The sequence below is a fragment of the Nannobrachium achirus genome, assembly GCF_963921795.1.
Source record: "Nannobrachium achirus genome assembly, chromosome: 11".
Lineage (NCBI taxonomy): Eukaryota > Metazoa > Chordata > Actinopteri > Myctophiformes > Myctophidae > Nannobrachium > Nannobrachium achirus.
The window spans coordinates 54,204,701-54,276,789 of record NC_137820.1 but is presented as its reverse complement, the minus strand read 5'-3'; the positions used below and the strand labels follow the sequence as shown (position 1 = coordinate 54,276,789).

Below are 72,089 nucleotides of genomic sequence, written 5' to 3'. Positions count from 1 at the left end.
CTGTATTTGGACACTGGCTGAGAAATCAGAACAGGTCGGTAGAGTGACTCTGATGCCCGTAGAGATGCATAGCCAAAGTTTCCAAGAGAGTCAGACATTTCCCCTTCACTCACCTTTGGTGGGTTATTTACATTCTCTGTGTTGTGCTGGTATGTTGAGATAGCTCTTTGTGGGGAGTGGAGGTCCCAAGGGCCATCCTCTTGGGTTTGGATGACCTCAGCGCTGAGCTCTTGAACAGGGTCAGGAACATGTGCGTGTGCCAGCTGAGGCACCTGAGGCACCCCACCTCCAGTTGCATCAGGTATGGGTTGTCCTGGACCATGGATAATTTCTAGGTCTTCAGAATGCTGCTGCTGCCCCAGGTTGTCAGGAGTATAATGTTCACCACCCTCTGCTACCATTCTTGCCATGTCAACCTTAGGAGCACTTAATGTTGGTGGCTGGCTATGGTATATCTGTTCCTGGGAACTAAGACGAGTGCCCACATCACTCCCAGCTGTTGAAGTGCCAATCTGCTCAAAGTATCCCCCAGCAGCAGAAAGGTTTGGATTGTCAGAAGGATGGTGTAGTTGAGAGCCAGGTCCACTCCCTTGTCTCACATTGCTATAGCCCGAAGACACATTGGTAGATCTCATTGGTCTTTGAATATAATCTGGGGTCTCCAGATTAGGCCTTGCCTCATATTGGTCTACTCCATGCACTGATGCAACAGTAGGGCTACCGTATGATGAGCCAGGCAACACTCCCTGATTGGGCACACCCTGTCCATTTTCAATATGGTCAAACTGGATCTCAATAGGCTTCTGGCTGTTTCCTGATGCATAATTCCCATTGTTCATGTAAAGTATGGGTGGATTACCTGGCAAAGGAGTTCCTTGGTAATCCATAGGAGTGTCTGTGTGGCCACTGTGGGCCTGTGGACATGGTTGGTGGCTGTGAAGCTGGAAGGATTCCTGAATAGCATTTACAGTTTTGCTTCCCTCTCCAACCAATGCTTCCTTATTTTGTATATCATCGTCTTTGAAGAACATGGAGAGAGTACCAGACGACTCCTGTGAGTATGGGGCTGTGGTTTTCGGTGGCACAGGACCAGTAGAAGATACATGGTGAGTTCCAGCAAAATCAGGCTGGCCATGACAAGAGTCTGTTCCAGCCCCCGTTTGATGGTAGCCTGGTTCCTGTGTGGGTTGGCTGAACCAGGAGTTCCGAGGGGCTGAATTCTGATGTGTATTTTGATCGGAGCTTTGAAAGCTGGGGGTCTTTTCAGGTTTCTGAGTGTGGAAGGTTGCTGTGGCTTGTGGACGGCCAGGGAGTGTTGAGTGGTGGGGGGTCACTAGTAGGCTGGAAATAGGTCTGAACTGATGGAGGGCAGCATCCATCATGTGGTATTGTGTTGATGGAGTCGAATGACTCTAGCTGTAATAGAATATGGCAAAATAGGGTAGTACCTGTTATCAGAGAACTTAAAGACTAAGGATGTCAGGCATCTATGATGTCAGTCATCTCCATATTTGGACATATTGGAGCATGTGTGAACTCCTGCAGGATGCAGTACCCGCTATCAGTGTGCTAGAAGGCGATTGGTTCAGTGATTCTTAAGATATTTGAAGGACAGATGCGGGCAGCAGTGGCTCAGGGGGCCGCTGGCAACAAGAAGGTTCCCAGTTCGATCCCGGGCTTCCCCAGAGTTTGATTGATTGATTGATTGATTGATTGATTGATTGATTGATTGATTGATTGAAAACTTTATTAGAGGTTTGCATAGGAAAAGATACAGTTTCATGACGGTACAGTTCACTGGTACAAGGTCAACTAAAAGGAGATCCTAGAAAGCACTTGCTTTATTTGCACAGGAAACCATTAAAGTATCTCATATAACATTGAATGACAGACAGATATGACAGACAGATAGAACACAGTACTATGCAGGAAAAAAAACAGTGCAAGAAAAAAATATACATTAGATAATTACAAAGAAGGGTCAGTGGGAGGGTGGTAGGGTGACACACAGTTGGCGCCTTGCACGGTTTCCTCTGGCATCGGTGTATGAATGTGTGGGTGAATGTCATGCACAATCTATGTAAAGTGCCTTAGATAAAGTCGCTATATAAATGTACCATTTATTTGTGGTTGGATGCGTGTATATCAGAGACATCGGACAGTCCTCCAGACAGAAATGTGGTTATTTATTAGTAGGATATACAGTATATTAGAGGTTTGGGACGCTATGCAGCCTTCCCCTCACATCTAAGTAGCACGTAGATCCGCCGATATGTCTGAGTCATAGTTTTGGCGGCTTTATCAGAGTACCTGTTGTACCTGTCTTTCTGTGTCCCTTTTATGCCCTTATACGGTGATATCTGTATGTGTCTGTCCATATCTCGACGGTTCTCGAGATATGGGAAGGACAGATACATAGAGATTCCACACATACAGTATAGAGTACTTGGGTTAATGGCCGTTCACACTGAGCTCTATTCTATGAATATGGAAATATAGTTTTAAAAATCACACTCGTGTGAACTGAGCGGTGGAGGCTGTGTGTGTGTGTGTGTGTGTGTGTGTGTGTGTGTGTGTGTGTGTGTGTGTGTGTGTGTGTGTGTGTGTGCGTGCGTGCATGCGCGCGCGCGTGTGTGTGTGTGAATGTGAGTCTGAACAACAGCGCCCCTCCCTTAACATGTGTGGTCAGAAAAGGTACTGCAGGCTACATACAGACACGGACGAACGGACGCATACATACATACATACATACCCACACACACGGCCACGTATAGGAGACGGTGTGACCACCGCTCAAAAATCACACCCAGTGAGTGGTGCTATTTATGAGTTAATTTCATCAAGCATCCCACTAGCCAATCACAGCGCATCCTGCGAAGCTTGGCCAATAGGACCCTGGGCGACAGTGGGCGTACAACAAACTTTGAGCCGTTTGTGCCAAGATGTAGGCCGTATCTAGGCCAGATGTAGGCCAACTTTTTACAAATTTTTCCCATCAGTTTGGGAACCGGACAAAGCCAGAAGTTAGAGCTTAGCTCCTTCCAGGAGAATTAAGTCCATATATGGTCATTCCCAGATGATGCCCTAGGCCTAGGGCAACCACACTAATACAATCCCTTTTATGCCTTTATATGGACATCCCTGATGTAATCAATATTAAGCCCATATCTGGGAATGCCCATATATGAACATATATATTCTGGGAATGCCCATATATGGACGTACTGTGTCAGTCTCATGTGGTCTAAGACGTCAAACATCTATGATGTCAGACATCAGTCATCTCCATATTTGGGAAAATGTGGCCACATTTTGGCCACATTTTGTCCGACTTAAACAACCAACCAGGTCTGTGCATTCTTTTTGGTCAAAGTTGATCGCATGCCAAAGTGCCAGCGCTCACCCAGCAGTCTGCTGTGACCCAGGCAGATGCATGCACGCGCCCATGTGCGTGACATCGCCCTTTAGGGTGAGGTCGCTTCTCGCCCTTAGGTCGTCTTACTGGTGCAATAGGCTACCTGTTGTGCACGTTGTCAGAGTTCTTTAGTGCTGTATATTATCAGGACACAAGATGTTAGTCTATGATATCAGTACTATGAGGTCACATTGATGACATCAGAGATCTCCACTCATGGGGATTTTCAGATTTATACCCATTTAGATTTGTCATTAGTCATTTGTGTTGATGCTTTTTAAAATCTTTATTAGGGCAACCGGACTATGGGGCTCTTAAGTCTGACATCATTTTGTAGGCAGAGGAGAACTTTTGGGGCCAAAAGGCCCCAGCGCCCGTGAATCTTTTTACTATTTTTACTATTTACTAATTTGTCTTCTTTTTCTTGTTGACAGGAAAGTGGTAGAATTATACTTTAGTCGTTATTTCTGTCTCGGATCTGTTGAAATAGCGAGGGACACATATTGACAATAAACTACAAAATGATGTCACGGCTTAAAAGCCCCATAGTACTATTCTATTCTATTCTATTCTATTCTATTCTATTCTATTCATTCAAGCCTGTGGTTTGAGAGTACTTTGTTGTGTAAGTGGATTACACTACGAGCGGCATTCATTAAAGGATACTGTCTTATCTGGTCAAGCTGCAGAGCAGCAGGTGACTGCCAGCTGATTAAGGTCAGACCGCAGTGCCAGGTCCCCAGACAGACAGGAAGTATTCAGGCCAAGGTACAATCAATGTACTGTATATCAAACATCATCCATATCACCATCCACTGCCATCACTGATCAATAGGTTTCAATGGAGAGCGGTCATAATAAATCTAAGAGTCTCTGCATACACGACTCTTGAAAGGTTGTTTGTGTCTTTCCATTACTGTACATCCTTGCTTTTTCAACAATAGCAGATGGTCCCAGTGGAAAGCTATAGACTGCACTTTAGCTGGAAATGTTTGACAAGTGCCATTACATACATCCATCACAACAGTGTCATCCAGTAAGATCCTGCACCCCACAACTCTCTCTCTGAGGGCATTGTTCTGACCATCTCTGATAATAAATGTCTGTGCTTTTTCTGGATGATACGTGAATTTATACATTCCTAATTTATACAGTTTGGTCATAGGTTAACATTGCCGTTTACTAAGTAAAGACCCAAACATGTGTGACCATGGGCTATTGCGATTAATCTTCATTCACCAAACCCACCCCTATTTCACCCGGCAGAGTCCCTCCCTCGGCTCAACAGCCAGTCATGTGACTTGGATGTCTAGCATGCACAGTGCTACTGATCTTCAGCAGCACTACTGATCTTCAGCCCCCCCCCCCCCCCCCCCCCCCCCCCCCCCCCCCCCCCACACACACACACACACACACACATACATAGGAAGGCAGGTCACAGCGACAGCATGAACTTGTTTCAATTGTGTTATTCATTTGCCTAACGCAGATTTGATTATTTTCCTCTACAAAAGGTAAGACTTTAAATGTTGTTTTTAAACAGTGATTATGTGTTTTACATTTAAAGGAATTAATTAATATTAAATATTAATCCTATGCTATATGCAATAAATATATAGGCTATATTACAAGTAAGGTAACAAATATTATGAAATATACTGTTTATGTCTTAGCCCAGTCTGATGTTTTTTTTTTCCATATCAACCATAATTGTAATTGACAGAGGTTCATGCTCAACATAATCAGTGTACTGAATGTACAGTATAGTGAGACAATTGTTTCAATCTTATATTCCTCATTTTACAGTCTGGATGCTGATATTGTGAAAGGGTATAGTCCTAACTGATGCAGCTACGTATAAACGTATATTTCATGATAGTGGTTGTATTCAGTGTCAGCATCACTCTATGTGTGGGTTATCAGATCCAAAGACAAGCCTGCAAACAAAAACACTTCTTGAGAACCACTGATCTACATAATCAAATGCCTCTGCATTTATTATACTTGACCAATAAAGTGCTTGTGATTGCAACAGACCAACAGGGGATGGAGAGCCAGTACTGGAGTGACAGCCAGTCTGATGAGGACAGTGACACAGAGGAGTGTCTGAATGGAATCCAAGTAAACAAACATAATAAATGAATAAGCTTTCTATGGCTCATTGCAATGCACTCTAAAGAATGATTCAGTAGCATTAAATGAGTAATTATTCATTGAGAACATGTTGAACTCCTGGCACTCATTATTTGTTTGCTTCAGCACTCCATTAAGCAGTCCATTTAAATAGATAGCTAGTTATGTTATCCAGATATATGCTGTTTGCTTGTTCACATGCAATTTAGACAGAAGCTATAGGTTTGATGTCTACCTTCTATCTTAGTTAGTTTATAGCACTTCATTGTTTTCTTGGCACTCTATTTCCATGACCCAATTATCCTGGGTCTTACTCCCGTCATTCCATGACACGTGTCATGGAATTAGTTTTGTGAGGAAGCAAAGCCAAAGGTAACATATGGCAACTACTGTCTGCCTGATCCTGTAGTAGTAGCCCCTTAAGTCAGCACAAAGTATCCTTTCTCAATATAGAGCAATGCCACCAAAAGCCTACCGGTATGTGCTGAAGCACATCTCTTCTTCCTATAGCAATAGCATGAAACATGGAATTCTGTGAAAGGCTTTTAGTGATTGAACTCCTCTCTGATGTTGAGCTGTTGAGACCAGAAGGTGAACACGTGTGTCTATTTGCCGCTCCAGGGGAGCTGTTCTAGTGACCTGTATCGTCACGCCCAGCTGGACATAGACATAGCAGCAGCCAGGACTCTATACTCAGACACTGCAGTGACTGTCAGGTACTAACACTCACCTGCAGCCCTTTCACACTGAAGTTCAGTTCTGCATTTAGACTTCTAATATCTCTCAGTTACTTCTTTAAAGAAAATAACAATACAAAGCATTAATTAGGCATATATATCTCTGCTTATTTTCTCCACCTCAATGATTTTTTTCTCTCACTCCTCTTCTACTGCTGTAGGGAGTACAGGATGATTGATGACATGGACGTGGACATGCATATTAGCGTCAACTTCTTGGATGTAAGCTATAACATAACACATCTTTCAGTCCAAACAGTAACCAAACATTCAATTGAACACTTAAATTGGAGCATCATCAATTCCATACTAGAAATTGTGCCTTTTTTTGTAAATATAAATATGCAATTGGGCTGCGCTGTTTTCATTGTGTTCTGTTGTGATTCATTGTGTATTGTCACAGGATACACAGGACACAATAAATGGCGAGGAACTTTTGAGAATCTTTGAAGATATTTGAAAATGTTCAGCTATAAATAATGATATCGTCGTTGTCGGGTGGAAACCTCGTATCTCCAAGTTTCAAATTTGTATGTTCTTTCGCAAAGTAAAGCCCTGCTTCATCATACAAGACCGTCGCACAAAAGTAGTGAAAACAACAGATCTACAAGCACACAACGCCTCGAGGCGTTGTGTGCTTGTAGATCGACTGTTTTCAATAGTTTAAATCATTTTAAAAATGATAAATGCAAAACCAACGGTTTTGGATGTACAAGGTTTTTACCCGACAACGACGATATGCCAAAAATAGGGATGTGGGGTTGAAAGTGGTTAAATTAACACTGTGTTTGGCTGTGTCCACAGCAGGAAGTGTGCAGTGCCTGGAAGATCCTCCCATTAGAACCCATAGTCATCCGTCTGCACTTCTCTCCATCCCGGTACTTGGACGGTCCTGGTGAGCTACATACAGTACAACCAGTGGTGTGAAGTAACTAAGTACATTTACTCAAGCGTGAGCTTGTAGATCTGATATTTTCAAAAGATTTTTATACATTATACATACCGATATACAAGTACTGTATGAACAGCAAAAAAAAAAGAAAAGAACAAAAAAAAAAAAGAAAAGAAAAGAAGAACAACTACAACAACAACAAATAAATCAATAAAAAGGGAAACTTGTGCAAATCCGTTTTAACAACATGGTTTGAAATAGATGTCTAAAGATGTGTCTCAGTCTGGATACTCGGATACTGAAACTGAAATGATCTATACTTCAAGTTCAGCGTATGACATTGTTGCTGGCCAAAATACATATTGTTACATTGCAACCAATGTCGATAGGTCAACAATGTCTGAATGCACAATTCACGTCTGATCACTAGCGAATACGTAATAGTGTGGACTGGACACACATCCACAGTGTGGGTTCACAAGATTGTATTCGAGAAACCAATAAGATTTGCCTGAAGCCTGAACAAGGCCATAGTGTCCGTACCTATGGTCCGTACAGTTCTGGCTAGTGTTGAATGTCATGTTCATTAAAAGATGGAGTTTGGATTTTTTTCTGTATCTCTCTGCTGCACTGACAAATATATATATTTTCATTTCTAAACGGTACTTCCTTCCTTACAGTACCATCGGTGGAGGTATTCCAGCCATCCAACAGAGATGGTTTCAGCGTCGGACAACAGCTACAGAAGTGAGCGCTCATTTGATTGAAATACTAATCTTTTAACATGGAAGTGGCAGTACAACTAAAGAAAATACAAATCCTGTTCCCTCAAGTATCCTCAGGACGTTCATAGCTCAGGGGTGGAAAGATCTGTCCAATGAGAGGGTGGTAGTCCAACAGAAGACCAGTCACAGCTGGTTCAGGCCTGGAGGAACCTTCAAGAAGTATCGTATGAGACTCGGCATCTGGCCACCTGTATCAAAGTAGGAAATGCTTTATTTTTCTTGTCTGTTTTTCGTGTGTGTGTGTGTGTGTGTGTGTGTGTGTGTGTGTGTGTGTGTGTGTGTCGTGTGCGTGTGCGTGTGCGTGTGCGTGTGCGTGTGTGCGCTGTGCGTGTGTTTGTGTCAGGTGCAAATCCAATAGACCAAAATGTAGTTTCTTGTTTTTAATTGAGGTTTAAATTCAGCAATCTGGGTTCATTCTAGGAGGTCAAACCTTTTTTACTCAAAATGTTATCATGATCTCTTGGAGCTCTTGGAGGCAGCCAACTGATTATTCCCAAGGTTCATGAAAATCGGAACCTCTTTCTGAATCTCTTTGTTCGTCTCTTTGTTGGGGGCAGCTTAATAACAAATAGGAATTCAGAGAATTCGTATTCTTTGTGATTTAACCACCGATCATTCATTCACTTGCTGTGGACCAGGTCTAATGGGCTCATGGACCCTGATTTAAAGAGTAAGAGTGTTTCCTCTGAGCTAAAAGTGAGCCGTCTAATAAATCGGACACACCATCAAGTCTACACCATCAAGAATCCCAAAGGAGAACTCTTTGCTTACACCACCAATGGAAAGGTAAGACCCCCAACTATGTTGACCAAATTCACAGCTTCTACTTAAGTGGATTGTATTGTAAAGGCGGTTTCTGTCTCTCTCTCTCTCTCTCTCTCTCTCTCTCTCTCTCTCTCTCTCTCTCTCCAGAGGGTGCTGGTGCCTCCGGTTAAGTCTTCGACACAGATTACTACTAAACAATTGTTTGAGTTAATTCTCTCCTCCCATGCCACGGTAAACTGTAAGACACCCCCCAGCCTCCAGCACGGCTTCTTGGCCCAGGTAAAGGATGCAAAATGCTGGTAAAATCTGAAGTAGTTCACACATTAAAAGGGTGCTTTGGGTTGTACATGTGTCTTAGAAATGCTACAACTTGGAGTATCCAGGTATCTATGAGTTAAAATGTGTTGGGTTCAGTGTCCTGTGACATTGTTGTTTCTTTATTTTTAGATAATGAAGTATGCTGAGCAGAGGATCCCCACGCTGAATGAATACTGTGTGGTCTGTGATGAGCGACATGTATTTCAGAATGGCCCCATGTTAAAGGTACCGGTACACTGCGATAGCAAGATAGGTTAAATAGCCATGTTCTATTCTGTCATTGCATTGACATTATTATTCTCCTTTGCATGTTTCTAGCCAGCAGTTTGCACCAGGGAGCTTTGTGTGTTTTCCTTCAACACATTGGGTGTTATGTCTGGTGCTACAGAGGAGGTGGCCACCGGTGCAGAGGTAAACTCATGCACACACGCATGCACGCACGCACACGCACGCAGGGGCGTCACAAGGTGGGGGGGGGGCCTTAATTATTTTATACTTTAGCTATTGAAAAATAGCAGATATACAAGCTCACAGCGCGGCAGGAGCTTGTAGATCTGCTATTTTGAAAAGTTCTTGAAAATGTGCACAAATCTTTGAATATATGTATTTTTTACAGGTGAGATGGGGGGTCCGTGGCCATTCTGGCCAAATACATATCATTTTGGGGGTCCTTCATGTGAAAAAGTTTTTCAAAAAACCTTAGAAGGATTTAGAGGACATTGATAGAATCGCATCAACAATATTCAAAAATTGCACAAATGTTCACGTTTTTTTTTTTAAATAGCAGAACTACAAGCTCGCAGCGCGGCCCCGAGTGCCGAGCTTGTGACCTTATCTGCTATTTTTCAACAGTTAAAGCACAAAATAATGCGTAATAATGCGTTGCCTGTCCAAACGGGTTGAACCCCCTCCCCCTATGAAGAACATTCATGGGGGGCCCACAGTGAATCCTTGTACCCAGGGCCCAGAATTTGGTGCGACACCCCTGCGCACACGCGCACACACACACACACACACACACACACACACACACACACACACACACACACACACACACACACACACACACACAATACACTGCTAACTGTAATAAGGATCCTTCATTTACAGGTAGTGGACTTGCTTGTGGCTATGTGCAGAGCTGCCCTTCGGTCTTCACGCAAGAGCGTCATATTTGAACCGTACCCCTGCGTTGTCAATCCGTGCAACCCAAATACACTGGCCTTCAGCCCCAGGGTATATCACACTGACCTTATCTGAATTATTATCGTCTCACACGCAACGTTGAGTTATTTCAATAAATGTTTCATCTTTATCTTGTCACAGAGAAAGAGCTATGATAGGCTGCAGAATCTTTTGGACAGCGTCTCGTTGATCCAGAGGACGTCACAGGTCATGATCTGTCTTCACTATTCACACCAGTTACTCATGACTCACTCGTTCTGGTAGAAATAATTACAAAGGAAATTTTGTTTCAACTCTTTTCCAGGGTTCATATTCAGAAATAAAGAAACAGATGGACATGGCAGATCCCCTTGCACACGCTTTACTACAATGGTAAGCTCACCAGGGCTACAGTATATACTGTATCAAACCTTTATGCCATTATAGATGCTATGTTGACTACTTTCTGAGCCATGCGTTTGTATGTTTATAACAGGATTATAGCCAGCAACAGATCACACATTGTCAAGCTTCCACTCAACAGGGTATGGAAGAATAGACTGTAGCGATCCTTCTTAGCTGAGTGCTAAGTGTTTGAAGTAGAGCTGCCACGAATATTCCCTTAGTGATTATTCTGTCGATTACTTTTTTGATGAATCTAAAAGGCTAGTTTTTTCTTTTGACAATTTGTTTTCTTTAAATATATAAAACTGATGCAAATAAATCCAAATATATTTTATATAATTGAAATTTATAATAATTGATTGCCGTAGTTTGATTAACTGTTGCACCCCTAGTTAGAGGTGGCTTAAGTACCTGCCTGTTAATATCAATTGATATGGTGTGATTTATATTGGATTTGACTTCCACCTACTCACATCATTTCTCTGTACGATAGCAACTGGAGTTCATGCACACTCCCCACCAGTATCTGCTCGTCAGCAGCCCCCCTGCTAAAGAGGCTCGATTCCAAGCGGCCAAAAAACGTGATGGCAGCACTTTTGCATTCCAGTGAGTAATATTCTTTGTTTGTGACACACTGACACATACTGTACATGTACAGGGGCGTCACAGGGGGGGGGGGGGGGGGGGGGGGGGGGGGGTGGGACTGAGTTACTAGGGCCCTAGGTGGAGGGGCCTTAATTATTTTATACTTAATAGCTATGGAAAAATAGCAGATATACAAGCTCACAGCGCTGCGAGCTTGTAGATCTGCTATTTTTGAAAAGTCGTGAAAATGTGTGCAAATCTTTGAATATATGTATTTTTTAACCAAACATTTGTAACTCATATTTTGCTTCTGGGGGGGTCCCTGGAACTAAACATTTTGAGATGGAGGTCCGTGGCCAAATACATATCATTTTGGGGGTCCCTCACATGAAAAGGTTTGAGCACCACTGACATAGAATCATAGGATTTTCAAAAAACCTTCAAAGACCTTTCAAAGATTTTCACGATTTTTCAAAAATAGCTCGCAGCTCGCAGCTGTGAGCTTGTATATCTGCTATTTTTCAATAGTTAAAGCACAAAATAACGCAGTGAATCCTTGTACCTAGGTCCCAGAATTTGGTGCGACACCCCTGGCCTGTACATGTATTCATAACCATGTCTGTCCCTACACTCCACACATGCAGTTTTCAAAGAATACAATCCCTATTTTGCTGTTCAGTCTTCCATCTGTTTCTCTCTTTAGTGGCTCCCACATTGAAAATTGGCATTCGATACTCAGAAATGGGCTAGTCAATGCCTCCTACACAAAGTTGCAGGTATGAAAAGTACGAATGTATTCACACCCTGGGTGTGAAAAGTACAAATGTATTCACAGCCTAAGGGTCAGTTTAATAGATATGGTTTTCAGGTTTTCTGCATTTTTTATTTTTTGTCTTAAGGAATGTAGACGGTTCACTCGCTTGAAATCACATGAGGTTTCAGAGGCAAGCATCTTAATCAGTAATTGACAGGCACAAACATAATGATGATTTGAAAAGGCATTTTAACCCAGAATTTGCTCAACTTAAAGATGATTCATGCACTCATCATTCACTCTTGTATTCTTTCTTATCTAAGCTTCATGGGGCTGCATATGGAAAAGGCATCTATTTAAGCCCCATCTCCAGCATATCCTTTGGATATTCGGGTAAGAGTGCTGCACACGCAAGCTTTTTGCGACATTCCCTGAAACTGAGTCTTTACAAATTCAGTTTGTAAAAGCCTCCCCCCCCCTCTATTCTCAGACATGGGGAGAGGGCAACACCAAATGCCTTCCAAAGAAGAACTTATTAACACATATAACCGAAACAACACAATCGAGCAGGTACAGTGTGTACAGTACTTGCTCCTATTGTACACTCAAACTCCTACACTGTCCTATATACAACATGTCTGATCTCAGCCTCACTGATCTCATCTTGCATTCAATCTAGGAGCGTCCGGGACAAGCCAGATTCCTTCAGAACAGGAATCTAAACTGCATTGCACTCTGTGAGGGTAAATAGACTTAAACATAACAACACTCCTTAACCACTTTAACCCTGACATCCCAATGAAAACGTTCATAACGTTTTTAAAAATAGTAGATTTATAAGTTCACAACATCGGCTATTTGTATTATTATTATTAATTCATCGACTATTTGTATTATTGTTATTATTTCATCGACTATTTGTATTATTATTTTTCAATTACATGTTTCTAAACACATTGTTCATGTTAAATAATTATGGCTGAAAACATGTAAACATTTTGGGAAACACATTTTACTGAATTGTTAAGTAAGGCCACTTGAAATGTATACTTTGTTCTATGACGGATTATAAATTAAACATCACTATGTATGTCATGTCACAAACCACACTGCTTTATCACAAATTGCACTTCCATGGCTTTGTCTCATTAATGATTATGTTATTCATATCATTAACAGTTATAACTTCAAAGAATCTTCAAAAACATGGGAACATATGGATGTGCCCGATATCCGACCATGTGTGTACGCGGTTCTTCTTTGTGTAAGTACACAACATAAGACCTCAGAGAAAACGTTAGGCTATCCGTCACTGCCATCAGATATTGGACCAATCAGCGCATCTCGTTCATTAAGCGCCTTCTGCTTTTGTCTCTTTCAGGTATGAGAACGGGCAGATAGGAGACACCAGCGTCAACACTCAGGACCCCAGGATAGAGAGGGAGATTATGCAAGTTATTGCAACGAGACCTTGCTGAGAAAATATGTCCATAATCCATAATGTATGGAAAGACACACATGAACACTCATGCCAGACAGACACATGCCAGCATGCATGTATTTTGCACCTTCTGATTATACCTCCTCCTGCACACTCTCTCTCTCACACACACACACACACACACGCACGCACGCACGCACGCACGCATGCACGTACGCACGCACGCACGCGCACACACACACACACACACACACACACACACACACACACACACACACACACACACAATATCCAATTATGGTCTCATGATATTTGTCCATGACTCATGTTGTAAATTACATTTTGCATGATTACCAAATCAAACGATCATGCAAACACTGGTCAGAGAGGCTGTTGGCTTCATTATTATGCTTATCTCTCTCTCTCTCTGGCATGCCTTGGCTGTCCGCCCTTTGATGTCATGAAATTTCTATAATTAGGCCAATAACAAGGGGGAACTCTCAAGCTACAGTACTATTGTATTGACATTAGATGATTGTGGAGGGATCTTGTGTTTTGTCTTATCATTTGATAGTCATGGAAATGCTGCTTCTGTCTTAGTTTTTGTATGCTATGTTGTTTTGTAATGTGTGCATGTGGTTTGTTCTGTAACATTGTCTACTCACAGTGGTACAACCTTACATACAGTATGTGTAGGATTTCTCAAGGTTTAAATGCTTTAGTTAATTGGAAGTAGAACCCATAGCTCTAGGCTTTGTTAGGTCTGACAAAGTTCCACCATGGATATAAACTTAAACAAGTCTATAGGCTATATCTCTGTGAGCGGGTTCTACTTCCAAATCATGGGGATGGGTGCCCCAGTGGCTCAACAGGGTGTGTCTCTATCATTTCTGACAAAATCAAATCAGAATTGCCAAAAATGTTTTATAGTTGTGTGCATTTTTTAATAAAGCTTTCTATTGCATGTTGATGCAGGTCAATAGTCAAATTCATTACAAGACTGTCAGGAAAACATGACTAAACCGGAGCCTGCAACTGCATTATGTTGACCTTGACCTTTGAACAGGGGAGAAGTTGACAGTCTCCGCGTGGCCTCCCCTGCAACCATGTTATTATGGATGGATCTGGATTCCAGGCCAGCTCATGTTATCTGTGTGCTTTCTATAAGAAGATAGTGGTGTGAGTGATGACCAATGGGCAGTGTCATTCCTACCACAAATTCTCCAGAACAAAAAAAAAATATATATCATGTCAACAAGTCATTATTATCGTAATGAATTGGGTAAAAATATGTGAATACTATCCAGTACAGGTTAGTGATGTGAATGCATCATCATCAGAACCATATACAATAATCGAAGTGTATGGTGTATATGTTGTATTTATTAGTTCATTTATAGCTCATAATGTTAAAGGGTGAGTGAAACGCCATCATTGTACACAAGGGGGTGGCATAGAGCTGTCACTGTCATCTGTCACCTATTAATGGGCAGCCATTCACCTTTCACTGTCTGCCAGTGCCAACTCAAGCTCCAACAAGCCAGGTTAAATAAACCACAAAACTCATTATTCAGCCTCGAAGAGTCCGGCATCACTGGACCTGAGGGAACGACGCGACGGGACAAGTGGCTCGAGGAGGTCAGAGAGGTAGGGAGGAGCCAGGTTGTGTTGTGCCTTATAGGTGCATATGTGATGGGCCAGATGGGCATAGATGGGCATAAACGGGCATAATGTCCGATAGATTCAATGATTCAACTAAATTCACAGATGGATGAATTGTTACTATCAAAACCTCCACCGGCTGTCTGTCAGTAAGTCTGTCAGTCTGTCTGTCAGTCTGTCTGTCTGTCACGTTACACTTTTCCCCATCTCATATCTCCGCCACCGTTGCCACGATCCATGCCAAACTTTGCACACACACTCCTTGGCTGCAAATCCACAACCTCCACTCATTTCTCACATGGCCCTCTTGCTCTTCTAGCGCCACCATGGTCCATGAGGCCGATTCTTGCAAAACACATTTTTGGACACTGCTCCTACAGATTTTGCCCTAAAATCACGCAAAGCGGTACACAGTATCTCTAAAGTCATGTCATCAACATGGATCTGTCTCATTTCCCATAATCCCTCTTGATTGCCTACCATTGTCTTCTAAAGTTTGTGTATGCTGGTTCAATTTACTGGTTCAAGTAAATTCACAGATGGATGAATTGCAACAGTGCAAATCAGTTTTATTAGGAATGATGTCAATGGTTTGTGTTGTATAACGTCAGACCAGAGCTCTGGTCAACCTGAATAAGATGTGACGCAGCTTCTAAACATCATCTTTAGTCTGAGTACGACCGAGAGGAAGTATTTACAAACAGAGTGTACTGTGAGAGTCAGAGAGTCAGGCATATATAGAGACATAGGCAAAGAAATTGACAGAGAATATATTGGTCTTTCCAACCTGCAAGAGACAAAGAAACACCTTCCAATTTACAGTCCAAGTAGTAGAAGCGGTGTCCATGAACCAATCTTCCAAGACACAGGTGTCCTGTTCTGTGTGTCAATAGTGGCGTTTCCATAAACTTAAGCGCATTAGGGAAGCGTATTATCAGAAATGCGCATTTAGACTAAGTGAATTTAGCCCGTTTCCATTTGCGGGTGTCATTCGAATAAGGGTAGTAGTTCGTTTGGAAAACCAATAGGTGGCGCACCTTTTCAGTCCTACGACATTCTATAACTGCAGAAGAAGAGCGACAAGCGACACAATAATGAATACAAAATGTCACGGGGCTGTTCTGAGAGCTTCGCCTTGCAACACACGCACGCACTGTGACGCACACGCACACAAACACATTAACGTATTATCCACACAACACACCATCGCATTGCTTCGCGCAATGGAGGAAAAAACGCTTCAATAAGGAATTTGTGTCCCATTTTGACGATGAGTTCACTTTTACACGTTTCCATCCATGCCTCTGTTACTCTCTCTGACTTTTATACCCTCTCTCTCCGTCTCCGCTGCTAAACTGGTCTGCGTGCTGTCTGCTTCTCATGCCATGGTGCCTGATTTATGATTAGTCGTATGACTGTGTGGCGCACGGAACAGTAGATTTCCAAGATCAAACTGTGTCCCTCCACGCTACGTTGTAGGGTTTGTAGATCAGGCAGTGGGCGTGTACTTGCAAGAGCAACATATAGCGAGTCAGTCCGTCACCCGTGCGCTGTTCCCATGCTGGTAGTGACTATCTCTATTTTTCTACAGTCTATGGACTATCTGGATATATTTCTGCTGATATAAAACAAACCTGTATGAAAAGTGTGTGCGTGGGTGGCTGCGTGCGCGCGCCTGTACATGTGTGTGAGTGAGAGAGAGAGGGAGGGAGGGAGAGATGGAGAGGGAGAAAGAGAGAGAGAGAGATCTGTCGATCAGCAGCTGTCTTTCTCTGACGAACGCTGTACAATGGACGTTAATTAAGCGGCGGGGGAAAGTGTTATATAGGAGGACGATATGGACCAGAACGTCATACTTTATTCGAATGTATTGTCTGACCCGTTTCCATTCACTTTTGCGCATTTAGTTTATCCGATTAAGCCTCAAAATCCTCCTCCTCCAAGCGTATAATCTTTTTTGCGGATAATGAAAGTTTATTCGCAAATTGAAGTGTTTCCATAAAAACATTTAGCGAATCAGCCGTTAATGCGCAAAAAGTAGTTTTATGGAAACGCCACTTATGTGCCTTCATCAGCGTATCCACACTGGTGAAAAGCCCATTGTGTGTAAACAGTGTCACAAGAGTTTCAGTTTGTAGGGAATCTGAAGGCACACCAGCGTGTCCATACTGGTGAAAAACCCTTTGTGTGTAAACAGTGTGACAAGAGTTTCAGTCAGTTAGATTGCCTGAAGATACACCAGCGTATCCACAAGGGAGAAAAGCCCTTTGTGTGTAAACAGTGTGACAAGAGTTTCAGTGTGTTAGGGAATCTGAAGAGGCACCAGCGTGCACACCACATAGGAGCTTCAATCAGTTAATAGAATTCACGATGGCAAATATTGCGGCATGTTCATGCTGGACCTCCAGAAGGCATTTGACACCGTCGATCATTCTATTCTGATTGAAAAACTCAAAGCTATTGGTCTTGATCGCACAGCAGTGAGATGGATGCACTCTTACTTGGTGGGGAGGGAACAGATGGTGGAAGTCAACGGAACCCTGCCCCCCCCCCTCCCAGTAAACTGTGGAGTACCTCAAGGGAGTATACTAGGACCACTGTTGTTCTTAATATACGTAAACGACATGTCATCTGCTTGTGACTGCAATCTGTTTCTGTTCGCGGATGACTCGGCTCTCCTAGTCTCCGGCAGAGACTTATTGCAGGTTGAAAAGGCCCTTAACTGTGAACTTAACAAGATCTGCACCTGGCTCAATGACAACAGACTCTCAATTCACCTAGGCAAAACTGAATGTATCCTCTTTGGATCTAGTCAGAAACTTAGCCTAGTTGAGAACTTCACAATTAAAGTAGGTGACACTGTGATAGAAAGAAAAAACTACATCTGCTACCTGGGTTGCATCCTGGAGGCTAACCTATCCAGTGAAAAAATGACCACCAAGGTAATCAATAAAGTCAACCAACGAATTCGCTTCTTGCAAAGGGTTGCCCCGCTGATCAATACTAAATCCCGAAAGACACTAGGAGGAGCTCTTATTGGGCCCCTCATTGATTACGGAGTCCTTGTCTGGTATCGCGACGCCCCAGCCGCCTTAAAGTTAAAGCTTCAAACAGCCCAAAACAAACTAATTAGGGTTGTGCTTGGTCTCCCTCCTCTGACCCACCTTACCGATCATCACCACGAAAGCGTGGGATGGCTCAAAGTAGCTGACAGAGTACAGCATCTTGCAATGGGCCTGGTGTACAAGATACACTACACCTCCAAGATTCCCATGTACCTGACAAACTACTTCTTAAAGGTCAAGGATGTTCACGACCACAACACCAGAGGCAGCTCCACTAATCATCATCAACGTAGATTTAACACTAAACAAGGCTCTAACTCGTTCTCCTGCTACACCATCAACATGTGGAACGCCCTTCCTCAAGCCCTAAAGGAGAGCAAATCCCTAGCCTCCTTCAAAATTGGTATGAAAAGTCACCTTCAGACAGCTGCTACCCATGACTTGTAAATAGACTAAGCCCCCATGCCCCCCCCCCCCTTTTTTATTATTCTTTTTTCTGCCTTTGTATTTGATGTTATGCTTTTGAAACTGATATTATCCTAGATAAAGTACTATGTTCTATCCGTCTGTCTTTCAATGTTATATGAGATACTTAAAGTGTGGTTCCTGTGGAAATAAGCCTCGGCTTTCTAGGATCTCCTTTTAGTTGACCTTGTACCAGTGATTTGTACTGTCATGAAACTGTACTTTTTTCTATTGCAAACTTCTAATAAATTCTTCAATCAATCAATCAAGGGTAGGCTATGTGAATGCATAAAGTGAATGGCAAATCGAGTGGCAAAGTGAGTTTAATATTGTTTAACATTGTTTAATACAATCAGATTGGACTTTTCTGTTTGGATGTATGAGCCAGAAAGTAGTTTTTTGCCACTTAATCCCACATAAATTCCGGGTATGATGATGATGTCACGCGCATACCCTCTATTCTGATGACAAACCATCATCTCCACACTTCACCCAATGAGTTGTCCACCAGATGGCGCTGACCACTCAGGCCATTCTTAAGCGGAATGAAATGAATTTCTGACAGGAGGTATGACTTCATCCAGGAGTGGGCAGTGGCTGAGTAGGCTACTCATCATCTGGGAGACTGTGTTTTGCAGGTCTATATATATATATATATATATATATATATATATATATATATATATATAGCCTTAATTTTTTGTTTCCAACATTTTGTTTTGAATTTATTTCAAGAGTTTTCAAAACATTCCCTAAAAGAAACATTTTCATGAATTAAAAAAAATTGAATGATTTCATTAATAATTTCATTAATTAATCATTAATTAATCATCGAATAAATTCCATATGTAAGCTTACCTTACACATGCGCAGTAGGGCGCCAATGTACGTGCGCCCTGGCTGGCTCTCTCCTGTCTCCTCTCCAGTCCATATCCAACCAGCCGGGTCACTGTGTCCCGTTTAGCTGACTTTACCATCATGTTCAGAGCTGCCGTCCGACTCTCGCTCTCCGGTGTCCGGAGTTTAACGCGTGTACAGCCAGGATGTCAAGGTGGGCAACGTGAACGCCTTTTAATTTATCATGTCGTCCGGTTTATTTAATGGGTTGAATAGTTGACACGTATGGGGACGCAAAAAATCAGAGTTCAGGCTGTCACGGTTCATGCTAGTGTTAGCGTGCTAACAGTAACGTGAAGATTTGCTATCGTGCTAACAGCTGCATTAAATATTTTCTACAAGGGTACCTCTAGCTCTGCTGGGATGTGTTGGTGTAGTTTGGCTTGGTGCTGTTGTCCTTCTGGCTGACTGTACCAGCCACTGTTCAATTAGCAAGGTTTTTCTTATGTGTGTCCTTGCCATGACCGGGCCCTGTGTGTGGCTAACTGGTGGCTAGATAGTAGCAGCAGGTACAGTAGATTAAGTAAGCCTGTCGTAGACAAGACTACAGTAGAGCCATACATCCTTTGCATATCCTTTGAGCTCGTAGAGTCTTTTATAGGTTATATCACTGGTTCCCAAACACTGGGTCGGGATCCATTTGTGGGTTTGCTGTTTTATGGATCCCTTAATGTTTGGTTTCCTACATTTTGTTTTGAATTATTACTTGAAAACATTTTCAAATAACCTTCCCAAAAAAAGCTTTTCATGATTATTATTATGTTTTTGAGGTTGTATATTTGCTGTTTTCACTTTCAGTTTGGGTCCCGGCCAAATGTCTAGTTTCTCTTTTTTGTCTCGAGCTAAAACCACATGCATAAAGTGAATGGCAAATCGAGTGGAAATCTAATAGGACTTTCTTTTTGGATGTATGGGCTGTCAAGGCCAGAAAGTAGTTTTTGCCACTCAGTAGGAGTTCCTGCATAAACCGGGTATGATGATGATACCCTCTATTATAGGTTATAGCAATATAGCCTCAGCCTGTATTAGAGCAACAGAGACCGTACGGAAATATGGGGCGTCTCCAAATCACAGTTGCATAAAGGTGTGTTCAACTCGCACTTTATAACCAGGTCATATCAGGGCACTGGCGGCAGGCCAACAGGAATCCATTCCTAGACAGTAACAAGTTACAACTAACAACCCTTTACATTTCAGCCAGGTACCAATGACTGTATGCTGTTGCCTGTATTTGTTAGATTAGCCTACATTAGATATGACTTTAATTCTGGGCACTGTGAATTTGGATCTGTGGATTAGGATATCGGTGGACCAAAGATCTACATGTATGTATTGTTTGTGGTCATGTGTTGTCTTTATTTACTTAAATCATATCTAAAACACAAGATAAAGTGAAAGCAGGGGGTGGTAGAGAGCCTTACTTTATGACAATGTCATGCCATTCACCAATGGGATCATGAGAATGCAAGAGGTGCACTGCTTCAAGCAGTCTGCTTGCACCTCTTATTTAGTTAACACTAGGTGCCACTGTAAGTACACTTCAACACATTTCTAGTTTCTACCTGTTAACTGTCTCCTTTTCATCTTGTAGCTCCAATGGCTTTGAGGTGTTACTCACATGGTGGGAAAGAGGAGACAGATGAAGAGTTTGATGCCCGTTGGGTAACCTATTTCAGCAAGCCAGACATTGATGCTTGGGAACTGAGAAAAGGTCTGTATGAATTAGCCGCAAGTTACATTAGATTTTTTTTTATTGATTAATCTATGGTTGCAATACCTCCCATAGGGATTCAATGCATCAAAACGTTTTTTTTTTTTTCTTTTCTTTTTCTTTTTGCTATCTGATTGTATTAAACAACGTCAAACTCAACCAATATTGTGGCTCTATGGAAATCTTGAATTATCCTCTTTCTATCTGCAAAGTGTTTGTTTCAGAAAAATCCACCGTAGACACGTTATGAGCTACTTTCTGTCATATGTATATATATATATATATATATATATATAATATTGACATTTGTTTAACTGATTTCTGTGGTTCCTTCTTTCAGGAATGAACACGTTGATCGGTTATGATCTGGTACCTGAACCAAAGATTATCGAAGCAGCTCTAAAAGCTTGTCGGAGGTTAGATGACTTGGCCAGTGCTATCCGAATCTTGGAAGCTGTCAAGGTGAGAGAGAGAAGTTATTCTAAGTTCTCAAATAGAAACTTTAATCAAATCTGAGTCCTTCAAATTTCTTTTTACTACTAGTCCTTGCCCGTGGTTGTTGTGTACTGAGGTGTAAGTATTGTCTCGTAGGATAGAAGGATTTAAGACATATCAGTAATGTCAGTCATCTCCAAATTTAGGCACTGTTCTAGCATGCGGGTATATCAGATTTGGAAACTGTTTAGTATCAGTGATGTCAGTCATGGAGTCGTCTCCCAATTTGGGCACTGTTAAGTATCAGTTATGTTAGTCATCTCCAAATTTGGGCACTGTTTTAGCATGCGGCTGTTACCATGGTGGAAACACTGTTTAGTATCAGTGATGTCAGCGTGCAGACGACGGGCGGACGGACAGACAGACAGACATTCAGTAAATTTATAGTTAGATTATATACAGTATATATCAGTCAAAACCAGACAAACTTTTCCAAAACTGTCCCAGAGCAGTCCAAAAATGAAATGACACCTGTCAGAAAGGGAATAATAATGTAAACCATCCAAAACAATTATTAGAGATTTCTTTATTTTAACTAGTTAATTAATTTATGTAATATATATATTTTTGCTTGTGAAATATACTTGGGTAATCTTTTTTATTTTCATACCGTAGTGACCATATTCATGGCCACCAAAAGGTGCTGATAGAATATTTGATCACCAGGGTGCGGTGGGAGTAGGACGGGTTGTGGGTGTCATATGCTGTACAGATTTACCATGCATGAGTGTTGGGTGAATTATAGTAATGATTGCGGATGACATGGGGGTCGGCCATAGCTAGGCCAGCCCAGCAATGTGTCGATGTGTGTCCCTTAGCAAGACTCTTAACCCCTAATTGCTCCCAGAGCGCACATAGAATGGCATTTCCCTACTCCTATTAGTTATAGGTAGGGCTGACCTTCGAATCTTTTTTTATTTAAATCCATTCTTCTAAGCCTAAAAACGGTCATACTTTGAAGCTTTGAGGACGGGGCACCGGGGGGGGGGGGGGGGGGGGGGGGGGGGGTAGGTAATCAGAACCTCTAATGTGGTGGGGTGTCTAACCATATACCATACACGGTAAAATTAAATGAAACGTATTGTAGGTGAGACTATATCATGTTTAACAGATAATCTAAAGAAGATTTATAATAATATATAATGATGGTGTAAGCCAGGCGCGTGACATTTACAGTGAAGTGGTCCGCGTCAATATGCCGACAGGCCGGTATGCCGACGAACTAAACCTAACCTTAACCTCAGTAAAACTATGCCTAAACCTAACCCTAACCTCAGTAACCCAACCTGCCAGTGCTGGTGATTAGCTAACCTGCCGACGCTGGTGAGTTCCTACTGGGAACAACGGACCGGCGGAACAATGGGCGGAACCCCAGTGAAGGAGGTTTTTGTTTACACTGACGTCAGCCAACACGTGGATACATATACAGTATATCTGTAAAGGATTCTAATATCAACAAGGGTTAGAATTAAAAGGGGTATAAACGGTTTGCCCTGTACAGTTCAGTGAATACACCCGTGAGTGAATACAGCTGATGTTGCTCGCCAAAAACAGCCGATTCAGAAGCATCACAAGTTCACGACACATAGGGAGCCTGTAGATGGTCTATATTCGGCAGGCAACACCATCTGATTGATTTGCCTACCTGACGTTAATGTTCTCCAGTCTCCACTCGTAGATGGAGCTTATGCTCATTTAAAGTTATTTCTGTCAGTCTCAACAACATACTCCATGACTGTAGATAACTACTCTTCTTGAAATCATTATTAAGCATAACATTCTTAAATCCTTATGCAAAGATTAAATGTCGATGTTTAATTGACGCAAACAAAACTTTTGTTTCATGTTTGCGACAGAAATCCCCCCCTCCCCTCTCTGCACCATGTTGCTCTGTACAGCTGCACACGTGTAGGGCATAACATGTCATGAGGTTTTTATCCCTTGAGCATAATAATGGAAGGCATCAAAAGTAAAATCAGCTCTATAACCTTTTTTCTTGAAAATAATGAAATACAGAAATACTGTAATGTGCCTAATAGAAAATACTTGGCCTAACTTACTACTTATGTTGTCACGTGAGCTGCATGTTTGGATGTGAGCTGCATGTTTGGATGTGTCGCAAAAATTGATTATATATCCAATTCGTATGGAAAACATGCAGCTACTGATAGCACTGCTGCACAGCAACTGATTGTTGTAGATGTCCATACATCATTGTCCTTAATAGCTTAGATGTACATTTACCAAGATGAAATTCAAAACGTGATTTTAGTCTGGTGTGTCTTCATTCATGCAGTGCTGAGTTAGCGTTAGCAGCCTAGCTTAGCCACCGGATAGGAGAGTGTTAGAAACCTGTGCCATCGAACGAAGCTTGGAATATTCTATTTTTTGGGGTCAGCTCTAGTTATAGGATGAGTAAATGTGGAGGACACATTTCACACATGTGCATATACATACAGTACATATACAGTCAGTGGTGTAATCTTCGGTGGTATGATATTGTAATTTTAAGTTCTAGCATGCATGTGCACCGTAACATAACTAGGCACGTTACAACCGATAGATGGGGTTGATGCGCATGGGGAACACCAAGAAATACAGAAAACGATCAGATTAAAATGCCTTTTATTAAACAGTACGGGAGCGGCATGTAATTTTGGTTGAGCGACGCGTATTCTGACACACATGCGCATTGGGGAAGCACTTTATTTTTGAAAATTGTTTAGCCTGTCGTGGCAAATTGACTACCCCGCTCCAAACCAGGTTGAGGTCGACGCATGATACAACCGTCATATTTCAGGGCTATGGTACTCCGTGCTACGACCAAAACACCACTCTATACAGTGACAAAAAACACCTCAAGAAGTGGGGTTATTATTATGAACTTGTTTTTCTTTTGAGACTTAGGACTTGTGGATTATGGAGATACCTTTTTATTGAAGGTTAATAAAAGACAATTATTGGAATAAATAAACCTTTTACTTGGGGAATTATGTCAGAGCACGGACGACTGGCTTAAAGACGGATATAAACCTTTTTTTATATATATATTTGCGGATCAGTTACAAGATTTGGTAATGGGTGGTAACCTAAAAGCCTGGCCTCAGTTGGGCATTTGAGTTGATTGTATTAGAAATATAATTTACTGATATATTTCTTTCAGGACAAGTCAGGCCCCCACAAAGAAATCTACCCATACCTGATTCAAGAACTGCGGCCAACACTAGATGAACTTGGAATCTCCACCCCTGAAGAACTGGGCATTGACAAAGTATAGCAGGGTAGGTAATACATTTTACTATAATGTATTATTTGTTTACTACATAGTATTATTCTCTGCAGTGTTACAAATATCTCACTCTAACTGAAATTCTCTTGTCTCTCCTACAGTTCTCCAACAACTATGGACGCCACTTGGACATTGAAACCTTGTACTTAAATCTTTGCCTCGTATAAATGATGTGTGATATTTAATTTGGCCTTTATTAAGTTCTTTTGCTTGTAAAATATTGATGAACCTAATAAAGGAAAACCCTATCTTGATTGAGTGTTGCATTAATGTTTTGAGGTAATGAAGTTTTGGCCTATATACAGGCCTATACATAAAGTAGCCTATACTGTAGGTCACATGACGCACGTTTTGGACCTTGTAACTGGGCATGTATAATTGTGAGGGTAATAACGTATTTTTCCACCAGAGAGCAGCATTTTAGTATGAATGTAAAAAATAAGCTACCTACCTGTATTTCATTAAAATCTATGTGAAATGTTTTCATTTCAGGGAAAATGTATATGACGATATATGAATAAACATGTTTAAAAAGGTACATAATGAGTTTATTAGTAGTATTATTATTCGTTTATTATCACCAAGGTACAAATAAGTACCTTTTATTATTCACCTCAATGTTCTATTTTATGTCTGTCTAACCCAATTTTGTTAGGTGAAATCTTAAGTATAGGAAATTTGCATTTGTTTTAGTAGCCTTACTAGCCTACATTTAATTTATATATTTAAATATATATTTAGAAAGGGTTTTACAAACTTGGATCATTTGAGCACAAAGTAGCATAGTCCCCAAGTTAATATCAAAATATGGGAAGCAATTCTTGTTATTTTAAGAAAGAGTCTTGTTTCAATTACTGCAGTGATTACCATTCAATTGCAAACTTTACCCCCCTCTCATAAAGAGTTGCAAATATAATAAAATAAAATACACTCACAATATGTTCCTATTTTACTACCGACCATTCTATTCATTTACACAGTAGGTTCAACAAGCTTTAGCATGATCAGGAATGTTCTTGGAGATGTGATCAGTCTAAACCTTAAAAATATGTTTTTGAGGATCAAATAATGATCAGACATGAACCTGAAAGCTTAATAATTATGGTCATTTAAACTGGTTCACCCAAGGGCGTAGCCCTGAAACATGACGGTCACTGATAACATGACGTGCGACCACACGTTATGACGTGCGACCGCATGCCCACCCGTTATGTTTTTGTGCCCACCCAAGATTAAATAAAATGAAAATCACCTCTGCTCTAGTCTACATGGGTTTCTTAAAAGCCCCCCCACACACACACACACACACTTCTTAACCCTTTATAAACTATTTGAAAACAAAACCAACCACCCACACCCTCAAAAGCAATTTGTTGGTTTGAATAGCAAGACAAAGCCTTGAAACTCACCTCTTCGTACTACAATCCCTATAGCACTCCTCTCTCCTTGTATTCTTGTAACCTTTTTGTATGCCAAGTATAGTTATACTATGCAGGAGGGTGGTTTAGGAGGACCAAGATGCCACCAGGGCAGCCCGGTTGGAGTGAGACTTGGGGCTGTGATGGAGCACCTACAGAGGCAACAGGAGGCCAAGCTGGGGATGGACTTTCTTCAAGCCCAGCTCCTTTTCGGTAAGCTGCGGCTAGGGCCTCTGGACACAGGCCACAGTCAACCTTCCTGGGCAAAGGGGCCGATGGCAATTCTCCTCGAATGGGACAACAATCTAAGGACAGCAGTATGGATCAAGAGTTTGATTTCATGAGGGGAGATCATAACTCAGATCAGGAGGATGATAACGACGAAGAAGATGAAGAAATTGCAGAGGATGAGGATGACATGGAGGAAGGAGATGAGAACGGGTTCCTGCTTGTGATCCCCGCTTCTCACTTCCTCCTTATCCCTCCTCTGCCTCACCTGAAAAGCAACTGACCACATCTCCTCCAGTCATGGTGAAGCAGGAGTCAGTCGCTGTGAAACAGGAGCCAGAAGAGAATGACCTGCCCTCTCCGGTGGGCCAACAATCCTTCGCATCGCCTGGTGGTCTTGTTGCAGTAGAATGAGAGTTCAGCATTTGTATTACAACTTACTATCCTAATTATAATGCACCATAATGGATTATACACTATAAAGTATGAATGTATTACTATGATAACTATAACACACTATAATAGATTATTATAGTGGTTATAACACAATAGAATCTATTATCATGTATTACAATTATGTCCTGGTGGTCTAAATGAAAAGTCAGTGAGTGATCAGTCATTATGAAGTGTTTGGCCTAGCTCAGACCTACTCTGGAGTGGATACTTTAAGCCACAAAGTTTTGATATCCCATCCCTGGCTTAGGCTGCCCTCACACCAAAATACCTATGAGAGTGGAATCTGCGTTCCGCCAATGCATTTCAATGATAAGGGAGCGTTTTTTGCAGAAATCCTCTGCTGGCATGAAACTGCTTCACTCTCATTGAAATGCATTGGCGGAACACGGATTCCACTCTCAAAGGTATTTTGGTGTGAGGGCAGCCTTAGCCTGATCTCAGACTAAGCTTACAGTCCACTCTGAGAGTGGGCGGGGTCTATGGTCTGGAAGCAGGCTATCCCTGGCTGATATTATGTCATTTCAGCCTCAAAATACAACTCAGGAGAAAGGTCATTTGTGTGTGTGTGTGTGTGTGTGTGTGTGTGTGTGTGTGTGTGTGTGTGTGTGTGTGTGTGTGTTAGGTCAACCTGAGACCACTACAGGATCCACTCTTCCCAGTTCACACATATTTAGTTGTGAAGCTCTGAAAGAACTAGAGGCGAAGGCCTTGCATTCAGGCCTTCGTCGTTTGGTGTTGAATCAACCAGGGCCTTTATGTATGTTGAGATGCTGATAGGTGCTATAATGAGGTACACGGCTGTCGGGCAGACGGCAAGGGGGTTTATCAGGATCAGAATCAACTCTGTTGCCACATCACAGTTTACAGGTGTAAAGAAGTGGGTGGAATTATTTTGTGTGCAAGCTCCATTGTTGTTTTCAGGAAGAGAAAATAAAAAGGTGGGGGGGGGGACAGGGAGAGCAAGAAGAAAATAATCAAACCGCAAAGAGAAACATGTCAATTAACGATGATGGGCAAATAATCATATTTTAACTGGGGACCCCCCATCCTGACGAGCACTAAGAGTTGAGGCATTACATTTTGTACATTTGTCATTTTAGAGGTATTAAAAAGTCCTTGAATTGTCACTTTAGAAATGTGCAGGTACATTCTATACACTTAAACTTTAAGTTGGTTTGTTTGCTGTTGAGTGAGAAAACATTGTTGCATCATCTGGGGACCCCCCAAGATAATTTGGGGACCCCCCCCCCCCCGGGGGTCTTCACCTACAGGTTGAGAACCACTGTTCTATACATTGTGATTAATGAGGCCAGTGGAGTCAGACAGAGGGACATTGGTCTGTGGTCTGTTGTTGTACTGTATTATGTCCTGCAGGCAGCTACACAATTTGGATTGTTCATTTAACTATGAAAGGACCCTCAAGGGCCAATATTCACACTATACAAGTTATTATGTTTTTCTGCCCACCCAAGATTAAATCACCTCTGCTCTAGTCTATATGGGGTTCGGTTTGATGTTTACATGGTATCCTAGGTTCTTTGAAGCGCTCTACTTGTGTGACTATTTACCCTGTTCGTTTGTTGACTATTGCCACACTCTGATTTCGCACTCACGTCGCTCTCGATAATTGAGTGTCTGTGAAGTGCCTTTTTTAGGCTGACGATTTGTGACGAATCTGCCAAAGCAATTTCATTTTCACATTTGTGTATTCTAGCGACGCCAAGCGAATGACAACTGGCACCTGAAAACAAACAACAGGCCTCGCCCTGTTTCACCCACAACAACACACAACTATCTCACTTGCTCGGACTCTCCCCTGAGATTTAGACATGGGAAGTCTGTTATTGATTATTAAAGAATTAAGATGAATAATCATACCTGACTCTGATGTGTTTTGCATATAAGTAGAGTGAATATAGTTTCAGCAACAACACAATTGTTCAAAAATGTAGTATTTTTAAAGGTTTATATGGATTATAAAAACACAGGCCAGTCAGTCAGCTGTCCCCCTCCCCCCAGCTGCATTGCATTGACAACTCCTGGCCAACAGAAAGACACAGACAACCGCCACTGCCACACAAAGGCAGCATCCTCTCTAAACAACACACCGTCCACATAAATAAACCCTTCTCAAAATATCAACATTATGATTTAAATGTGCATAATTTTGTGTATGAAGAAAAAACAAACAAAGCATGCTTTTCTACGTAGTAGCCTATTTAGGCCTGATGCTGATCAGCTAGGCTAATACAGACTTGGTTTCAGGCCCCCACAAAGAAATCTACCCATACCTGATTCAAGAACTGCGGCCAACACTAGATGAACTTGGAATCTCCACCCCTGAAGAACTGGGCATTGACAAAGTATAGCAGGGTAGGTAATACATTTTACTATAGGCCTAATGTATTATTTGTTTACTACATAGTATTATTCTCTGCAGTGTTACAAATATCTCACTCTAACTGAAATTCTCTTGTCTCTCCTACAGTTCTCCAACAACTATGGACGCCACTTGGACATTGAAACCTTGTACTTAAATCTTTGCCTCGTATAAATGATGTGTGATATTTAATTTGGCCTTTATTAAGTTCTTTTGCTTGTAAAATATTGATGAACCTAATAAAGGAAAACCCTATCTTGATTGAGTGTTGCATTAATGTTTTGAGGTAATGAAGTTTTGGCCTATATACAGGCCTATACATAAAGTAGCCTATACTGTAGGTCACATGACGCACGTTTTGGACCTTGTAACTGGGCATGTATAATTGTGAGGGTAATAACGTATTTTTCCACCAGAGAGCAGCATTTTAGTATGAATGTAAAAAATAAGCTACCTACCTGTATTTCATTAAAATCTATGTGAAATGTTTTCATTTCAGGGAAAATGTATATGACGATATATGAATAAACATGTTTAAAAAGGTACATAATGAGTTTATTAGTAGTATTATTATTCGTTTATTATCACCAAGGTACAAATAAGTACCTTTTATTATTCACCTCAATGTTCTATTTTATGTCTGTCTAACCCAATTTTGTTAGGTGAAATCTTAAGTATAGGAAATTTGCATTTGTTTTAGTAGCCTTACTAGCCTACATTTAATTTATATATTTAAATATATATTTAGAAAGGGTTTTACAAACTTGGATCATTTGAGCACAAAGTAGCATAGTCCCCAAGTTAATATCAAAATATGGGAAGCAATTCTTGTTATTTTAAGAAAGAGTCTTGTTTCAATTACTGCAGTGATTACCATTCAATTGCAAACTTTACCCCCCTCTCATAAAGAGTTGCAAATATAATAAAATAAAATACACTCACAATATGTTCCTATTTTACTACCGACCATTCTATTCATTTACACAGTAGGTTCAACAAGCTTTAGCATGATCAGGAATGTTCTTGGAGATGTGATCAGTCTAAACCTTAAAAATATGTTTTTGAGGATCAAATAATGATCAGACATGAACCTGAAAGCTTAATAATTATGGTCATTTAAACTGGTTCACCCAAGGGCGTAGCCCTGAAACATGACGGTCACTGATAACATGACGTGCGACCACACGTTATGACGTGCGACCGCATGCCCACCCGTTATGTTTTTGTGCCCACCCAAGATTAAATAAAATGAAAATCACCTCTGCTCTAGTCTACATGGGTTTCTTAAAAGCCCCCCCCCCCCCACACACACACACACACACACTTCTTAACCCTTTATAAACTATTTGAAAACAAAACCAACCACCCACACCCTCAAAAGCAATTTGTTGGTTTGAATAGCAAGACAAAGCCTTGAAACTCACCTCTTCGTACTACAATCCCTATAGCACTCCTCTCTCCTTGTATTCTTGTAACCTTTTTGTATGCCAAGTATAGTTATACTATGCAGGAGGGTGGTTTAGGAGGACCAAGATGCCACCAGGGCAGCCCGGTTGGAGTGAGACTTGGGGCTGTGATGGAGCACCTACAGAGGCAACAGGAGGCCAAGCTGGGGATGGACTTTCTTCAAGCCCAGCTCCTTTTCGGTAAGCTGCGGCTAGGGCCTCTGGACACAGGCCACAGTCAACCTTCCTGGGCAAAGGGGCCGATGGCAATTCTCCTCGAATGGGACAACAATCTAAGGACAGCAGTATGGATCAAGAGTTTGATTTCATGAGGGGAGATCATAACTCAGATCAGGAGGATGATAACGACGAAGAAGATGAAGAAATTGCAGAGGATGAGGATGACATGGAGGAAGGAGATGAGAACGGGTTCCTGCTTGTGATCCCCGCTTCTCACTTCCTCCTTATCCCTCCTCTGCCTCACCTGAAAAGCAACTGACCACATCTCCTCCAGTCATGGTGAAGCAGGAGTCAGTCGCTGTGAAACAGGAGCCAGAAGAGAATGACCTGCCCTCTCCGGTGGGCCAACAATCCTTCGCATCGCCTGGTGGTCTTGTTGCAGTAGAATGAGAGTTCAGCATTTGTATTACAACTTACTATCCTAATTATAATGCACCATAATGGATTATACACTATAAAGTATGAATGTATTACTATGATAACTATAACACACTATAATAGATTATTATAGTGGTTATAACACAATAGAATCTATTATCATGTATTACAATTATGTCCTGGTGGTCTAAATGAAAAGTCAGTGAGTGATCAGTCATTATGAAGTGTTTGGCCTAGCTCAGACCTACTCTGGAGTGGATACTTTAAGCCACAAAGTTTTGATATCCCATCCCTGGCTTAGGCTGCCCTCACACCAAAATACCTATGAGAGTGGAATCTGCGTTCCGCCAATGCATTTCAATGATAAGGGAGCGTTTTTTGCAGAAATCCTCTGCTGGCATGAAACTGCTTCACTCTCATTGAAATGCATTGGCGGAACACGGATTCCACTCTCAAAGGTATTTTGGTGTGAGGGCAGCCTTAGCCTGATCTCAGACTAAGCTTACAGTCCACTCTGAGAGTGGGCGGGGTCTATGGTCTGGAAGCAGGCTATCCCTGGCTGATATTATGTCATTTCAGCCTCAAAATACAACTCAGGAGAAAGGTCATTTTGTGTGTGTGTGTGTGTGTGTGTGTGTGTGTGTGTGTGTGTGTGTGTGTGTGTGTGTGTGTTAGGTCAACCTGAGACCACTACAGGATCCACTCTTCCCAGTTCACACATATTTAGTTGTGAAGCTCTGAAAGAACTAGAGGCGAAGGCCTTGCATTCAGGCCTTCGTCATTTGGTGTTGAATCAACCAGGGCCTTTATGTATGTTGAGATGCTGATAGGTGCTATAATGAGGTACACGGCTGTCGGGCAGACGGCAAGGGGGTTTATCAGGATCAGAATCAACTCTGTTGCCACATCACAGTTTACAGGTGTAAAGAAGTGGGTGGAATTATTTTGTGTGCAAGCTCCATTGTTGTTTTCAGGAAGAGAAAATAAAAAGGTGGGGGGGGGGACAGGGAGAGCAAGAAGAAAATAATCAAACCGCAAAGAGAAACATGTCAATTAACGATGATGGGCAAATAATCATATTTTAACTGGGGACCCCCCATCCTGACGAGCACTAAGAGTTGAGGCATTACATTTTGTACATTTGTCATTTTAGAGGTATTAAAAAGTCCTTGAATTGTCACTTTAGAAATGTGCAGGTACATTCTATACACTTAAACTTTAAGTTGGTTTGTTTGCTGTTGAGTGAGAAAACATTGTTGCATCATCTGGGGACCCCCCAAGATAATTTGGGGACCCCCCCCCCCGGGGGTCTTCACCTACAGGTTGAGAACCACTGTTCTATACATTGTGATTAATGAGGCCAGTGGAGTCAGACAGAGGGACATTGGTCTGTGGTCTGTTGTTGTACTGTATTATGTCCTGCAGGCAGCTACACAATTTGGATTGTTCATTTAACTATGAAAGGACCCTCAAGGGCCAATATTCACACTATACAAGTTATTATGTTTTTCTGCCCACCCAAGATTAAATCACCTCTGCTCTAGTCTATATGGGGTTCGGTTTGATGTTTACATGGTATCCTAGGTTCTTTGAAGCGCTCTACTTGTGTGACTATTTACCCTGTTCGTTTGTTGACTATTGCCACACTCTGATTTCGCACTCACGTCGCTCTCGATAATTGAGTGTCTGTGAAGTGCCTTTTTTAGGCTGACGATTTGTGACGAATCTGCCAAAGCAATTTCATTTTCACATTTGTGTATTCTAGCGACGCCAAGCGAATGACAACTGGCACCTGAAAACAAACAACAGGCCTCGCCCTGTTTCACCCACAACAACACACAACTATCTCACTTGCTCGGACTCTCCCCTGAGATTTAGACATGGGAAGTCTGTTATTGATTATTAAAGAATTAAGATGAATAATCATACCTGACTCTGATGTGTTTTGCATATAAGTAGAGTGAATATAGTTTCAGCAACAACACAATTGTTCAAAAATGTAGTATTTTTAAAGGTTTATATGGATTATAAAAACACAGGCCAGTCAGTCAGCTGTCCCCCTCCCCCCAGCTGCATTGCATTGACAACTCCTGGCCAACAGAAAGACACAGACAACCGCCACTGCCACACAAAGGCAGCATCCTCTCTAAACAACACACCGTCCACATAAATAAACCCTTCTCAAAATATCAACATTATGATTTAAATGTGCATAATTTTGTGTATGAAGAAAAAACAAACAAAGCATGCTTTTCTACGTAGTAGCCTATTTAGGCCTGATGCTGATCAGCTAGGCTAATACAGACTTGGTTTCGTGTCGATAATTTGGGTAAAAAGGCTATATTAATTATTAAAGTAATGCAAAATGTCCCCGGGTTCCTTTGGTTAGACTACATTAAATGAAGATTATTAGCCTACAGACCGGTGTTGTTGTAGACTATAATTTAATTGTCTCACTCCCCACAGTTCACGTGAAGGGGGAGTGAGATTCTGAGGTGGGTGAGTCGAGTAGAGTAGCCTAGTTGGTTCCCAAACAGTGGGTCGGGACCCATTTTTGTGGGTCCCTTCATTTGTTTGTTTACATTTAGTTTTTAATTATAGGCCTATGCTATTATTATTATTTCAAAAAACATTCCCCAAAACGATTTTCATGGGGAAACTTTCATTAATAGGCCTAAACAAAAGAAAAATCTAAGAAATTCCATACATTTGAAAACAAATGTAAAACAAACAAAAAAATAGGCTAGTGAAAATTGCCGATCTACTTGTAAAATTGTTTTTCACTAGTTCAGATCCCGTGCAAACGTCTAATTTCTCTTTTTGTGACTCGAGCTAAAAGGTTTGAGAACCACTGGAGTATTTAATACAGCACTTCTGCAGTGGTTAACTTGGAGGTCGCTCCATGGTTTCTGACGGCTAGCCAGTAGGCTAGCAGACGCCTACTGGCTGACAGGTAGTAGACCTACTGCCTGAAGATCATCAGCGCAATATCTCCAATATCGGCTACAGTATCTCTATATCGGAAATGTAATAGCCTATTTATTTTGGGGGGGTGAAAATGTGTCCTTCTTTGATCCCTGCCTACCCTACACTACTGTGTGTGAAGTCCCGGGAGGTAAAACTCGAAAGCAAAGGCTGCTTTACAAAAGAAAGGCCAGTTTCCAGGCGTTTTTACACACGGGGCGGATCTTTCATTCATGGAGTTGGGGGCGTTGGGGATGTAAAGTAACTAAGTACATTTACTCAAATACTGTACTTAAGTACAATTTTGGGGTATTTGTACTTTTAATAGAGCATTTCCAATTTCAAATACTTTTACTTGCTCCACTAGGGCTAGGCCTACATCTCGGATCCAAATATTGTACTTTCCAATATAAAAACTTAAGTTAGGCTATAGGCCTAGATAGTTAGGGTAGAGTGGGGGAAAAGGCCCCCCTGGGGTAATAAGCCCCCCAGCTGTATTTGACTACAGAACTACAAGGTGGCAAAAATTTTGATTTCAGCACATTCCTGGCATCCTTAGCTCTTCATGGATACAACATTTCATTGTCTCACCTTAATCCAGGTCATAACTTTCTCAATCAAACACATTTAAGATAAACTGATCTAATTCTTTGTCACTGTGAAAATGTTCCAAACTCGGTGTAAATAAGTTGAACCTCTTCACTTATTTTTTGTATATCATTAGGAAGGCCTTATGATAAATTATCAACTTAAAAAAATAAAAAAATAAAAAAGGTTTAAGATTTAAGATGACACTCTTTGCAATGACAGCGTTGGGGTAATAGGCCCCCCCCTCGTGTGGGGTAAGAAGCCCCCGGAGGCTTTTTGCCCCATGGAGAGAATAACTGCTTATTTTTGGCAGAATCGTTCAGTTAATGATACAAACGTGAAAATTGGCATTAGCAGTTTCCAAATGGACACTTTCAAGATGACAGACATTTTTCAAGATGGCTGACACCTAATTGGAGCAGTTATGTGATATAAAGGGTTATTTTACCCAGGGGGCAAACCAGCCTTTTTTTGGGAAACCTGCATTTGCCCTGACATAAAAAGTTGTCCACCAGAAATATTATCTATGACCCAGTAGGATCACAACCTATATGGACAACCCGGTCAATTTGTACAACAAAGTCCAATATGGCCGCCTCAATATTAGCCCCTATTAGTTTTAATGGGGGGTGAATAGGGCAACATTTTAAACTGAGGGATATTTCCACGAAACTTCACAGGTTGATCAATGGTATACATATGAACATTTTTTGTATTGCAAGTTTCCATGAAATCCAATATGGCCGCCACAATATGGCCGCCATAATGTAAGGACCCAGAAAATAGGTTTTGCCTCTAACTTCTGAACCAGATGAGCTAGAAACGCAAACTTGCTGTCTATTTCATGGTGTCTGACCATGGGAGACTCAATGGAATAGCTAATTTTATTATTGGGTGTGTCTGGACCTTTATTGTGCATATTTGCAAGATGGTGGATTCCCAAAATAGAGCTTTAACATAATTTCTACCATGATTGTTGACTGCTTTTGCAAATACAAGCAATATGAATCCATTTGCTAAGATTTATGGCACAGAAGGGACTTATACCTGTATTATTCTTGAGTTTGCATGTTGTCAAAATGGCTGTAAACGAGATATTATATTTCCTGTCCGATTCTACTGTATGTAGTTGTAGCAATGACTTCAGATAAAATCAGAGACCAAAACAATGTATCTTAGAAATTATTTTTTTATTAAAAAAAATATAAAAAAAGAGAGAGATTACCTCAATGAAATGAATGCAACTGCCTTTTTGGGTCTTTCACACATATACATGCACATGCTTTCCAACAACTTCAGCTTCAGGGAAATTATAATGAACACATGATTAAAACAGGCTGCATTATAATGCAAATAATTGCTAGTCACTATCACTGTCATGTGTACCTATCCTGCTGCATCTTGTCTCCAGTCCTTGGCAACGACACCCCAAGTAGCATGCAATTCCCTTCTTCGCACATGAACAGTTTTTCTGGCAGCCTTTGATACAGCTACATGATCTTGCCTTGTCCATTGATATAGGCCAGGCTGGCTCTGTAGATGGACAGGGGACTGCCTTCCCATGGCGGCAGCATGATATAGGCATCTATATCATGCTGCCACCCACCTCCTAGACCTTCCAGAGCTGTGGGTGAGAACAGAGCAGGATGCATATCTTCCTATCCATCACATGGTCTCAGCCCTTGGACTCGCACAGTGTCGTGCCCTGCCCTTTATTCACAGCCTGAGTGGCAGAGATACCACCAGCTATCCCTTTTTCACTGGAAAGAAGGCATGGTTCAAGACCAGCATGGGTCTAGATCTCCCTGCACTTCAGGAGTTTGGTGAAAATTCCTCTTATTCCCTCTCAGAGGATGTCAAGAATCAGGCTAGAGACCTCACAATAGCTGTATATGCATCAAAAGCTGACCATTCGGAGGACTTTGACCTGGCAAAGCTGAGAGTGTACAAGTTCCTAAATAACCGATCAACCCTGTTGAAGCTGCTGCCACCTACAGAAAATGCCTTTGGCCTGCACCTGAAAAGAGCTGCTCTTGCAGCCATAATAGATAAAACTGCACACATCGCGAAGCCAGACATCCCTTGCTTCACTGAATATGGATGGTCTCTCAGTGATGGGAAGGCAGTCCCCTGTACATCTACAGAGCCAGCCTGGCCTATATCAATGGACAAGGCAATATCATGTAGCTGTATCAAAGGCTGCCAGAAAAACTGTTCATGTGCCATCCATCCATCCATACATCTTCAACCGCTTATCCGGAATCGGGTCGCGGGGGTAACAGTTCCAACTGAGACTTCCAGATTTCCTTATCCTGCGCAACTTCCTCCACTCCCTCTGGGAGTATACCGAGGCGTTCCCAGGCCAGTCAGGATATATAATCCTTCCATCTGGTCTTAGGTCTGCCACGGGGTCTCCTCCCAGTGGGACGTGCATCGAGGACCTTCCTAGGAAGGCGCTCGGGGGGCATCCGTACTAGATGCCCGAACCACCTAAGCTGACTCCTTTCCAAGTGAAGGAGCAGCGGTTCTACTCCAAGTCTCTCTCGGGTGATTGAACTTCATGTGCGAAGAAGGGAATTGCATGCTACTTGGGGTGTCGTTGCCAAGGACTGGAGACAAGATGCAGCAGGATAGGTACACATGACAGTGATAGTGACTAGCAATTATTTGCATTATAATGCAGCCTGTTTTAATCATGTGTTCATTATAATTTCCCTGAAGCTGAAGTTGTTGGAAAGCATGTGCATGTCTATGTGTGAAAGACCCAAAAAGGCAGTTGCATTCATTTCATTGAGATAATCTCAATTTGGGAATCCACCATCTTGCAAATATGCACAATAAAGGTCCAGACACACCCAATAATAAAATGAGCTATTCCATTGAGTTTCCCATGGTCAGACACCATGAAATAGACACCAAGTTTGCGTTTCTAGCTTATCTGGTTCAGAAGTTAGAGGCAAAACCTATTTTCTGGGTCCTTACATTATGGCGGCCATATTGTGGCGGCCATATTGGATTTCATGGAAACTTGCAATACAAAAAATTTTCATATGTATACCATTGATCAACCTGTGAAGTTTCGTGGAAATATCCCTCAGTTTAAAATGTTGCCCTATTCACCCCCCATTAAAACTAATAGGGGCTAATATTGAGGCGGCCATATTGGACTTTGTTGTACAAATTGACCGGGTTGTCCATATAGGTTGTGATCCTACTGGGTCATAGATAATATTTCTGGTGGACAACTTTTTATGTCGGGGCAAATGCAGCACACCTTCCTTTGCCCCCTGGGTATTTTGGTGATACAAGCCTGAAAATTGGCATGAGTAGTCTTTGTGGGTCACTTGGCAATTAGCCTCGGAAACCCAGACTTACTTGGCAATTAGCCACCCACAGTTACTTGAAATTTCAATATGGCAGCCATTTTTCAAGATGGCCACCACCTTAGTGGAGCACCAAATAAACCATTATATCACTTAACTGCTCCACAAGGTGTCCGCCATCTTGAAAAATGTCCGCCATCTTGAAATTTCAAGTAGCTGTGGGTGGCTAATTGTCAAGTGACCCACAGAGACTGCTCATGCCAATTTTCATACTTATATCACCAAATAAACTATTATATCACATAACTGCTCCACTAAGGTGTCAGCCATCTTGAAAAATGACCACCATCTTGAAAATTCAAATTCCTCTGACAATTATCTTGTCAAGTGACCCATGGAAAATGCTCATGACAATTTTCATGATTGTAGCACTTATTCTGCTCCAGGACATAGAAGGGGGCCTATTACCCCATAGAGGGGGGCCTATTACCCCAGTAGTGGGGCAATAGGCCCTTTTTACATGTTTTTCTTTTTGTACTATAAAATCAAATGTATCTAATTTTTCAACATGGTGCCCATATAGGTGTATTGGGTAAAGCATTGTTAACATGTACATACTGAATTAATATCAAAATGTATTTTAATTGGTCATAAAATAGACATTATCCTTAGGGGGGGCCTTTTACCCCACCTTACTCTACTTTGATTATTATTATTATTAGGCTACAAAACAAACTACACTTCAGCCCTGTATAGTCTATATTTCGGCCATTTAAAACATTTGGCAGTGGCGCATCGTGGGCTTGTAGATCGTTCATTTTCGAAATATTTGTTATACTTACATTTTGAACTTGTGTGAAATGGGACAGTTTGCAATTTACTTTTGGTACTTTAAGTAGGCTATACATTCTGATACCAACGCTTTTGCACCTTTACTCAAGTAATGAAGTAAATTTTGAATTACGGACTTTATAGTAGGCCTATAGCCAGGCTATTTCTACATTGCAGTATTGATACTTTTACTCAAGTAGCCTAGTAAGTAGAGTACTTTTCCCACCACTGGTTGGTTGGGGGCGTTGGGGGTGTAGGCCACTCAGCCACACAATCAGAGAGATGTTTGAGTTTCCATGCGCAGTGTGTGTGTGAGTCAGTGACGAGTCGAGGGGAGGTAAGCAGCACGGACATTATTAGGCTACTTCTCCTCCACGATCATTCGATCACCCCCCTCACATTGTTGAGCCTTTATGATATTCGATCGAGGGGACGAATCCGGTGTACCGAAGGCTTTTGGTCATGCAACGCGATTGATTCGACTTGAGGAAAAGAAGGGAAGTTTTGATAATACCTGTAGTAAGTAGGAGGCGGTGGTGGTGATGGATTATTCGAAGGCGCAAATGGTGAGTCGGGCAACGTTTCCGATCTAGTTTGTTACAGTAACAAAGCCAGGGGAGATTAATCTCCAAGTCTGACTGGTTTAGCAGCTTCACGAGGAATATAATCCTTGTTGTTTTCTTCGCGATATTCTGTCCAAGTTGTTTAGAATGTTTCTGAACACGAATGCATGTTCATGTTACTTTTGTATTGATCAGTTGTTGTTTTCTTTGGAACTATCGTTCAAACTGATTTTGGCCTAGCTACTGAAGTCTACGTGTAACGTTAACTGTTCTATTTCAAATGGTCTCATATGAACCTACAACGCGTTTTATATACTGTTCTACAGTCGCTTTCTTCTGAATGTATTAATATATTAACTTATAGTTAAATCAATTTAATGTCGCAGCCACCAGTTTTGTTATTTTGTTTTTTAAATCTTTGTTGTATCCACCTTTTGACTATTTAGGCCTGTGTGTATCTTGAGGGCCTATTTAGTAAATGTTTAATACATACGGTATTCATTATCATTTACATACGGCAAATTGCTCAAGAGTTAAGGTAAAAATGTGTATGCCAAGGTTGTTGTGAAAACCTGTTGGCAACTTTAATAAAACTGGAGGGAGTGCAATAATTAGATTACAAACTGTCTGTTTGTCTATGGCTTAATTGACCACAAAGAAAACCACTGACTGACTTCTCTTCTTGTCCACAGTCCAGCTTATCCCAGGAGGGGGGTTTAGGAGGACCAGGGTGCCACCAGGGGAGACTTGGGGCTGTGATGGAGCACCTACAGAGGCAACAGGAGGCCAAGCTGGGGATGGACTTTCTTCAAGCCCAGCTCCTTTTCGGTAAGCAGCCTGCTGCGGCTAGGGCCTCTGGACACAGGCCACAGCCAACCTTCCTGGGCAAAGGGGCCGATGGCAGTACTCCTCGAATGGGACAACAATCTATGGACAGCAGTATGGATCAAGAGTTTGATTTCATGAGGGGAGATCACAACTCGGATCAGGAGGATGATGACGACGAAGAAGATGAAGACATTGCAGAGGATGAGGATGACATGGAGGAAGGAGATGAGAACGGACTTCATCATCATCAGGTCATGATTCCTCGACTCCCTCAGGCTCCTGCTTGTGATCCCCGCTTCTCACTTCCTCCTTATCCCTCCTCTGCCTCACCTGAAAAGCAACTGACCACATCTCCTCCAGTCATGGTGAAGCAGGAGTCAGTCGCTGTGAAACAGGAGCCAGAAGAGAATGACCTGTCCTCTCCGGTGGGCCAACAATCCTTCACATCGCCTGGTGGTCTTGCTGACTGGGGATATGATGAGGTGCTTAAACAAGTAAGGAATTTTTATTGTTGCAGTAGAATGAGAGTTCAGCTGAGTTTTTTTGTTGAGGTTGTGGCTCCTGAACCAGCAGTATTGCCCACAATCGATCGTACAACTAGCCAGAGCTTGTGTTCGTTGTGTTTAGAGACACAAAAAGAGAGAGATGTATGTAAGTATAGGTATGGATTTGGTGACTGTTAAGGATCTGAGTACAGTTAGCCAGTGTGATTGTATGGTATCTCAAACAGTGACCTTTTAATTTATATATATTTTTTTTAATGCATTTGTCCCCATGCTTTTATTTGCGACCTACAGGTATATCAAAGCCACAACGTTTTTGATATCCCCTCCCTGGCTGGTATCATGCCATTTCAGCCTCAAAATACAACTCAAGTCAATATATCATCCTATCTTATTTACTAAGAGGTCATTTTTTGTGTGTGTGTGTGTGTGTGTGTGTGTGTGTGTGTGTGTGTGTGTGTGTGTGTGTGTGTGTGTGTGTGTGTGTGTGTGTGTGTGTGTGTGTGTGTGTGTGTGTGTGTGTGTTTTTTCTATCCCTCTTTGATTGTTTACTTGTCCCTGCTGGGATTTTCCTGCACATGGCTGCTAACATTCAGGCCCACATGTGGAGGAAGGAGAGTGGCGCTCTGGCAAAGAGCCCGACAACATTAGTGTTTAACCCGAGTCACCAGTCCAGGATTCCTCCTTCAGCCGGGCGTATACTATGTCCCTCATTTTGAGAACATGCGTCTTGGCATTGGCAAGGCTAATTTGTCTTGGCCGCCACCCAAAACTCTCTTCAGAAGAATCATTTGAGGTTAACAAAAATTGGGTCAACCTGAGACCAACACTACATGATCCACTCTTCCCAGTTCACACATATTTAGTTATGTTATGCAAAGGCCTTGCATTCAGGCCTTTCATGTTGAATCAACCAGGGCCTTTATGTATGTTGAGATGCTGATAGGTGCTATAATGAGGTACATGGCAGCCTGTCGGCAGACGGCAAGGGGGCTTATCAAGATCAGAATCAACTTTGTTGCCACATCACAGGTTTACAGGCATAAAGAAGTGGGTGGAATTCTTTTGTGTGCAAGCTCCATTGTTTTTGTTGTTTTCAGGAAGAGAAAATAAAAAGGTGAGGGGGACAGCAAGGAGAAAAGAATCAAACGGCAAAGAGAAACATGTCGACAATGATAGGCAAAACAACAAATGTATAGACCACCTTACTGTGGATATACGTCTAGTTAGTATAATTACTAGTATTCAAACCTCCAGGCTGCCTATTGACTTGTGTCTTTTTTCCTTTTTTTTACCCTTTCATATGGAAGCTTCTCTGATTGGTTGTACTGTATGAGTCACCCCTACCCTGGCCCCTCTTCTATACATTGTGATTAATGAGGCCAGTGGAGTCGGACAGAAGGACAGTGGTGTCTGTGGTCCGTTGTAGTACTGTATATCCCAGTGTCCTGCAGGCAGCTACACAATTTGGATTGTTCATTTAACTATGAAAGGACCCTTTAAGGGCCAATATTCACACTATAAAAGTTAAATTACAGTGTTAGCTGGTGGTAGTTTAGTAGTTTATGATGACGGATGTATAACGGGGATACAGTGCTGCAGGAGTTACTTTACTTTATTACTTTATGAAGTACAATTTGAAACTTTCCATTTCAGTTTTTGAGACTTCCTGTTGCAAAATGTTGTAGTTCCATCTCTATCATGTTCTTCTTACCAAAATGAATCAATTAAATCTACTGTAACTTGTCTTCTAGGCTTTTCCCCCTTATGTTTGCTATCTGGTCAAGGGTGAGGGGGAGGAGAACGTTATTATTTTGATATTATTACCTGCTTTTCTCTACTCCTAAGTATTTTCAGATTGTGGAGGAGTATCAGTGTTTTAAACAGAAAGGGAAGCATCAGCACATTTGCGTACAACATTAGTTTCCATCAGTATGAGTATTTAATGTTCCACATTCATGGCATTTAAACATCTGTTCATTGCCTTGATATTTAAACCCATGTAGATCCATAATAACCAATCACGGCTGACCTAGCTGTATCTCATTTGTTCTCCTTGCATTATTTAGCTGTTGCCTGGCAACACTTAATGGTAGCTTGACTCAGCTGCAAGTAATCAATAGATTCCACTGCTATTAGGAATGCTGTGTGAATACCCCTATTTTTCTCCTCGCCCCATAGCACATCATAAATGTAAGAAAGAAAAAATTTGAGAAAATACAATAAAATGCAACATTAGTCATCCCTTTAGGGTTATTGGGGGTCATTATGAATAGAACAACAGCATATAAATGGAACAATGGCTTAAGTCTTAAAACTAGCCATGAAGATAACCCTAACCCTGTTAACGTTTCAGTACAGAACCCAGTCTGGTTTTAATTACAAATGTGGGCAGAAAATGGTAAGTTGTGAAGCTGAGTCATTTATCTCCCCGTGACACATTAGAGTCTAGAAACATCTCGCATGGTATCTGTATTCTCTCTTTGACCATAAAGGCGTTCCAATGAGAAGTTGAAGGAGAATGGCTCTGGTCCATAGTTTTAGGACTTGCTATGTAGGAGAACAGTAGCACTTTATACATTGGACAATAATGTATATAGTATGTCTTTGAAATGGTGTTGACCAAACTTGGCATTGATTTGACTGACCTAGGCTTTTACATTTAATTTTAACGTAGCTATATATAGCATTGAGTACGTTCTCCCTCCTGGCTGGGTTAAATATAGATGGACAAGAGCTATTCAATTGAGATTTGTGGGTGGGTATGACTTCTCATTCTTTTATTTGACTGTAATTCACTTCCATTCTCTTTGAACTCTACAAAGAAGAAACATGTTTGAACAATTTGATATGCTGGACATCCATTGTTCAAGCCCGCCGGCAGCAACCCATTAATTCCCTTGCTGGGCCAGTAGAAACAGAGCGCTGTTGGCTTGTAGTCCCAGGCCAAGACGCATCAGGGGGCCAGATAATTAATTTAACTCTTGATTTGGATTAGAAAAAAAATGATGCACCCTGTGGTTCAACTGAAGTGTTGAGGGATATATAATTTGCTTTACTGTAGCTCACTACCATACGTGGCATTTTTATCCTTTACTTTGTTGTGTATTACAACTTGGACATAAGACGTCTGTTAGTTAAGATGTATTGCACTTTTGTGTACTGACTGAGACTGTTTAAAAGCTCATAAAGCACTAGCCCATCTAACCATGTGAGTACAGGCCAGATATGCATAAACACATACTGATCTACAGAATTATTAAGCACATTCTATTCCCACAAAATCTAATGTTTTGTTTTTCTTTATCAAGCCAAACTAATTGAACTGATCCCTGAAAATGATCTGGGCTCACATGGTTAGATTGCTGAATGTGCTGTGAGCAATTAACTGAAGCCTCTTTGTTGATAGATCCACAGTAGGTCTCCCTGGCTCATCAATAAGAGGGGGAAGGGATTTATTTTCACTTGATGACCAAAAGACTGGGATGTTTATCTCCCTTCTCTGTCAATAGGCCTGCTGCTGGGGGCCAGTTGCAGTGCCTTTTATTAGAAAGGCTAAGCCACAAGCCATTAGATGTGTCAACAACTCTATCACCAGGGTGACTGCTTTTTTGTGTGTGTGTGTGTGTGTGTGTGTGTGTGTGTGTGTGTGTGTGTGTGTGTGTGTGTGTGTGTGTGTGTGTGTGTGTGTGTGTGTGTGTGTGTGTGTGTGTGTGTGTGTGTGTGTGTGTGTGTGTGTGTGTGTGTGTGTGTGTGTGGGGGGGGGGGGGGGACTGGGGAGATGTGTTTTTTAAGTATATATTATACACAATTAATAACCAAAGATATGTGTTTTTCAGAGGACATATATTTTTCCTCTTATTTGTCCTTTGTGGAACCTTTAGCCGTTTGAAATGAGTTCTGCCTGCACAATAACCATTACGGGGCTTTGAATGGAGTGAAAGCCAATTCTTCTATTAGCTAGTTCCAGTATATTTTATTGCTCCCGGACTGAAATGGCATCATTATGAGCCCCAGTGGGTCTGATCAGGTTACCATAAACCATCTAGCAAATGGAATAACGTCTTTAGGGCACTGCCACTGATTGACTGATCGCTAAGAATGCTAGCAGAAGTCATATGATGATTTTGAGTGATCTAAAGGAAGGGCAGCTGAATAGATTTACTTACATTTTGAAGCAACAAGTAGAAACGTTTATTTCTCAAAGTTACAATACAGTAAACCAATCCATTATTCAGTTTTGACTGCAATGCCAGCAAGTGTCCCCTGGGATTTTATCATTATTATTATGTTAATATTAATCTCTCGCTTTTTTCCCCCTTTTTTTGATGATGGGTTCCCAGATTGTGTTAATATAACAAAACCCTTGGTAAATGGAAAATCACAGACCGAGCCTGTGATTGCAGTTGTTTTTAGGTGTGACACCCCCAGTGACTCAGTCAGCATGGTGTTAACAGCTGATCAAACTCTTCAGACAAGATCAAACCTGTGTGATTTTCTTGCCACAGTCTCAGGGGCGGGCTCTCCTGTCCATGAGGGTCAACAGCCAACCAGATCTCAATTCTCGCTGAAAGGACAGTCAACCCATGTGTCAACAACCCAAAAAAGTTGGCGCATGATTTCCCCCCCCCCCCTTCTCAGTACAAGCAAACGCTATAACAAATACAGTGGCACAAAGTAGCTGCTAGTACCCCATTTTCTATGTTTACTTTCACGGTTTCCTCATATTATTCCATTGTACTCCACATTGATTGGGTACCAAATCGAGGGACACCAAGGTACTTTTGACCACAAGATTTGTGGTCAAAGGTTATGATCAAACCCTTAAATTATCTATTATTTACCCCCGGCCCCACCAGTCCCTAGTTAACCTCTTAAGCCCTGAATACTTTGTCATTATACAACAAATAGACAAAATAACTGATCTCAAAGCTCACAGTGCACCATGATGATCTTGTAGGTTAAATACATTAAATTGTTAAAAAAACGAAACAAATCGGTAGTGTTAATGTGGTCAAGAAAGACAGAAAGAGCAGCGAGATTCAGACAACTGCAATCAAATGCGACACGATGTCCGACTAAACGTTTGTATAATGTGTACCAGGCATTAGACTGGACATCACAATGCATCTCAGCAGGCTCCTTCCACTCTGTTGCACACACTGGTCTCCCACTGCTCTCCCCTCACATTCTTTAACCTTAAACTGTCACATAGGATGTGCGCAGGCCAGGGTTGGAAAGGGAGGGGTAGAGTCTCGTGTTAAACTGTGTAATGAGTGTTGTGCTTATCATTAATTTCTTTTTTTTTCTCCTTCACTTAAAAAAAAAAAGAAACTGTGCCTGGGGTTCAATTGGCGTCTCGTCCTAGACCACATGTATTTCTGCATACACTAGCAGTGGGCCTTGCCGCCTTGTACACTGTTAGTTCCCATGTTTTCAGCTGAGACCCAAAAGAGAAATATGTCTCCCTGGGACCCAAACTAGTGATTTCTTTTTTGTATTTATTTCTTTTTTGTATTTATGAAAAAAGTTGAAAGTTCTTTGGAATGTTTTTTGAAATATATACTTCTTTAAATGTAGTAAATTAACCCTTTAAGTGCCTATCACGAACATGTTCGGGATATTAGGGATCAAAAACAATTTTTTATTTGCTATTTTACTTACCCCGAGCTGCTTGGAGCAACGTGGGTGGTCCCGGCTCGCCCAGCGCTCACCAACGAGAGACGCTAGATGCTCCGACGATTTATTCCATTGAAAATGGTTTAAAATAAAGTTTAGACCCCCCCCAATGTTCACCGAATGTTCATTGTAGGCGGCGCGACGTATTCCAGGGTGCCTATCACGAACTTGTCCGGGATATTTAATAAAATTAATTATTTTATCGGAGGCCTCAACGAAGCCCCGGTCTAGACGTCCATCCTTGGCCGGGACTCAGACTCGGCCATCCACGGGCCGTATTCGCGCTAACGGCCAAATCGCGCCGCCCACTCCAATAATAAATCACATCTTTAGACAGGATTTTCTCCGGATTGTGTCCCCAGACCCAAAGAGAAAGTTTTTTGCGGCTGAAATAGCTTTAGATTGGGCTTCTAAATGGGTTAGCATTTTGGCTACGTGTCAGCTAGCTTCCTCCTCTCGACACCCATAGCATTGACTGGAGTGAAAACACAAGCCAGTTGGGAGAGGGTCGACGAAAGCTATAAAGAAGGTCTATGGAGAAATTTCTGGCACTCTAGCACCCCTTGTGGCCGGATGGCACTGTATGAGTTAAGGGAAGAGGGGGGGGGGGGGTATTTACTCTTAATCCAGGAAAATGAGTATGCGGCACCAAAAATGGGCCAGACCCACTTTACACCAGTGCAACTATAGCTGACCGATCCTCACGTTGACCAGCTGTTCAACCATCCAGCACCACAGTGACTTACAGTTTTTTTTTACTGCTGGGAAGGGGAACCGCTTGAAACGGAACAGGTGGGAAGTGCAGATTCCTTACAGTCAAATCTTCAGTGTTAAAGGAGTAGTTCACCCCCAAAATGACTTTTTTTCTATTGATTACTCATGCCATGGAGAGTAGAGTTCAATAATATTTTTTCGTTTTTGTCACATTCCTAAGACAAAAATTTGATTTGAGTAAATTTACCCCCATTGATTCCGGATGGTGACCCGTTTCGAAACGGGTCACCATCCAAAATGAATGGGGGTAAATGTATTGTTATCACATTTATGTCTTAGGAATGTGACAAAAAACTAAAAATATTATTGAACTCTACTCTCCATGGCATGAGTAATCAATAGAAAAAAAATCATTTTGGGGGTGAACTACTCCTTTAATTTAACTCTGAGAGTGTACAAACTGAACCAAATGGTCGATAAGTAAAATCTTTGCACTCGGATAGTTTATTATTTTTATTTTACCGTTCATTGTAATTTGTCCTTGAGTGAAATAGTAACGCTTTAATTACACTTACTGACTGACTGATTTTGCAAAATAGGCTGAGCATGTAAGCTGCTGTGAAATGAACATTCATATTTATCTATTTTTTTACATTGTTTTGTATTGCATTTCTTAATACTGCAAAGTAGTATCTTTAGCCTAAAAATGAAGACCCGGCCCTAACTGGGCGGACCGGCCTGACTAGTAAGCATACATTTTAGGCCCTACCCGGCCCGAAAACGTCGGGTCGGGTAGATGTCGGTTTCGGGAATTATTTGAGAACTATCACAGAGTAAAAGTAATATAAATAATCTCTATTCTTTTTTCATTGAGCCCTAGGCCCCGCCCGACTAGCTCCACATGACATCACAATATATATTGCAAATGTTAGACGGAATTCAGTTCCCAGTGGACTCCTCGCGACTCGCGCCAGACAAAAGACACAGATGCACCAGTTTTCTTTATATTGTTAGACAACCTGTAAATAACATTTCTGTAATTGGAATTGTTGCCATTTCCATTTACAGACAACTTCTCGTTTGTCCAACACTAACCACAAGGCCACTAAACTGCTCCACAAGGCGCAAGCTGGTATCAAAGGACTGGTCATTTCTTGTTAGTTCATCATTACAATTTAGCAGACACTATCCAGAGAACTTAACGTGCAATATTGTAGCAACTTAAGTGGCTTGAACCATAGTCTGCAAGCAGGGTAAATGTTCAGGTAAATAGAATCAGAAAAAAACGAAGTGCTAAAAGTATTTTTTACTTTTGCCTGATGGTAAACATTAAACCTAGTGTTGAAAACATATAGTGCACAGCATGAATAAGTAACCAACATACACCTGCATAGTATAACTAGCATGGGGGAGGGTCATTCCACAGCTTGAAATACTAGAGGGTGAAGAGTCTGATGCTTGGAGAGTCGGCCAGGGTGTGGTAGGGAATAGAGGGACATAAATCCTGTATTTAGCTGATCAAAGTGTATGGAAATGGGTGGACCATGTCCTGAAGGTAGGGAGTCTCATGCCCTTAATTGGCTTGTAGGTCATCATCAGTGTTTTGAATTGGTTGCGGTCATAAAGAAGGGAAGAAGAGAAGGGAATGCAGAAGGCGGATATTTGAACCAGTTTTTGGGAGGTTGAAGACCAGGTCTTACATTCTGAATCAGTTGTAGGGGTTTGATGCCGGCAGACCACCAGCAAGGAGGGATTTGCAATCGTAAACCTGGAGTGGGGGTCAATGTAAACATGAGTATCGTCTCCATCATTCCAATCGGTTAATGCACAGAGCATGTTCTTCAAACATACACAGAATGTGACTCAATAGGTTGGATTGAAGGTTGTGAGAAATCAAAGGCTTATGAAATGCAAGGTCTAATTACAGAATAAACTGGTCTTCAAGAAATAACTCGTGTTGGAGGCACATGGTTGTCTACTCTACTCCCATCCCAGGCCAACAGTGGGAGTTGCTGCAACAGGGACTGTTATGCATGGTGAATTGGCAACGACTAAAGTGGGGAATAAACTTCATGTCCTTCTCCAACCTTCTGTCCTTTCTAATTTTTCTATATTGTTGCCCTAGGAATTGAAGTTTCTTCTGCAGTTAAAAGTGTAAGACACTGGATGAGAGTAGTATACACCAGCTAATTGTCTTAAATATAATGTCTATTGTCTTTTAACAGAAGGCAAGTGGAGGCTGGACAGAGGAACCTGAAGGTGGAAAAGCAAAGGGTGGTGAACCATCCAGGGACTTTGCCAAGGTCAGTTGTGAAATGTCTGTAGTTATTAGACTGTATACCTGACTGAATACCTCATATAGAAAATGTAATGATACTTTTTACTATTAGATTATTGGTGCTTTTAGAATATATTTACACATGAGGTATTTTTGTGTGAAATTCTAGTAGACAATCTGAAACTTACAATAATAACAATACAATACAACAACAATAATAAGACAATAATTCTTGCATCTTAGCTTTATGAACTGGACAACGACCCAAATCGGAAGGAGTTTCTGGATGAGCTCTTCATCTTTATGCAAAAACGAGGTATGTCACAAAATGAGGTCCGTTGACTAGCACTGTTGTAGACATTTACATCTCTTGCTACCTTTTGATTAACTAACAGAAACATGGCATTATGTAGTTCAACCACAGTGCATTTGAACATATTGCAGTTGACTAAGTTATATGGAATCCCCTCTTCTCCACATGCAACGCACTCTTAATAAGACCTCTGCTCATAACCGAAAGGCTTTCCTTGCTATTTATTGCTGGTGCATGTGTTCATCTCAAGTACGAAGTAATCTTATTCCTCCAACTTATGTTGCCCACCCCTCATTAATTGGCTTTATCGCAGGGTGGGTGGGATAAGCTGTAAGTTCTTGCATTGACATTCTGGTCCTAAACCCCTCCCCCAACTCAGAAAGCAAAGTGATAACAGAGCAAAACTGTGTATTCATCCCTTCCCCCATCCATCTGAAATGAGCTTCATTAGTAACGTTCATCCACACAGATTGAGATTACACTCTGCCCCGCTTGACTTAATCTTAGGCCCACAGGTGGACAGGTCACAATCCCTTCCCATACATACATTCATTCATAATGTACATGCATACATACATACAGTGCATACATAAGAGAACCAGTCTTTCCCCCTGTTGTTTTAGCAAAAATAGTTGAATTTGTCTCCACAAGCCTCCTTCCTCCGTCTCGCCTACACACACTCACTCATATAGCCATGTGGGTAAGCATTATATGCTGTATTATGTGATTTGTCTGAATTCTCTTCTACCGTTATAAGCTTGAGTTCCCTATTCTGGACATTTCATAATATGCAAATTTACCTAAAATAGTCGATCTACAAGCTCGCTAAATGTTACAACGCAGTCGCATTGTAGGTTGGCTATTTTCAGAGAATGAAAACAGTACAGGGCCAATATACCACTGGGGGACTCCGGTCCACGAAAGTATATAGGGCAGGGGTCTTCAACGTTTTCAGGCCAAGGACCCCTTAGTCGAGAGAGAGTTGAAGCAGGGACCCCCTCTACATTTGTATAAAATTGTGTTGCAGATTTTCATCGATTTCATAGATAGATTCGTAGACTTGTTTGACAGCACTCTCGTCAGTCTATGTTGGATTCGTGTTTTTTCAGACATTTAACCATTCAAATTTGACGATACTTTGTATCACTCGGTACTTGATCTGCTCTTTTTCTTTTTTTTAACCTCTACAACACACATATTTGCAGAAAATAGCCGATCTACAAGCTCTCAACGCCTCTGCAGATCTGCTATTTTCAACCAAAGTTCTCCTCAGAATAGGGATGCGAGGGTTCAAGTCATTCATTTAAAAGAATGATCCTATTGGGGCGCCCGCTGGCCTGGTGGTCAAGGCGCATACCACATACTAGGCTATGATGCCTGCTGGCGTCGCTGGTTCGATTCCCGATCCGGACGACCTTTGCCACATGTCATTCCCCATCTCTCTCCCCATTTCCTGTCAGTCTACTGTCCTATCAATAAAGGCATAAAAAGCCCAAAAACAAATCTTTAAAAAAAAAAAAGAATGATCCTATCACACCAAGATTTGGTGGCCCCCCCTGTAGTAACTCTGCAGACCCCCTAGGGGTCCCGGACCCCCTGTTGAAGACCCCTGGTTTAAGTGGTGAAATGTACCTAAAACAATATGACTTCAGCCTGTCAAATAGGCAAAATAGATCAATTGGAGCTGAAAAATGTATCCCCCCGTTTTCATTCAGGAACTCCTGTGAACCGTATTCCCATCATGGCCAAGCAGATCCTGGACCTGTACAGGCTGTACAAGCTGGTGACAGAGAAAGGAGGCCTGGTGGAGGTCATCAACAAGAAGATCTGGAGAGAGATCACCAGAGGACTCAACCTCCCCACCTCCATCACCAGCGCTGCCTTCACCCTCCGTACACAGTAGGTGTCTTTGGAACTCTGCTTTTTAATTAACTTGAAAAAGCACACATTGTGACAAATCTCTCTAAAATAACTGAAACATTTGCATAGTAATAATAATAACAAATAAAATAGTACATAATGGCATAATAGATACAAATATATATATATAATGCATAAACAGAATGTAGTTATTGTGGATTAATTTGCTTGTGTATTGATATTTTGTGTCAATTATAGCGTTGATAAATTAACTTAAGAATACAATGACCTTTCTTTAGTTTTTAAATAGTTCTCTGCTTCTGGTGGTGGTTGACCACAGCTGTGATGTGATTTTATCTCCACCTCTTCAGGTACATGAAGTACCTGTATGCGTTTGAATGTGAACAGAAAGGCCTGAGCTCTCTGGGTGAGCTGCAGGCTGCCATCGACAGCAACCGCAGGGAGGGCCGGCGTCCCAGCTACAGCAACAGCCTCTACCGCTTCTCTGCCTCCCCCACCACGGCTCCACACACACTGCTGACCTCTCCCAAGATGCACACCCCACCTGCTGGCCACAATGGGCTGAATTCATCCCACAGACCCTCTCTCAAGAGAACCACAGGTGGGTGGTGGTGGGGGTGTGTGTGGAGATTTGTATTTAAAATAAGTGTCCTATTACTTTTCCTCAAGTACATTTCTTGGAAAACTGAAAAGTACTGCGTACTTTTAGGTTGTCTGTTTTCTTTTTTCTTCCCTAAAATGCAATTGGCCAGACATCTGCTCTCACACTGTGTCAGTGGCTTCCCCCCGGTGGTTTCTGTCTGAGTTACTTCTCTGAAACTAGTTACAAGGTCCTATAAATACATCGAGAACATTTTACAGTTATTCATTGATGTGAAAAATAAGATATGTACTCTTTACTTTTACTTGTACTTTCCAAATTGGGTCCGGAACCAATGGGGGTAAATTTTATAAAATCAAATTATTGTCTTAGGAATGTGACAAAAACCAAAAAGTATTATTGAACTCAAGTCTCCATACTGTGAGTAATCGGAAAAAAAAGCCATTTTGTGGTGAACTACTCCTTTAGGTAAATTTAAAAGCAACTAGAACTGCACTCTGTCGAGGTGCCAACTTGCGTCTTGTGTGCCAGCAGAGCGTGCCATGAGTTGCGCTCTGCTGGTCTCATTGGCTGTTAATGATGACATTACCAGGAATGCTCTTATATACCAAACACCGCTGACATCACCACTGGCATCACCAGGAATGCTGGTCCCTCCGGGCTGTTACGTTTTTAAGTTAAACCTGAATCACATCCTGTTGTATTTCTTTTGTATTCTTCAAAATCAAACCAGTTTGAAGTGAGCAGTGCATTTGAGCAGTTTATTTCATAAATCTATTTTGTGTGTGTTTGTGTGTGTGTGGCTCTGCTCAATAGTTCCACTTGGTCATCCAGTGGTATTGCAGCCGTTTGCAGTATACTCATATGTATGAGTATACTGCCAACAAAGGGACATACTGTACATACTACATAGTTACACACTTAGTCAAGCATGGGCTCGAAAACACTATTAATCTCATGAGTACATTGTTGAGCAGTTATATCTGGTGCCAAAACATCACTGTTCAATGGGACTAGCTTGTGATAAACAAAATGAATGTGGGACACTTGCGCCCTCTGGTGTTTTTAATTTTAAAGGAACTTTACTAGACCATGCCCAAGCCATGAATGATGCAAGTTGGAAACCTAAATCGATTTGTGGAGATCATATGTTGCGGCAAAAAACCTCTTATGTATTCCGCATATTTCTCCTCAAAAAAAGGAAATGTCCACACGATGATGTGGAATGTTGAGTTCTCTGAGATGATTATGTGAAATGACATTTACACATTTTGAAGAGAAATGTACAGAGTATGTAAGGATTCCCTCTTAGATGAGTGGTTTGGTCTCTGCTAGATTCAAATCTGTGTGTTCGAACTGTAATCACCTCCCTCCACCAGCAGAGGACCTAAAACGTCTGGATTGCTGCTTTAATCCTAACATTTCCTTGTATCTGTGCAACATCAGATGAGACCTCCACGCCCATGCGACCCAGTGGGCTGCCCATGGCTCTGGCACTGGGGCAGCAGCAGCACCAGCAGCACCAGCTGGCCCAAGCCGTCACCTTGGAACAACTCCGGGAGAAACTGGAGAGGGCCGCTGGGGCCGGCATGGCCGCCGAGGGTCCAGAAAGGAAGATGGCACGGCTTGCAGAGGAACAGCAGCGCTTCATGCAGCAGGCCTTACAGCATAACCTACTGGCCATGGCCTCTCACTTCAACCCCATGAACCTCAAACTGAACAATGGCCAAGGTAGAGCACACATTACTGTCAATGATGGGAGTGTTTTGCTCAGCTTGTTATATCCTACTTAACCACATGAACCCCAGCACCCCTAGTCTCGTGTAGCCAGACACCTATTCCACAATCTCCGAATGCTATATAGAGTCTGGAACTACAGCTCCTGAACGGCGAGTAATGGAAACTGGCATTTCCATTCAAGGAAATATATTTTAAATACCATGAGAAATGTCGCAGCTTCTCCGTCCGTCCGTAAAGGATAAAATGTCCATATACAGTATGGGCATTCCCAGATGATGCCCTGTTAGGGTACCCCTTATGCCCATATATGGAGATTCCCAGGCATCTAACCCAGGCCCTAACTTGCCAAGGCCCTGCTTGGCTTTACTAATTAACATATGTTTTATGCCCATATATGGAGATCCCTGTCCCAATGTCATCAATATTAAGGACATATCTGGGAATGCCCATATTTGGTAATGCCCATATATGGGCATGTTTTGACATAACATTGTTGACTATCATGCATGGGTCTCCATATATGGGTAACTGGTCCGATATACATCACTGGCCAGATGACCAAGAATTGCCCGCTCAACAATTCTTTTGTTTGTTTGTTTACATTTGGCTTTGATAATGGCAGAAATGGATTTTTATTCCTGGCCTCTACCACTTGTTAATGGATGGAATAACATCAGATTACTATAATAAAAGCACTAGTCCGGAATTATCCTTTAACTTGCTCATCATTATTTCATTAATTTGTTTTAATTACTTTACAGAACAAACGAACTTTAGTAATTATAATAACCTTTTTTCCTTCCACAGAGAGCAAACAGGACTTGTCTCTGAGCATCTCGACTAATGGGGCTGCCAGTATCAGTGTATCAGTGGAAGTCAATGGGACCCTTTACAAAGGTAAGACATTTCAGTGTTAACCACTTTATACCATTCATATACTTCTTTATCGGGGTAAATGTGTTTGCCGGAAATAGACGATCTACAAGCTCACAACGAAACGCATTGTGAGCTATTTTCGCAGAATGTTCCCCGATTATAACATGCTCAGTATGAACAACGTTCTACTGTGGCCTTGGCTTTCTCCAGTTTTTTTGACCGATTGATTTGAATGACTTTATTAGATGTAAACAACACGCAGTACAGTAAGACATTAAGGCTGATAGGTAAACAAAAAATACCTTTTTTGCCTACCTTTATTACAGATCTTACAGATTAGGCAATAGACCTGTTTCAAAGCAGACATATTTTTAGGGTAAACACAACTGAAGGCAGTAACATTAAATGTGGTTGTGTTTAACCACTGAAAGTAAGCCATGAGGCCCGCGACCTGGCGTTTACCAGGGAACCTAAGCACAACGGAGGGGGGCAGTGGTGGGCAAGGAGGTAGGGAGCGCTTCGCTGTGTTCTCTTGGACCGCGTTGAGGTGCCGAAAGTCGAGGGGACGAAGATTTACTATTCTGTCCATAACGGCACATAACTCGGTAACGGCGCTGAGTGGGCTCATGCGACCGTCGCAGCGCTCGACACGGCGAGTCGCTCGTTCTGCAGTGTCTCACGTGGCTCATGGTCGCCTGAGACGGCGCACCTCCGTCGTCATCACCGAAAGCAAGCGCTCCTTTCCCTTGCAGCCCTCCGCGCCCCCACCAACGCGCTTAGGGTCATTGGGAAAAAGGGTGGACGCATGAGGCCCAAAGGGCAGGAGCCCATCTCCTGTTTCTGTAGCGTGTCTCCCAGGGGTCCAACAACAAAATCTCTTCGTAGAAAAATAGCTGGATATGCCAAAGCATGTGTAGAAGTGTTGCCATGTTGTTCTAGTCTACATGATGTTTCTCATGTTTCTGGTCAAATATATTTTTTGGAAATGTTTGTATCACACCTTCCTGTATTGAACACCAACATTATATTTTTCCTCTTAGGAATGCTGTTTGCCCAGAGGCCTTCTTCAGCTCCTGTGGTGTCACACAACATAACCCCTGCTGGAACAAGTGGTTTCACTGCCCTCTCTACTGCACACAGCCCCCTGTCTTCATCCTCCTCTTCCTCAAAGGAACCAAATTAAGACTCCTCCATGAGTCCTGTACGTCCCTATTATTATTATTATTATTCCTTTTATTATTATATTTTTTATTATCATCATCATCAGATAATATTCTTTGATTTACTGTTAAAACACCAAACTTAGCCTCCCATAGATGCTCATAAGCAGTGCATTAATTTGGGGAAATCACATGTTACATGTTACACATTCAACAATATGATTTATATATACCGTATATATATTTTTTGTAGTCTTTGAATTTTATTTAATTTTTTTTTAGCTTGTTTTGAATGGGAGTGTAAATCGGGGTGGCGTTTTCTGTAAATGACCTCAGGATATCAGAATTAATCCAGTGTAGACTCAGTCAAGTTTACCGTAGTGCCTCATAGAAGCTACCTTGAAAATGTAGTGACATTCATGTCAAGAAAGGGCTTTGTTAAGTGCTTCTATGTAGCTGCTACCAATGTAACTCTGCAACTGTCAAACTCATAGAAATAGAACAAATAAGCTGGGTAGTGCAGCAGCTAATGAAGACCAAAAAAGCCTTCGTTTTGTTATACCTCTGGCAATTTTTATATACCTCGACCCTTAACCATTTGGTTTGTTTCAGATGGAACACAAAGTGGCCGTATGTGAAAGCAAGCCATATTTAGCAGCGGGAGGGTATGATATACAGTGTATTGTGACTGTTTTGCTGAAGGTTTGCATTTTGGAAAATGATGACAGAGCAAATTAGGAAAACCTTAGGCCCATGTATATTTCACGTGCACAGTGGCAGTGATTTGGCTGGGCCTAGAAGGATTCCCTTAACATTCATTAGCCTGCATGTCAGTTGTCAGCTTCTGCTCAAGTAACAAATGCAGATGCAAGCTTTCTGCAGAAAACACATTTGAATGGAAGTGATAGACCACTTACCTCATTTAAGACTTTTCAAGTCGGAAAGTAACTTTCTCAGGAATGTCTGCTCAAACATCCAGGGTGAACTTGTATGATTGATGTTCTAATCTATTTCATGCTGTATTGCTGCTCTGTATACTGTCTGTTCTAATGTTCTGTTATACTGTACTTAAGCTAAGAGAATGTATCTTGAATGACCTCAGCCTTTTGATCAGAAGAGCATTTTGACAATTGGTACATTGAAGCAATTCTACCTCACTCCTCTGGCGATATGTGATACTTAACACAGTGTCAATTTGTTTATCTGCTTAATTTGTGCTGAAGAATATTTGGACAATCAAGAGGTAATATCTCTCACTGGAAACGGGCATCTCAGTGATATTAGACACTGTGGAAAAAAAGTTTGATGTTGGAGTCTGTTTTTTGGTCTTTGCCTGTTGTATTTCCTGTTTGGACATGACCATATAAAATAAAAGTCTTACGTGTGATGTAGGAATCTCCTGTTTCCGACTCTTCCATATCCTCTCAGCAACCTGATGATTTTGGATCATCTGTTAAAAAGGAAAGTAATTTGCGACAGGATAAATATGAGCTTTTGAAATACTGTATTTCAAGGGGAAATTTTGTGGATCCCATTGGCCACACAGTGAAGTCAATAGGTATTTTGTCATGTTGCTCATGGTGGTGGTTTGTGTAGAGGGGTTGTGTTGTACATATAGCTACAGATAGAGCGATTATATAGTGGTCACTGGTCATCCATTGTATGGAGGTGGCAGGTCAGCTGAATGAATCACAATCAATGAGGATCAATACACACAATAGATTGTGTACATGTATTGGAGTTGTATTGCCTGACATAGAAGAAAACAATTTTCCATTCAGGGTGCAGTCACACCCAACTTTAATTCTGCCTATGCGGGAGGATTCTGCATAATATATGCTTTTCAATGAAACTGAGCCATTTGAGGATTTCTGCCCCCCCCCCCCCCCCCCCCCCCAAAAAAAAAAAATCCATTCCTATTGAAAAGCATTGGCAGAATCCACCTAGCCTGGCGTTGCTCAGACTCAGTCTGGCCCCGCGAGGGTAGAATCCACCAGCATGGGCAGAATGAATACATCATTCATATTTCATTGATTCTCTAAAGAACTGTTAACCCTGTCCCTACTCCATCAATCCAAACCATCAAGGTTAATTTGTGTGGGACATTACATACAATAAAATGCACTTAATGAGAATATTCTTTTAACACTACATTTATTTGCAAAACATTTTGGACCAAATGGATTTTAATTTGTGTTGCTTATTCAAATGGGTTTCTTTCTAGGGGTCATGTGAGTTTATCTTAGGCTCATATGCATTTATTGTTCACATCAAATAGTGTGTGTGTGTGTGTGTGTGTGTGTGTGTGTGTGTGTGTGTGTGTGTGTGTGTGTGAGAGAGAGAGAGAGAGAGAGGGGGAGAGAGAGAGATCCTGATTGAAAGTTAATTCCTGAACTCTTGCACAGTAAACCTATGACAGTGAGCATACTAATGGAAGTAACAGCTTGAGGGCGGCGGAGCGATGAGGGCGGGGGATGGGTTGAGAGTTTTACTGTTGGGATAGTCATTCTATAATGCAGGTTTTATGAGACCGCTGTCCCCGCCCACAGTCCTCTCCTTATCAGGGAGGAATATCGCTGGGCAAGTCTATCTGTGAACGCTGGAATCACCAGCTGATGGTTGAAGTGACAGTGGGCCGTCTTGGCTTGGACATGGTCTTTTCAGATCCCATCAAGATTTTCTTTTTTTCATCTGCAGCTTGGGGAACATAATTGGAAACCTTTATTTCCTATTAGCCTAGGGAAAATACTTTGTGTGAATTACTTTATAGGTGCCACGCAATGTGCAGGGACCGGCACCACCATGTGATGTTGATCATCAAAGAGGGAGTGTATACAGTCATCTGGATTGCTTGGCTATGTGACTTCAGCAACCCCAAGCCTGAAATGGCTTGATGCTCTCTGAAGCATTACCAGAATGCAACCTGAACTACTTGGACACGTGATCTTTTGTGAGGGGCATTGGTATAAGTACATTCAACAGTGTTGTAGGTATAACACATTATTATTTTCATGAGTTAAGCATAACTTTCTCTCTTTCTGATTGTGTAATATTATTACAGTGGCTATGTCAAATAAAGCATTACTTTTAGAAATTTCGTTTTTTTAAACCTTCTGACAAATTCTTGCACACTAATGACAATGGTAGTGTTACCATTCATGGTTTTGACTTTTATAAAAAAACTAAACCAAAAAAGGAAATTCTAAATATATGTAGTACCCTGCATTGATAGAGGGTGCTGAAGCTTCTGAGTTGCTTGTTTCTTTTCAAAGAACTGGTTCGCTCAACTCATTTGTAGAATTGTCGTGTTTCAGGGTATCTTGGGTGCGGAATTCGAGGTAAAGTATGAAGAGAAGCAGTCCGCAGACGCGTTTCGGCCCTCAGGCCATCATCAGTGTAACATCACTGTTACACTGATGATGGCCTGAGGGCCGAAACGCGTCTGCTGTCCTGACTACTGCTGCTGCTGTTAATTTATTAAAAAAGACTCTTATAACGTGAGTGCGGATTGCTTCTCTTCTTGCTTGTTTCTTTGCCACAGTGAAATGTTAAACTGTTAAAATATCACTTGAATATCAAAAAACATTACCGTGGCATTATTCTCCATTCCATTCCTCTTCAATTTAATATTATGCCTAATCCTTTCGCATTTCATCTGAGTGTTTTGTGAAACACGCACATGAAGCAATTCTGTAATGTACAGTAATGTAGGCCTATTACTTTAAACTGAAGGTAATATATTTAATTGTGAACGTAACTTCCCTCAACACTGGACATGGAGTGTGTCCTCTACATTTGTGTAGATCAGGGGTCTTCAACAGGGGGTCTGGGACCCCTAGGGGGTCCTCAGAGTTACTACAGGGGGTCCTCCAAATATTTGTGTGATAGGAACTTTTTTCCCCCCTTTCTTATATTAACCACTTGAACCCTAGCGTCCATAATCTGAGAACTTTAGCCAAAGAACTTTAGCAGATCTACAAGCTGCGAGGCGTTGTGAGCTTGTAGGTCGGCTATTTTCGGCAAAGAGCTTTGGAGGGGGAAAAGAGCAGACTAAGTACAGTGAAAGGTCAAGTTTATTAACTATTGACCGTTCAAGTGGTTAAATATCTGAAGACACACATTAACACAAATCCAAAATACACAGTTGATCGTGCTGTCAAACAATGAAACTATATCTATTAACAGGTTGTGGGGGTCCCTGCTTCATCTATCTCTCAACTAAGGGGTCCTTGGCCTGAAAACGTTGAAGACCCCTGGTGTAGATCATTTCTCAAGCTAAACTCAGGAACTCAAGGAACCATGCCCTACACTGACGAAGAGTATCCGGGCCAGCCACTGTGGCAGTCTGTGCTACTGTTCTGCTGTAAGGGTATGATCGAGGGAATAATGGTCATACTCTTCTTCTGGCTTATGCTGCAAGTTTTGTTCACCAAACAGTTAGAAGGTAAGATCTGCATTCTGCACACTGTATTTTTAAGTATGGACTGTCATCATATTAATTTGCGTGAACGTGTTATACTAGGCAGAGGATTTCATGAATGAAATTGACTGTCATTTACACCACTGCATGGTTCCTAAACACTGGGTCGGGACCCATTTGTGGGTCACAGACATTTTTTTATGGGTCCCTTAAAGGCCCACTTCACCACTGGGACAACCAGATCTTATTTTATTGTTGTTTGGGACAAGATCAACACAATCCTCAGTTTTTCTTTTTGTGTTCAATCTGTGTTTTGAGATATTTTAGTATTTCAGCATGACTAGTGATGCATTTTGCATCATACGATGCATCATGCTGCATTTTGTTTTTAATTATTATTTAAAACGTCATTTAAGAAGTAGTTAAAATAGCCGATCTAACTCACAATGCGGCGCAAAGCGACGGGTTGTGAGCTTGTAGATATGCTGTTTTCACTAGTTTGGGTCCCGGGCAAACATCTAATTTCTCTTTTGGGTCTTGAGCTAAAACGTTTGGGAACTACTGATTTACACTGTATTGTTTTGCTAATGAATTGTTTTCCATATTGAGATGCTGGTTTCTTAATCCACTGATTTTGCTGGTGTGGAGGTGTAAGACTGCCAGAGCTCATCACTGATCTGATCTGAGTTCTCGTTACTCTGTCTTGTTAGTTCATCTCCAGGTTCTGCTCCTGACTGGCCTGATAATGTTCTGTCTGTGTTTGGTGCTGGGCTGCGTCCTGTGCTGGAGGAGCAGAAACTTCGATACGGGAGACGACAAAGAGCCATCGACGTCAGCCACCGACCCTGGGAGTCTGGCCCAGGGTCCACCTGCTGCTTCAGCTGCAGCAGTAGTCAGCCAGCAGTATGAGCAGCATGGGGGAGATATTCTGGACTATCCCTCAACCTTCAACAGCAGCCCTGGACCTTCCGAGGACGTGTCTGTGTTCTCTTCTCATAGCCACGTTGGCTATGAGATGAAGGAACACCCAAAGTCCTACTTATCTCTGCGCCGCCTCAGTACCCCGCCCCTCACCTCGCCCCTCTATAAGCCCATGGACCACAGCCGTACTTCCATGCCCTCACTTCCCAAACTGGGACTGCTGTCCAGAACACGCAGGGTTCTGGAGAGGCGTTGCACCGTGGCGGGAGACAGCGCTTATGATGAGCGCAGCAGACTCACTAGCCTCAGCTCTGCTCCTTCTGTGTTTGAGGAGGAGCCCATCCCACTCACCATGCTGCACTATGGCTCTGTTGCCACCAGCAGTCAGCCGGCCTCACCGCTCAACCCCTGCCTCCACTTCACTATGGCCTTCTCTGCAGAGCAGCGCACCCTGACTGTCACTCTGCTCAGGCTCACCGGGACCCTCCACAGGCTGGAGGACGTGTCCGTGCTGGGAAGCCTGGCTCCTCTGTGCCCCTGCCCCGTGCACGCTTCTGCCCCCTGCAGTCTCAGCCCAGAGGCCCCAGCCCTGGTCCTGGTTCTGAGCGTGGGCTCTGTGGAGGAGCTCCAGCGCTGCCTGCTCAGACTGGCTCTCTACACGCGAGACCTCCCCAGTCTGAGGGGCTCGCCGCTGGGGGAAGTAGAGGTCCAGTGTAGTGGAAGGGACTGGAGTGCAGATCAGCTCTACCATTACAACAAAGAGCTGAGCCCAAACAAGAGGAAGGTTAAAAAGGTAGTGGAAAGGAAGTGTTTTTTAGTTTAATTTAATTTAACTTAAAAAAATAGAAAGAACATGATTCATTAAAACAACTTACATTCAAAATCTTGGACTTATTTACTTTGGGGTTCTTGCTATTAATAAGAAAATACAAATTCACATACTGTAAATCAAGGACACATGATCATGTCCATCAAGGTTCCCATTGAAAAGTTTAGCATGGAAACTGTTGCACAAAGGATACGTGAAGAGAAATAATTGACTGAGAAACATCCTTTGGTGGTGCTGAGACTGCTGACTGTTGCATGTAATACAGGCTTCCCATAAGCCATTGACCAATCCATGTTATCGAAGCTGAATACATATCACAATACCCAACCTTTGATTCATCATCTCCTGATTGTCTTATTGCTCTCTACTCTGGGAACTGATACCATTTCACTGAGAGTTTGAACTCCCAATATGCACCGATGAATAAGGGGTTTAGCTGCCCAGCACTGGTCTTAGAGCGACTTTTTAACATTCTGCATCAGTAGCAGACCCTGGCCCGCTGCGTCAGAACCATGGTCCTCAGAGCAGACAACCTGGCCAACCTCACTCACTGGTACCTGCAGTACCAGGTTAAAACAAGGTATTATGTCTACATCATGTGCAGCCAAGCTGATATTGAAACAATCAATGGTGATCAAAGGGATCTATTGAGGATATGTGTGGAAACAATGTAATGTGTGGTTGGGCTGAGCCGACTTTTGCTTTTTAGGGGCGGAGGTAAAGCCAAGTCCCTATGTTTGCTTTTAATGTTTGGGGATTAAGCCATGTCTTACAGGCAGGAGATCATCCCTTTTTTTAATGACAGTGAGGTTTAATCCCTATCCCACGACAATGTTCCAATCCTCCCCAACGTCCAGATCTCTGATTTAACAGATCTAGTCTCGGTCAGCATTAACCCATTTAGGCCTAGGAATTATTGACCGCTTTAACTATTGAAAAATAGCAGATATACAAGCTCACAGCGCGGCACCGAGTGCCGCGCTGCGAGCTTGTAGATCTGCTATTTTTGAAAAATCATGATTTTTCTTTGCAAGTCTTTGAATATATCTATTTAAAAGCGATTATTTGTAACTCAAATATTTGCTTCTGGGGGGTCCCTGGAACAACATATTTTGAGATGGAGGTCCGTGGCTAAATACCTGTAATTTTGGGGGTCCTTGACATGAAAAAGTTTGAGAACCACTGATTTAGAGGAAGGATTTAGAAGTTGGGTCAAAGATCGGGTCAAAGATATTCATAGACTTTGCACACATTTTCACGATTTTTCAAAAATAGCAGATCTACAAGCTCGCAGCGCGGCACTCGGTGCCGCGCTGTGAGCTTGTATATCTGCTATTTTTCAATAGTTAAAGCATAAAATAATGGTTAAAGTGGTTAAAATCTAACGCGACTCGGGCACGTTCCAGGTATTTGAGAGTTATATAGTCTCGGTCAGCATTAAGGCTGTCTAGTACAACCACTTACAGGCGGATACTACATATATCGCTGCTGTCGGACAGAAACCAAAACAGTTTTTTTTATTACTATTTATAAATATATAAAAGCACTTGTATAATGATGTAGAGTCTTATGATGTAGAGCAGGGGTGGGCAACTTTGATGATGGTGAGGGCCACTATATTTCCACCTTCACTCCAGAGGGCCACATTTGTCATTCTAGTATTGCATACAATAGAAGCAAAAATAGCAGATCTACAAGCTCAAAACGCATCGCGCTGCGATGCGTTTTGAGCTTGTAGATCGGCTATTTTTGCTTCTTTTGAATTGGAATCCTGAATTATTTTTAGTTATTTCTTAATTGGAATCCTGAAATGTAACATTTTGATTAGATTTCTAACGCATTTAGTTATATAGCCTACTCATCCTACTTTATGAACCTAAATACAAATACATTGGACATAAAAAAAATACATTTTAATACTACTATACTAGTCATTAAGCTACTAATATAGACTGACGGAATTAAAGCAGGTCATGTTTGGAATTATAACAGTTGAAATCAATAATATATCAGTATTCTGATATCAACCTGTGGGCCGCATTAACTGAAGGTGGGGGCCGCATGTGGCCCCCGGGCCGCCAGTTGCCCATGTATGATGTAGAGTCTACTCTACATCATTATACAAGTGTGGCACAAAAGTAGGGGGAAATAGCCAAGATCGGCTATTTTCAATATTTTTGATCACAATTTGAAATATGTTCGTAAACGTATACTCTACATTGCAGAGTATACGTTTACGAGCATATTTCAATTTGTGTTCAGTTGTATTATTGAAAGGCTATGTTAAGAAAGATATTTTTTAAAGTGTCTTTAAAGATTTCAACAGTCTGTCTCTATCTCTTTCGGTGAGTGTTCCATAAATTGGGAACATAACTGAAGAATGCTGCCAATCACCAATTTTGTTTTGGGTAGGGCAATGCATAGTAGGCAAGCCTGCCCAAGAAAGGCAATCATGTTTAAAATATCTTATTTCATTAAAGCAATTCTTGATAGAGCTGTTTCTGCATCTTATTGAACAGAATGCATCTTTTTATGATTTCTTTCCCCCTTCAGGCTCACACCCCATAGCCTACTATAGCTACTTGTTATGAATAACCAGGATGTGCTACTTAAACAAGTTTTACATTTACATTTTAGGTTTGTCATATGGGACTGGCAACTCTCTGCAGTTAAAAAAAAAGAAAAAAGGAAACAAGACTTCATTATGACTTTTTCTATTTATTCTTTATTTACTTTTTTGCCAAGATATACTGTAGTCTATGATAAAATATGTAGTTATTAATTGCGACCGTCAGGTCGCAAGTTAGCCTTCTATGAAAACCTCCACCGGCTGTCTGTCTGTCCCTCCATCTGTCCGTCACGTCACGTCACACTTTTGCCCCTACTCTTATCTCCGGCACCGTTGCCCCCAGCCATACCAAACCTTGCACACGCACTCCTTGGCTGGCAAACCACAACCTCTGCCCCTGATTTCTCACATACCCCTCTTCTAGCGCCACCATGAGGTTGCTTTTAATGCCAATTTGTGTATAGATGCCGGTCATTTATCTCCCAAATAGGGAGTCTTACTGGTTATTAGGCTATTCTGGTATGTTGCAATATTTCTTTTCAGGGAGCACAGGTTGTGATGTTGCCTATAAAGGTGCCATAATTCTGCAAGGCTAGAAGGCCAGGACGGAGCTAATTCTTTCACACTGTCAAACTGCCAGGCGCATTCTTATACACACACACACACACACACTAACACGTGTTTTTAATAGAAGTTTCATCCCTAACTCCATTCGCCCCCTATAAATAAATCCACAGACAGAAAAGTAACATGAGAGAGACACACACAGCTGTTTCTACGCATTCCTCTGCCCTGCTGATTTTCACAGAGGATTTACACATTCAAGTGCACTGATTAATAACACACACACACACACACACACACACACGCGCACACACACACACACACACACACACACACACACACACACACACACACACACACACACTCTCTGTACTGAATTCACCTCCTCTCCTCTGTGACCTGGTCCACTGGTCGAGTCCTGATTGACTCAGAGGCTGCCAGGGTCAAGTGGAGAGGGCGTGATTTTATACTCTGTCCAGCCAGAGCCACTGACTGTTGCCAGCCAACAAATCATCCAAACCTACTTTGGCCCTGTGGGTCACCAGCAGGGGCGTCACAAGGGGGGGGGGGGGGGGGGGGGGGGTGGGACTGAGTTACTAGGGCCCAAGGTGGAGGGGCCCTAGTAACTTTAGCTATTGAAAAATAGCAGATATACAAGCTCACAGCGCGGCACCGAGTGCCGCGCTCCGAGCTTGTAGATCTGCTATTTTTGAAAAGTCGTGAAAATGTGTGAAAATCTTTGATGTATTTTTTAAGCGAACATTTGTAACTCAAATTTTGCTTCTGGCGGGGCCCTGGAACTAAATATTTTGAGATGGGGGTCTGTGGCCAAATACATATCATCTTGGGGGTCCTTCACATGAAAAAGTTTGAGCACCACTGACATGGAAACATAGGTTTCTTGCACACATTTTCACGAGTTTTCAATAGTTAACATTCATGGGGGGCCCGCAGTGAATCCTTGTACCCAGGGCCCAGAATTTGGTGTGACGCCCCTGGTCACCAGGGTCAGACTCATCACCTGTTCACACTATGTGGGCAGTAGGATGTGTGGCGTGTTCACCATTGACAGCCAAAACAAAAGGGCACTTTTTTACTGACCCTGCTCATGTTCTCATATGAGTTATTGGAAGACAACGGTGATTGACCTTATAGATCATGTTCACATCATGCATGTGGAGCATTTTGCTCCCCGCACCCACACGCCTGAGTGTGACACAAGAGTAAAATGGCCACCATATGAAAGGTCAGTGAGTCCTGCGGCGGCTGGACCATGAACCATATAGGACAGTTACTGTAGCTGGTTTGGTATATTGCTGACTAACCTGAGCCCATGGGTCAATTACACTCTTGGTCATTGGTCCATAACCATAAATATCGTTACCTGTTTGGTATAACAAATATATAATAGTGTAGGGTTGTTTGCCTTTGGGTCAACTTTAATTATCTTGATTGGGTTTAATACATAGAAAATGATGTGCTTAATCATACCATGTAATATTAACAAACCGTACTACATTTGTACATTTCTTAGAAGGAGGTTAGACTCATTTGGGTTTTTCAAAATTCAACAATGTTTATTTTTTTTAATCATTATTAGTCCTTGCAGAAATTCAATTTGCGACACGCAAAAAAAGAAAAGCAAAGTTGAATGCATGGGTGAATTTAATTTGGTTTGCCGCAAATGTAAGTGCTTTGCCCCACCAGTAATATAAGTAATAACAAGTCTTCAGGCTGTGTGTCTCTTCTCCTCTTCCTCATCTTCATCAGGGCTGCAGATTTCAATCAGCCTTGCCAGGAATATTCCATCTGGATAGAGGACAGGCAGTCTGCCCTGCAGGTCCCTCTCCCCCGGAGAGGCTAACCTCTCTGATGACCTCCTGGCTGTCAGCTGTGGCGGCGCAGCGCCACACAGGCCCTGGAGCTGCTGCTGCAGTCTTAGCTTGACTAAATCACAACACACAGGGGACAGAAATGTACGCAGATCAAGCTATGTCATGTTGGATGTCTGAACGGGTGTAGGGTATTCCCATAAAATGTGTAAGTCAGTGGTTCTCAAAGTGTTCTCCAGGGACCCCCAGGGGGTCCCCAGCAAAATGAGGAAAAGCAAAACAAATACAAATAAATGAAGCCTTCACAACACGCTGTGGTGCAACATGTTGTGAGCTTGTAAATCTGCAATTTGAAAAATCAGGGCAAATCTTGACTAAACTCTCCCCGGTGCATACCACTTAGGCATTGCCATATAGACATGGATGCCTGGCGGCGTCGCCGGTTCGATTCCCGATCCAGACGACCTTTGCTGCTCGTCACTCCCCATCTCTCCCCCCATTTCCTGTCAGTCTACTGTCCTATTAATAAAGGCATAAAAGTCCCAAAACAAATCTTTTTTGTTTTAAAGAAACTCTCCCTGGCTCAAAATAATTTCAAATGTGGTTCTGTGGTCAAATACATATCAATTTGAGGGTCCTTGACATAACATTTGAGAACCACTGGTGATTAGAGAGGTACATGTGGATAAATAAATCAAATACATTTTGAACAGAGACTTATTCACTCAATGGATTGTCTGTGGTGAAAAAGTTGTTTTCTTATTGTTTCTGCACAGTCCAATTATACTGTATGTGGCCATTTGTGGATATGTCTCTGTTTATGAAAATGTAATAAATACTTTGGCCTGCACACAGAAATATCCAAAGAAGCAAAACCCTCATCTCCCTTCACACAGCAAAGACAGGTCACAGCACATAGCTGACCTGAATGTTCCAACCTTTGTGAACATCCTTTTTGTAACAGTTACCTGTGGAAAACAGGACAGCATAAACTTTCAGATAAACATTTATTATCACGGGTCGGGTTGTTCTCAATTTGCTTTGACCCTTCATAGTGCTATAAACCAGTGGTTCTCAACCTTTTCAGGCCGCGTTGCGAGGCATTGTGATCGGCTATTTTCCCGGCTATTTTCCCAATTTGCCCAGTGTTTAATTTGTCATTTTAGAGATATTAAAAAGTCCTTAAATTGTCACGTTAGAAATGTGTAGATACCCTCTATGCACTTAAACTTTGTTGGTTTGTTTACTGTGGAGTGAGAAAACAATGTTGCACATTAAGCTAATCATCTGGGGACCCCCCAAAATAATTTGGGGACCCACCTGGGGGTCCCGACCCACAGGTTGAGAACCACTACTGTAAACAGCTGACCGGATGTTGACAAGGGTTTTCACATCTCCTAGCAACAATGGACTACTGATGGAGATACTGCTTCATTCACGACTTCACCTTGCAGGAGATTCTCATTTCTGCACTTCAGACTGCTGAGTTCCATGCTCATAGCTGATATCTGGCAGGGGGAACAGTGGTTGATAGTATATATTTTTGTATTACATTCACTTTGTCTTTTGTCTTCAGAAAGTTACATTCAAAGTTTTTAGAACCAGTTCCAATAAAGCTTGAAAGACAACAAAGCAACAACAACAACAACAACAAACCTGAAAAGTGAAAAACTAAACCAAAAAAAGAGAGAGACTAGCTTGTCTGATTCGTCTGCATGAACGGCTGACAATTGTTGATGTTTTTAAGACGTTGGTTTGAAATCGATAAATTGAAGACATCTTAATACTAACTAAGGCTTCTGAACATCATTTTTAAAGTGTCTTTTTATTTATTTTGTATTGTCGTTAACCGGTAATGATTTTTCAACAGAAGACACAGAAATGTTATAACCAAATTATTTATCCACAGCCATTTCATAATAGGCAAAAATAGACAAACATTTGGCAAAAATAGACGGAAAAATAGCTGATCTACAAGCTCACAATACGTTGTGAGATTGTAGATCGGCTATTTTCGCCATTGATGTACAGCTAAGTGTATAGGGTTTAAGTGGTTAAGGCAGCAGCTGGGATTAGTGCTGTTTGCACATTATGTACATCTGTGTGTGTGGGTGTGTGTGTGTGTGTGCATGCATGCGTGCGTGCGTGCGTGTGTAATCCACTCAGAATGAGAACCTAATGGTCATCTCTGTTCATTTCAGACTAATCTGACAGTATCGTGATCAAGCCATTAATTAATTCTTAGTGGTGCAGTCAGTTAGTGGTGCAGTCAGTCAATTAGTGATGGCTGTTCAAATACAATCGGGTGCCTTATTTTAGCCATTTAACGGCATGTGCATCCGGAGCATCTGTGGGGGTGCAGTGTCTTGCTAAAGTGCACTGAATGACGACATGCTGGTTGTAATAGCAGACTGAACCAGTGACCTAATAACCCCTCACCCACGCAGAGATTCACTCTAAAGTGAATAGTTTCAAACCTGCTGGGTTCTATTGTGGAGCTCTTCCCTGAGGAGTGCCACCTCCTCATGCCCTCCCTCCACCCCTTCTGGCAAGGTTAGGCCATCTTCCTCCTCCTCCTCCTCTTCAAACACAGGCTCCAGGCCCGGCCACTGCTGCTGGCCCCTCATCACCTCCTGCTGTCGATGCCTCTGACTCCTCTGTGTGTCCGGGGCGTCCTGAATGAGCAGTGCACAGGGGCGTCACAAGGGGGGGGGGGGGGAAGTGGGTCTGAGTTACTAAGGCCCACTTGAAACTCTCACTCCCTTTCTTATTTGCGATGGTTTCATAGTTTTAATGTCGGGTAAAGAGGGTAATTGGATTCAAAAATCTGGGAAAGGGGGTACTCAAGACAAAAAAGATTGAGAAACACTGTTTTACATAATTCTAACCAGGAATCACTCCTGAACACGTGGTTTAATTACAAAATATGAACATCAACTATTAAATATAAAAAATATTTCTGTAGAAAACATTGGGGTGAAAGCTTAATTTACCTTAGACTTGGGTGTCTGGTCTTGCAGGGGTGGCCCAGTCGGAGCAGCTACTGGTCTGTCATTGACCTTCCCCTGTTCTTCTCGCTCCTTCAACAGGCTCTTCAACTATACACGGTACACACATATGATAGGACACAATTACTGTATCCGCAGCAGGCTTACACAGTATATTACTACTTACAGCTAAAACAATAAGCAGATGTATGGAATGGATTTTATTTTTTGGCTTTTATGCCTTTATTGGATAGGACAGTTGTAGACTGAAATGGGGGAGAGATGGGGAGAGACATGCGGCAAAGGTTGTCCGGATCTGGAATTGATCCAGCAACGCCGTAAGGCATCAATGCCTATATGGCAATGCCTATGTGGTATGCGCCTAGACCAGTAGGCCAGCGGGAACCCCCAGGCTGGAATGGATTTACATTTTGTCATTTTGTACAACAATTTTATTTTGGTGGCATCAATCCAGTGCAGAGAAGCAATAAAGTGAACACTATAGATAATTTGTGATGGTCGGGTAAATTGTTACTATACCTGCTCCATGACCATTCTCCTCTGCTGTTCATGGTCTACATTCACTGGACAGATTGTTTTATCTTTCTTGCTTTCGAGAGATTCATCATTACCCTGTGAGTAAAAACAGATTATCCTTTGTTATTGTCTCCACTGTGGGAGAAACTTACTACACCTGATTTATACTTGGTTGCACATATTCCACAAGCTCACAACGCATCACATTGCACCACATTGCGCGTGTCATGCATTAGGGTGGATGTTCTCAATTTGACTGGTTTATATTTTTCTGTGATCCCGCTAAGAATGCATTATGGCGGTCACAACACACTGTCTTGAAAAACGGTCCATCTGACATTTTTGTGAAGCATGTCTACCTGGTGAAGTTGCCTCTGATTTTGAAGTCTTTGGACTTCCTGGTTTTTCTCCTGGTGCAGCTGGTTGGCTTGCTTTCTGCTGTCTGCAGACATAGAGACGGAAGAACGAGGGCCATGTGGACATGAACTAGAATTACATCACACTGTAAGTAGACTATAAGCATATTTTAATCATGTTTATCCATTAAGTACAATAGATGCAATGTCCCAAGTAGCCTTCCTCCCCGATGCACAGCTCACTCATACCCTCTTGTTGAGCCCTCAGTGTGTGGCTGGCTGGGACATCTGTTTGACCTCCATCGGCTTGACCATCTGCCGCTGCCTTTCCATTGGACTTCAAAAGCTGCACCAGCACAGACAGTGAACCAAAGATGAAATGGGGGATTTGCTCTGCTGTATAATTCTCTACTCGACAGTCTTTATTCACAGACAATTGGTAAATACGTACAGTATGTAGAGGAAAACGTTATTACCTTGAGCTCCAGGGCAGATATCTTGATTTGAGCCTCTGTTTTTTCCTCCTCTCTTAGCCTTTCCAAGCTCTTCAAGGCCTGTTCCCTGACACATAAAATAGGTGGTCACTGGTCACTTATGAATGTGTCATTTCACCATACTATCATTTTTGGACAGCATCTTTAATGGTCGGTTTTGGCAATTTATTATTAATCTGATCTATTATAAAATTGAGTAAAACATACTTTGCCTT

At 41.9% G+C, this 72,089-nt stretch overlaps 3 protein-coding genes and 1 long non-coding RNA gene across 4 annotated transcripts; all 4 read left to right on the top strand.

Moving 5' to 3' along the window:
• Positions 1 to 5,461: 5,461 nt before the first annotated feature.
• On the top strand, positions 5,462 to 13,431 carry LOC308294454 (protein mono-ADP-ribosyltransferase PARP6-like; the record flags this gene model as incomplete). Its single annotated transcript, XM_080737187.1, has 20 exons — positions 5,462 to 5,536; positions 6,170 to 6,264; positions 6,447 to 6,507; positions 7,090 to 7,180; positions 7,858 to 7,924; positions 8,601 to 8,748; positions 8,875 to 9,006; positions 9,175 to 9,270; positions 9,364 to 9,456; positions 10,156 to 10,281; positions 10,372 to 10,437; positions 10,535 to 10,602; positions 10,706 to 10,754; positions 11,108 to 11,220; positions 11,903 to 11,975; positions 12,277 to 12,346; positions 12,444 to 12,523; positions 12,633 to 12,696; positions 13,133 to 13,217; positions 13,335 to 13,431. 20 exons carry the CDS (start codon positions 5,462 to 5,464, stop codon positions 13,429 to 13,431), a joined length of 1,749 nt encoding a protein of 582 aa, XP_080593313.1.
• Positions 13,432 to 19,509: 6,078 nt separating this feature from the next.
• On the top strand, positions 19,510 to 25,232 carry LOC308293865 (cytochrome c oxidase subunit 5A, mitochondrial-like). Its single transcript, XM_080736508.1, has 5 exons — positions 19,510 to 19,637; positions 21,075 to 21,194; positions 21,535 to 21,656; positions 24,853 to 24,970; positions 25,080 to 25,232. Exons 1-4 carry the CDS (start codon positions 19,565 to 19,567, stop codon positions 24,964 to 24,966), a joined length of 429 nt encoding a protein of 142 aa, XP_080592634.1. The 5' UTR covers positions 19,510 to 19,564; the 3' UTR covers positions 24,967 to 24,970; positions 25,080 to 25,232.
• A 4,110-nt stretch (positions 25,233 to 29,342) lies between these two features.
• Positions 29,343 to 29,721, top strand: LOC308293580. Its single transcript, XR_013962488.1, has 2 exons — positions 29,343 to 29,453; positions 29,569 to 29,721. It is a non-coding gene; the product is annotated as an uncharacterized lncRNA (long non-coding RNA).
• Positions 29,722 to 39,582: 9,861 nt separating this feature from the next.
• On the top strand, positions 39,583 to 57,714 carry LOC308294093 (AT-rich interactive domain-containing protein 3A-like). The gene is made up of 9 exons (XM_080736816.1): positions 39,583 to 39,795; positions 40,485 to 41,114; positions 49,742 to 49,819; positions 50,038 to 50,110; positions 51,823 to 52,006; positions 52,339 to 52,589; positions 54,036 to 54,320; positions 55,137 to 55,226; positions 56,246 to 57,714. The coding sequence occupies exons 1-9, from the start codon at positions 39,772 to 39,774 to the stop codon at positions 56,386 to 56,388; spliced, it is 1,758 nt and encodes a 585-aa protein (XP_080592942.1). The 5' UTR covers positions 39,583 to 39,771; the 3' UTR covers positions 56,389 to 57,714.
• Positions 57,715 to 72,089: the final 14,375 nt, after the last annotated feature.

Bases quoted from the DNA above. Each gene is read 5' to 3' on its own strand.
- LOC308293865 (XM_080736508.1), top strand. From the start codon at position 19,565: ATGTTCAGAGCTGCCGTCCGACTCTCGCTCTCCGGTGTCCGGAGTTTA. The intron at 21,195-21,534 runs GTCTGTATGAAT...TCCTTCTTTCAG, and splicing joins TGCTTGGGAACTGAGAAAAG to GAATGAACACGTTGATCGGT. The intron at 21,657-24,852 runs GTGAGAGAGAGA...TATTTCTTTCAG, and splicing joins GAATCTTGGAAGCTGTCAAG to GACAAGTCAGGCCCCCACAA.
- LOC308294093 (XM_080736816.1), top strand. From the start codon at position 39,772: ATGGATTATTCGAAGGCGCAAATG. The intron at 49,820-50,037 runs GTCAGTTGTGAA...CTTGCATCTTAG, and splicing joins CATCCAGGGACTTTGCCAAG to CTTTATGAACTGGACAACGA. The intron at 50,111-51,822 runs GTATGTCACAAA...GTTTTCATTCAG, and splicing joins CATCTTTATGCAAAAACGAG to GAACTCCTGTGAACCGTATT.